This window comes from Schistocerca nitens, chromosome 7 (assembly GCF_023898315.1).
Source record: "Schistocerca nitens isolate TAMUIC-IGC-003100 chromosome 7, iqSchNite1.1, whole genome shotgun sequence".
Classification (NCBI taxonomy): domain Eukaryota; kingdom Metazoa; phylum Arthropoda; class Insecta; order Orthoptera; family Acrididae; genus Schistocerca; species Schistocerca nitens.
Window position 1 is genome coordinate 80,927,883 of NC_064620.1, and position 72,089 is coordinate 80,999,971.

A 72,089-nucleotide genomic window follows, 5' to 3' on the forward strand; every position below is an offset into this window, starting at 1 on the left:
GCTTGAATTAGCATTTCATTGTCGGAACTTGTTTGCTGACCTACATGTAGCACGTGTCTTCTATTTTCTGCTTTGCTATAACACTCCTGTAAACCGTTTCGAGCAAGGAGTAAATTTGTGACACTTGTGTTGTCGGATCCGAGCGGTCTACGGCGCTGCCGTCATGGACTGTGCGGCTGGTTCCGGCGGAGGTTCGAGTCCTCCCTCGGGCAGGGGTGTGCGTGGTGTCCTTAGGATAATTTAGGTTAAGTAGTGTGTAAGCTTCTGGACTGCTGACCTTAGAAGTTAAGTCCCATAAGTTTTCACACACATCTTTTGTTGTCGGATGTCACAGACTCAGAACAAGAGCATCGTTCAGCCATGTGGTGTATTAATGAGAGCGGTCTCAAATCTGCGATGAGTATACAGATTCAGTGTTCATTGAATAATGTCATAACAAATAACAGCAATAAATAAAAAACAAAACGCACCTTACAATTGAGAGATACAAAATTAATGTCACAGGTGACATACGAAACGAAAATCAGGGGTGCAAAGTAAATTCAGAAATTCTCAACTCAGTATTCAAAATGTAACGTTACAAAGCAAGGTACAGTCTGATTCTCGCACCATCCAAGGATAACTGATACAGGTGTTAATGTCAGTGACGTTGAGAAATAGCTGAGATCACTAAAGTTAATCGAGGCTCCTGGGCTTCATAGACTACCTGTTAGTCTCTCTACAGAATGTTCAGTTGAGCTACCATCCATATATCCATAACATAGACAACGGAAGAAACATCTGTCCCCTTTCGCTGGAAGAGAGTGCATGTCGCACGCGTCAGCAAGAACCGTATACCCGTAGTAGAAGTGATCCAAACACCTATCGTCTGTTGCAAAATCCTAGAACATAATCTGAGCTCCATTAGAAAGAAGTATATCGAACACAATGGCCTCCTTCATACTGCCAGTACGGACTCTGAAGAAAAATCTCTCATGAGAAAATCAACACGCGCTTTTCTCACACGACACTGCGAAAACTCTGGCTTAAGGTAGTCCTGACCTCCGCAAATTATTTGTTTCGGTACCAAACTAACGCTTACTAATAAGAGTTCGATCATATGGAGTATCGTATAGAAATATGTGACCGGGTTGATGAGTATCTTATAGGGTGGATAGGCGAGACGGGCGGGGGGGGGGGGGGGGGCGGGGGGATTGGGGAGGGGTGCACCATGAGAATTTGGATGAAAAGTCGTAGACAGAAGATGGAGTAGAAGGAAGATGTCCCATAAGGAAGTCTTGGGAACTCTTGCTTACCCTGTTGTATATTATCGACTTGGCATACATTACTAACAGTAGCTTCAGGTTTTTGTTTTTCTGTTTTTAACACGTAAGGTACTATGTGAGAAAAGGTGAAAATAACTAGATGTTGTTAAGATTTCAAAGTTGTGCAACTAGTGGTAACTTGCTATAAATGTCCAGAAATGTGACACTACGCTTCAGGGAACGTAGAAAAAAATATCCTATAAATATCAGTGATTAACAATTGGAAACAGTCAACTAATGAGAATACTTCGGTGCAACAACACCTAGGAGCATACCTTTTGTTCTTTGTGACCCGCAGTGCAAAATACGTCTTCTAATTACATGATTATTACATATTTTAGCCCGCATCTCGTGGTCGTGCGGTAGCGTTCTCGCTTCCCACGCCCGGGTTCCCGGGTTCGATTCCCGGCGGGGTCAGGAGTTTTCTCTGCCTCGTGATGGCTGGGTGTTGTGTGCTGTCCTTAGGTTAGTTAGGTTTAAGTAGTTCTAAGTTCTAGGGGACTGATGACCATAGATGTTAAGTCCCATTGTGCTCAGAGCCATTTGAACCATTTGAACATATTTTAGGCAGCCACACTGCTCTTTAAATAGTTTTTATTTTATAAATTATTCACAATGAGCCCACTTCGTCATATTGCCATCATGAGGTGCTCTTACATGTAATATCGTTGCTGCCATGTCCTGTCTATTCTAGATACTCATCTCCAGTGGAAATTTAAAGGGAAACTAATAAAACTAAAAAAGACAGGACATGGCAGCGACGATATTACTTGTAAGAGCACCTCAAGATGGCAACATGACCAAATGGGCTCATTCTGAATAGTTTATAAAATAAGAACCATTTAAGGAGCAGTTTAGCTGCCTGAAATTCGTAATAAACTACGAGGGGTGTTCCATATTGGTGGTGCACCGTTTGACTCATCGTTACAGTTGTATGTGTGTAGTACGTTGCTTTAAGCGTAGATGGCAGGACGATTACTAAAAGTGCAATTCCTCCACAGTCGAGCGATTTTTCCCAACTACTGTCATTACGCGAACTGATATCATGGAGAGTGGTTGTAAAAGACAGTACCGGACGAAGTGGTTTATGTGGGCGGAAGGTGTAAACACTGCGGATATCCACAGGCGATTAGTGGCAGTGTGTAGACAGTACGCGCCGTCGCGATGGTGCTCTGGCAATACGACAAATCTCAAATCTCGTCCCGACACGATTCGGAAAAGTAATGTAGCCATCTCTGAAATGGGTTCTCCGTACTACAACACCCTTAGTTGGCCCCATTAACTTCTGTAGCCCCATCTCGAACCACATTCCTGGAGTCCGTCGCACCCATCCTAGGACAGGTTCTCGCAGTTCCTGGGAGTCTGCGAAATAATATCCGTGCAGAGGACCCTGCGCACTTCACCCGGATATGTGGTAATCAGAGAGGGGCAAGCTGAGAAAAATACTGTGGGTATAAAAGTACCTAGACCCTCATTTTAGCGATGGCAGCCGTCGTTTTCTGAATCGTATGTGGAAGAACGTTATCGTGTTGGAAGAGCACTTTTCGTGACCGTGAGCATTGTGGACATACTGCCACCAACAGCCTGCGAACGTCTGCAGCGTTTATACACACCTTTCACAGAAGTCAAGTCGTTGAGCGGTATCCTTGGTGATCACAATCCATGTTGTGCGCTCACATAATGACAGCAACTGGGAAAATGGGCTGTACTGTGCAGGGATTACACTTCTCGTTATGGTACTGCCACCCATGGTTAGACCAACTGTAATGATGACTCATATGGTGTACAACGAATTATGGAAAAAGAAAATAAAGTTAAATCTTCGTCGTGTGGATATGAAATGGAATGGTCACACTGGCTCAGTTGTAGCAGGGTGGCAGAATGCAGTTCATTGGCAGTATACTGGGAAAATGCAATAATTCAACAAAGGAAACTGCCAACAAAAATATTGTGCCTCCTGTCTGAGAATATTGCTCAAGGCCATAGGCTAATACCAAATAGGATTAACATTAGATACTGTAGGCATACAAAGAAGGGTATCATGCATGGGCACGCTTTATTTTTTTTCCATTCGAGTCTTCATTCCAGTTGCAAGACTGTTGTGCCTTGTCTAAGCGTAGGTGGCAGGACAATCCCTAGAAGTGTAATCTCTGGACAGTACATCCCATTTACACACAGATATTCTGCCTATAAAGTTTCTAGAACCTGTGTTAATAAGGAATCTACGAAATACTACGTGTCTTTGTCGACAGACAGAAGACCAAACAGGGCGCACAGACGAATTTGAACTTTCTTCCGGCACTGCATTTGTGATTTCAGAAATAAACCCTTGCATGTGGAACAATGATAACCATCCTCTGCCCTGCAGTTCTCAGATGTTTCCATGATATGTATATGTTGATGTAGATGGAGATAAGAGAGACTTTGCAGTGAAAGTGTCTGACGAACGTAACAAACGTCCACACAGTGATTAAAATAGTGACGTTCGAAGTTAGGTAAATTAGCAGTATTAGAATGTGACTGGACAAACAGTTTTGATGCTTTCATCGTACTCTCTGCGATGAGACGTTAAAAAAAACATACTGAGTGATACAGGAATTTTCACATCGACGTATTCACGAAGAGAATAGAGTAGAAAATTTCAGCTATTACTATGAAATACTTGCCGCCACCCACCGTAGAGATATGCATATATTGAGATGTAAAAATAGACGGCCCGTTGTCACCAGCACACACCGGGTGCCACAAACAGAAGCCGCCAATGCCACAACATGCTACTGTTTACTGGCGGTGTGGCAACATGGAGCACTGTATCAACAGAGGGGTTGGCGCGGACTGGGAAACTGGCGCGCCATTGACCTCATCGGAGCAGCGGCGTCATATTGCCTGTTACGAGAGAAATTCCCTAAACTATTTTAATCAGACAGTAGAGAAGATAATGTCCACTAAACAGTGCGGTGGTAAATCAATAAAAAAAATGATTTCGATTTATCGTTGGACCTATCGTTGAAGTAGTCCTTGGAAACTGGATGAGCTGCAGACAAGAGATCAGGGAAGCACAAGGACACCAAAACGTTGGATAGTTCCAGAAAACATTTGTAGTGTGGTTCATGGACCCACTGGCTCAAGTCCGACATGACTTTTCGAACGGAGACTCCCACGGAAAGAGAAGACAAGATTTGTCATCTTCCAACTGTGAAATTTTTCAGAGATGGAAATGATTCTGAATTTGTGCTTCTTACATTTACGTTAAAACAAAACATACGAGGGCTATTCCGAAAGTAAGGTCCGATCGGTCACGAAATGGACACGACTATGAAAATCCGATAAAGCTTTGCACAGATGTGTTGGGTAGTGTCTCTAGTATAACCCCAGTTAGCATCACGTCGCTCTTCTCATTTCTGAGCTCGCAGTGAGTGCGTAAAGATGTCTAGAAAATAGTGTCTGCCGCCAAGTACGGGGGCCTGGTGAGAAATTTCCCCTGAAGCTATGCAGCTAACATTACATAACTGTCGTGCTGTTTCGTCTTCAAGATAATTCTCAGCCGCATTCTGCAGGGGCAATGAAGATGCTCCTGCATCGTTTTCGAATGGAAATGTGAGATTACCCACAATACAGCCCGTAATTGTCTCCCTCTGAGTTTCAGCTCAGGTCACATGAACCGCTGGTTATGAAGACAACATTTCGGCACAAGACAACGAGCCGTAGGCCAGCGTAGAGAATTGGCGGAGAGCACTGGCGGCTGCCTTCTATAGCGAGGGTATGGGAAAGTTGGTACAACGCTACGATACACGTCTAAGTCGGGTCGGCGACTATGGAGATAAGTAGCTGCAAGGTGTATCTAACTGTTGCAAATAAAACATTTTTGATTTTTACCGTGGTTTCCATTTCGCGACCTATCGGACCTTACTTTCGGAATAGCCCTCGTACATTTAGGTGACAACATCCATTTAAACATTCCACGAACAATACGAGACTGGAATAGAAGGGAGAACCGATGGAGGTACTCGAGGTACCCTCCACCTCACACCGTCAGGTGGCTTGCGGAGTATGGATGCAGATGTAGAACCCTGAAGTTAAAAATGCGCACTGTCTTAATGACGCCGGCCGGTGTGGCCGTAAAGTTCTAGGCGCTTCAGTCTGGAACCGCGTGACCGCTACGGTCGCAGGTTCGAATCCTGCCTCGGGCATGGACGTGTGTGATGTCCTTAGGTTACTTAGGTTTAAGTAGTTCTAAGTTCCAGGGGACTGATTATCTCAGATATTATGTCCCATAGTGCTCAGAGCCATTTGAACCATTTGCGTACTGTCTTAATGACCTTAATGAGATTAGTGAAGGAATTATTTCCTGGTGTTAATGTTCGGTAAAATTTTATGCTGTAGAGCAGCAGTTCTTTCTGTTTGGTGAACAATTAAGCAAAAATTCCGTTAGGCAGCACCTCTAAAATCCTGGAGTATTTCTTTGCGAGGAATGCAATTGACTAGATGCCAAAATAAATATCCATTTTTCTTAGTTGGATCAAGGCTAGGTTGAATGCGATTAGTAGCCTTACAGCATACTGCACAAATTCTGTAATATTTTTTTCGAAACATAGCATGTCTTCCAAGAAGCAACACGACAAACAGTATAGTTGAAGTACTAGAAATTAAAGTTTTTTCCTATCCCTGGTACGAAGATGTACGGAAAAAATGAACCATGAAGCATCGCAAATCCAATTTCCCGTTAGGTGTGACCAAATTTGCAATCAAAAGTACTTCATTGTTCTGGGAGTTCTTGGGTATGAAACGCATCGTAGAAAAATTTCAGTTTAAAGTATCTCATCTTACTACTTTGTAGACATTATTGATATTATGCAATGTTCCTATATGTACACAAATGTACAACTACCCACTTTAGTTGACAATGTTGTTAGAGGTCCTCGTTTGGAAACTCTCTCCAGGATGAAGGCAACTGAAGGGTTGAATCAATACGAAAAGTTATCTCCATTCGGGAACAGTCGATGAAGAAACGGATTCTCTGTGTCTGACACAGACTGCCACGTAACTTCCCCTACGAATAATTACGGATTACATCAAAGGAGTAGCAGCAGATAGCGCCAGATCGTTTAGGACGCTACGCAAGCCCTGAGCTTGAGACGTGGCACCAGCTTAAGGTTTTTTACTAACTAAAGGTCCTTTAATTCATAACTTAGTTACCAGTATAGCTGCATTACTTTCTGAAACTACATGTACAAAAAGCGCATACATTTTTGTTCTTTTTTGTTAAAGTACCTAATACACTAGTTAATGGTTAGGTTAGGGTAGGTTACTGTTGTTTAACGTCCCGTCGACAACGAGGTTATTAGAGACGGAGCGCAAGCTCGGGTTAGGGAAGAAGGGGAAGGAAATCGGCCGTGCCCTTTCAAAGGAACCATCCCGGCATTCGCCTGAAACGATTTAGGGAAATCACGGAAAACCTAAATCAGGATGGCTGGAGACGGGATTGAACCGTCGTCCTCCCGAATGCGAGTCCAGTGTGCTAACCACTGCGCCACCTCGCTCGGTCACTAGTTAATCATAAACCTCGGAGCCACTTATAAAAATAATGGATGCATTCCTAAAATTCATCGTTGTAATTCAGTTCTATGAAAACTTGGACCTTTTTTTCTTCATAATAATCTATAAGGATGCACACGATATAAAAACGTGTGGCTATTGCAAGAGTGCGGCTGTGTCATTTTCCTTGCGCAGAGATGCAACAGAAGTTGTCTCAAATTTCAAAAGCCAGTACCAATAAGAGCAGACATTCTGTTACTTGTCAGTAAGTTCCAAAGAACTGGAAACGTTGCTCGTGATCCACGAGCGAGTGAGTCAGAGAAGCAATCGAAAGAAGTCTAACTGCATCAACTGGTTTTTAAAACAAACGAATATGAATGTTTTTACACTTAGCACTAAAGAAAAATGTGTGTCACCATCAGGCGCTCTGTTAGACCACAAAGACCACACATCTCAGTAAATTGCATGTTACGATTTGATAGAAACTGTATGCAACGAACTCTTTATCCATCACATTTTGTTTGCTGATGAATCCACATTCGACATCTGCACAAAAGATAAGGAACATAACTGCATATGGGATAACGAGCCATCTCACGCTATCACTGAATGTCAAAGAGCAGTTTCTGGAACCTCAGTCTCAGTAAGAAGGCATTTCTGACACTATTGAAGTCTATAGGGATAGACGACCAACTCATTTCTTAATATATAGAATAATATCGCTGGAAGTACGATTAAACGTTGTGAGCTTTATAAAGTTACATTATTCTTTGATTATAAATGCGCTGAGGGCCCGAATTCCTTGCTGTTTAATGCTCTTTTCAAAACAAATGGTGACAAGGGATTCTGCGTGAGCTGAAAGCTCTTAATGCAGTTAAAAATTGATTACGAATGTACTAGTTATCCGGCGTTGTGCTGAAGACACAATGTGCACTGTGATGGCTGCAGGTTGTCTGGTTAGTAAACAGCATTTAGCTTACTTGTACGACCAGTTTTCACTGCCGCAGTTACGACCACTATATACTCTGTTTTACTCTTGAAATAAACTGCGAAGCCACTGTGCCAATTCTAAATAGTGTAACTTGTGGCACAATACCTATAGTCTTCAATTTGTTGCATTAACCTCCGCTCAATGACAATATCGAGGGCAAAGCTAAAAACGAAACTCATAATTCCTGTACATGTCTTCCTCGACGTATGTTGCTACTTGCTACAGCATCCAGTGACGTAGGAGCCACTGAAAACTGGGTGTGGTTTTGCACGTCACAAGACATGGACACTGTATTGATTTACTTCATCTAAATGAAAACACACGGTGTTAGTTCACACGTTAGAACTAAATTGTTATTCAGTAATACATACAACACGCAAACTGAAGAGAACTTAGAGCAAAATTTTTAGAAATATTACCACAAATAATACTGCACGCAATGGTGACCTATTAGCATCCGTTACTGGCACAATCACACATGAAAAGAATACTTTAATCTGTTGTAGTTATACCGAGCTTTGCTGTGCACCTTGCTGCCGATTGCTACACTCTTCCCAAGCTGTGGTATTGTTTGGGTATGCGTACATTACTCGCTGTAATAGCAAGCAGTCGATCCTCCTCCAGCAGCAAAGCTTACAAAGAAGCCATGCGTCGTCCAACTTGTACAATAGCGTGGAAATCGCACCATTGGTTGAATATGATACAATAACAGTTGTCATCGAGACACAGCTTTCCTGGGTTGTATTCCATTATCAGTAGCAATGATAAACACGTTGCCAGAGGCACAGAAGTTTTAGGTCACAGAAGTTTACTTGTTAACAACACGGACTCGTAGCACCTTGTTCGTACTGCTTTTCTGATAAAGTCGCATTACCGTCTCATACTTCCAGCCAGAATACTGCGCGCCAACGCCTAAAGCTCTGTCACTGACGGAGGTACCCGCATAACACACAACTATGACAAGGAATTTCAAATTGAGTCCGTATTTCTAAATTTCTGGAAGGCTTTTGACACTGTGCTACACAAGCGGCTTGTAGTGAAATCGCTTGCTTATGGAATATCCTCTCAGTTGTATGACTGAATTCGTGATTTCCTGTCAGTGAGGTCACAGTTCGTGGTAACTGACGAAAAAGTCATCGAGTAAAAGAGAAGTGATTTCTGATGTTTCCCAAGATAGCGTTATAGGGCCTCCGCTCTTCCTTATACATGTAAACGATTTAGAAGACATTGTGAGCAGCCGTCCTACGTTGTTTGCAGATGATGCTGTCGTTTATCGTCTAGTAAAGTCATCAGAAGATGAAAAAGAATTCCAAAGGATTTAAAAAAGATACCTGTATGGTCGAAAATTGGCAGTTGACCCTAAATAATGAAAAGTGTGTGATCACTCACATCAATTCGAAAACGAATCCTTTAAACTTCGTTTACAAAATGACTCAGTCAAGTGAATTCAACTAAATACCTGTTAATTACAAGAAAAAAAACTTAGATTGGAAAACCCCCTTAGAAAGTTTTAATCCGGAAGGCAAACCAAAGTCTACATTTTACTGGCAGAACACTCAGAAAATGTAACAGTTCTAGTAAAGAGACTGCCTACACTGCGCTTGTCCGTCCTCTTTTGGAGTATCGCTGCGCGGTCTAGGATTCTTGCCGGATAGGATTAGTGGAGTGCATCGAGAAAGTTCAAAGAAGAGCAGCACGTTTGGTACTATCATGAAGTAGGGTCGAGAGTATCACAGACATGACGCAGGACATCATGACTGTGGACATCATTAAAACAAAGGCTATAGTCGTTGCGGCGGAAACTTCTCACTTAGTTTCAGTCAGCATGTTTCTACTACGAATGCAAAAATATCTCGTTAACCCCGATCAATATAGGGATAAACGATCATCATAATAAAGTAAATCAAATCAATGCTCGCACAGTTCGAGAGTGAGGTAATAGAGAATTATAGTGAAGGTGTTTCGATGAACCCTCTTCCAGGCACTTAAGTGTTATTTGCGGAGTATCCATATAGATGTAGATATACACTATGTGATCAAAAGTATCTGGAGACCCCCCAAAACATACGTTTTTCATAGCAGGTGCATTGTGCTGCCACCTACTGCGAGGCACTCTATATTAGCGACCTCAGTAGTCATTAGACATCGTGAGAGAGCAGAAAGGGGCGCTCCGCGGAACTCACGGAGATGATTGGGTGTCAGTTGCGTCATACGTCTGTACGCAAGATTTCCACACTCCTAAACATCCCTAGGTGCATTGTTTCCAATGTGATAGTGAAGTGGAAACGTGAAGGGACACGTACAGCACAAAAGCGTACAAATCGACCTCGTCTGTAGACTGACAGAGATCGCCGCCAGTTGAAGGGAGTCGCAATGCGTAATAGACAGATATTTTTCCAGACCATCACAGAGGAATTCCATACTGTATCAGGATCCACTGCAATTACCATAACAGTTAGGCGGGAGGTGAGAAAACTTGCATTTCATGATCTAGTGGCTGCTCGTAAGCCACATATCACGCCGGTAAATGCCAATCGATACCTCGCTTGATGTAAGGAGCGTAAACATTGGAGGATTGAACAGGGGAAAAACGTTGTGTGGAGTGACGAATCACGGCACACAATGTGGCGATCCGATGGCAGGATGTGGTTATGGGGCATGCCCGGTGAACGTCATCTGCGGTGTGTAGTGCCAACAGTAAAATTCGGAGGCGGTGGTGTTATGGTGTAGTCGAGTTTTTCATAGAGCGATCTTGCACCCCCTGTTGTTTTGTGCGGCACTATCACAGCACAGTGCTGCATTGATGTTTTAAGCACCTTCTTGCTTCCCACTGATGAAGAGCAATTCGTAGTTGGCGTTTGCGTCTTTCAATACGATCGGGCACCTGTTCATAATGTACCGCCTGTGAAGAAGTGGTTACATGACATTAACATCCCTGTAATGGACTGGCCTGCACAGAGTCCTCACCTTAATTCTATAGAATACCTTTGGGATGTTTTAGAACGCCGACTTCATTCCAGCCTCACCGACCGACATCGATACCTATCCTCTGTGCAGCACTCCGTGAAGAATACCCTGCCATTCCCCAAGAAACCTTCCAGCACCTGATTGAACGTATGCCTGATGCCTGTGAGAGTGGAAGCTGTAATCAAGGCTAAGGGTGGGCCAACACCTTATTGAATTCCAGAATTACCGATGAAGGGTGCCACGAATTTGTAAGTCATTTTCACCCAGGTGTTCGGATACTTTTTATCACTTACTGTAGATCATTGCTTTAAGCCAAGTTCTCCGAATGTATTTAATGATACAGTTAATTAATGATATTGTTTCCACATTTTCCAATATTATTACAAGTATCTGTTCGTACACAACCTACGAATAAAACTATTAGTTCCAGTATTTAGCCACTAGTTGACATTAATCAGTAGGCGCTTTGCTGACCTACGTTTTCGTACGCCCAGCTGCCGGAAGACGGCGATAGCTTACTCTAGTGCGATTCATTTTTCACACAGGTAGATGTCAGGAGCATACACGTCACTCCTCTTTGCGTCCGCAGTTCGGAAGAGTTGCCACTACTCAAAGTTTTACTTCCCCCTTCTTGTCACATTTACTATAATAGGATATTGTCGTATTACAAAACAACTCAGCAACGAAATGCAATTACATCATTAGAAAAACTATAATATTTAGTATACCCACCATATCCACAACGTAATATATGAACCTGATAGAGACACATGTAAGGAGATATTCAGAGACAAGAGCCAAAAGTAGCTCCGCAGCGGTTGTCTGTGTGATATTTGAATTATGAACACTTCAATTGCAAATTTACCAAGCACTACAAGCACTGTATGTCCAGCTCTAAATTCTCTACCAGTCTGTCTGAAATTTTCCCAGTAGGATTCGTTGCACTACCAGTACCACTAGTAAAGGACGAAAATAAGTCCGCCGAGCACGGAGAGAAACATTTCCTTTACTACGGAATTCATATTCCCATGGTTAACGACCATCTGTGTCTTGCCGAAATGTAGTAATTTTTACTCTGAAACGGTATTACGAGACTTTGGGCTGCATAGGTACAGTTGCGCAAGACATGGCGTCAACGATGCCTATATATATATATATATATATATATATATATATATATATATATATATATATATATATATATATACTCCGCAAGCCACCCAACGGTGTGTGGCGGAGGGCACTTTACGTGCCACTGTCATTACCTCCCTTTCCTATTCCAGTCGCGTATGGTTCGCGGGAAGAACGACTGTCTGAAAGCCTCCGTGCGCGCTCTAATCTCTCTGATTTTACATTCGTGATCTCCTCGGGAGGTATAAGTAGGGGGAAGCAATATATTCGATACCTCATCCAGAAACGCACCCTCTCGAAACCTGAACAGCAAGCTACACCGCGATGCAGAGCGCCTCTCTTGCAGTGTCTGCCACTTGAGTTTATTAAACATCTCCGTAACGCTATCACGGTTACCAAATAACCCTTTGACGAAACGCGCCGCTCTTCTTTGGATCTTCTCTATCTCCTCCCTCAACCCTATCTGGTACGGATCCCACACTGATGAGCAATACTCAAGTATAGGTCGAACGAGTGTTTTGTAAGCCACCTCCTTCGTTGATGGACTACATTTTCTAAGCACTCTCCCAATGAATCTCAACCTGGTACCCGCCTTACCAACAATTAATTTTATATGATCATTCCACTTCAAATCGTTCCGCACGCATACTCCCAGATATTTTACAGAAGTAACTGCTACCAGTGTTTGTTCCGCTATCATATAATCATACAATAAAGGACCCTTCTTTCTATGTATTCGCAATACATTACATTTGTCTATGTTGAGCGACAGTTGCCACTCCCTACACCAAGTGCCTATCCGCTGCAGATCTTCCTGCATTTCGCTACAATTTTCTAATGCTGCAACTTCTCTGTATACTACAGCATCATCCGCGAAAAGCCGCATGGAACTTCCGACACTATCTACTACGTCATTTATATATATTGTGAAAAGCAATGGTCCCACAACACTCCCCTGTGGCACGCCAGAGGTTACTTTAACGTCTGTAGACGTCTCTCCATTGATAACAACATGCCGTGTTCTGTTTGCTAAAATCTCTTCAATCCAGCCACACAGCTGGTCTGATATTCCGTAGGCTCTTACTTTCTTTATCAGGCGACAGTGCGGAACTGTATCTAACGCCTTCCGGAAGTCAAGAAAAATAGCATCTACCTGGGAGCCTGTATCTAATATTTTCTGGGTCTCATGAACAAATAAAGCGAGTTGGGTCTCACACGATCGCTGTTTCCGTTATCCATGTTGATCTCAACTCGCACTTTGCGCGAAGTTTGCCTTGCCGCGTGTAAATTTGTACAGTCGGCGTTGCGCCTGGGGAGCCGGCTACCCGGCAAACGAGGGCGTGCATCAAGGTAACGGGTCGCCAGGCCGAACACCTGTTGGAACAGCGCAGGCGTAGCCCGTAATTGGGCGCCGTGATAAGTAATATTTATTTCCGCTTAGTACGCGCTCGCGCTCTGCCAGAAGCGCAAGAAAATTAAGCCGGCCCCGTATTTCGCTGCTAACGAGATGCTTCGGCCCCAGTTTATGCGTGGGCCCGCCGCCCTATTTCTGGCCTGAGGGGGGACTTCGAGGGCCACAGCGCTGCACAAATATTGCTCAGTTGGTATCGCCAGTAGTTTATGGCATCCAGACGAAGGAGTCCGCTAGTAATACGAAAACATCATCAAGAACCGTTCGTCTGCATCTACATCTACATGTAAGGTGTTACTCCTAAGAGTCATCGAGTGCCTTTTTGTGCATTCCGACAGAGATTTTTAATTACCTTTTTTGTTATGTATAGCTGGAGCGATCCCAAATAGATAGGACTCGTCACGTCTCCCATGCGACTCCCAGTGTGGACGGAAATAGTCGGTTTGTTTTCCCATTAAGACAAAAAGATTTTTGAAGCAGAACGTCGTTATTTCGTTTACTATCCTGTAAGATTTGTGGTCTTTCCCGTCGATACCAGGGAATTTGAAATTAAGTTCCAAATTTTCAGTTTCTTCAATTGAAGAACTTATTACGCTGAAACTGCATTTGTTGTCGGTTATGCCTCGAAGAATGCTAGCGGGCCGGACTGACAGACAAAGAAATAGAGACACATTTTCTGCGTAGACGAAGTAACAGGGATAATGAGGACACTGATAATTATAATGTTATTGTTGTTTTGAAATATACATTAAAATGTGCACCGGACGTGACACCAAATAGTTTTGAGAGCTATAACTGAGATTAGATGAATTTACAATGAAGATTTTTTAATGAATAACATTTCGTACCAGAGATTGCTTTACATGATATGACGGCATTCACGTTGTGTTGTCAAAAGGGAAAATTTAATTTGCTGTCATTAAAATAAAAAATTTCTTTTTCAACACACTGCATCAAGGACCCACTCCAACTGATCGAACAGTTAACGACAAATCGTATAATTACTTCAATAAATACGTATGGTCGAATTTCGACCACAGGTGATAGTAGTCGTAATTAATAGCGAAAATAGTTACGGCTGAAGTGTACGATAACAGAATCTAAGACGTTTTAACAAATATGGGTCTGAAAAAGAGCCATTTGAGTGATGTAAGGGGCAGTAAAATCTAAACGAGGCAGATGGAAAAAGGTAAGTAAATTGCTTATTGATTCAAACACAATCGCCGTAATTGTTCTCAGGACATTTATCGCACTGTGTGCCTTCATGGGAAAATATTTGTGGCGGCCATCCTCACACGAAACAAATCGACGTCCATGACTCTTTCTTCAGGGTTAATAACATATGAAAATGGCATGGGGAGAGATTGGTATTATACGGTGTATGAGTAAGAGCTTCGCAGCGAAACTACTGCACCATAGTCGAAACGACACACACGCTAGATCCGGAAAAGTTATGATGAACTCTTTCCTTGGCTGTAACGGCCAGCGGTCCATTGACTCTCCGGAACACGGCACCGCAATTAGTGAACAGCACTCTACAGCGTGTGGTGCTTGAATCCGGACAAATTTCAATTTGAATTCCCCGTCATATGGTAGTTCCGCCTGAGGTCGCGATTGACGTTATTGGAAGCTATAAGCGTCTAGTAAACAGTCACAACCTCGTAATGGCGAAGATGTTCCGGACAAGTGCCGAGTACAACCGAAGAGCCGCGATTATCGGAAGTCTTCGTGCTGGGTATTCACCCATCGAAATAATTAGATTCTTCTGGTACCCGAGATCAACTGTTTACGATATTGTGGCTATGTATAATGCTTCATAGAAGTCTGGGGTTCACGTCCTAGGTATTGTGTCCAGTGCGGGTGACATCATGCAGCCACATTTCTTTGAAGTGGACGAACTGTCACAAAAGAAGTTCATTTGCAAGTTTTGACGAATGTTGTGAAGTCATGGATGGTAACTGCGTCCAAGGGGAGACAATACGTCTCTAACAGGACGGTGAACCGTCTCGTACGAGCCATTTAGTCCAAAACTGGCTCTAGGAGGACGTTGAAATGTTCTGGTCAGTGGAGTTCTGGCACTAGAATACACCGGATTTGAACCGCCTCGACTACCATGTTTAGAGTGTAGTCGAGAGAGTTATCAATAAGACGGGGCACCCTAATGTCGCATTTCTTTCCACTGCCATCGGAGCAGCATTCGCGAATATGGACAGCGCTGTTTTAAAGAGTGCGTGCCATCGCTTGAGGACGAGATTAGAGGCGATCATTGAGGCCGAAGGGGGCTACATCGAGTAATATTGCTCTTGAAAGATACCACCACTTATATGTAAAAGGATTTTCGTTTGTATTTTGTTTCAATAAATTCGCTTTTAAGCACCTTTTATAGAGAATTCGCAAAAATCGAAGCGCAGTATCAAGTGAAAACGCTCAGCAATGGAGAGGGACGGCATCACTCTATTGCAAAATAAATGGCCGACACTTGTTACCAAAGTCGTTTTTACTACATTGCAGATGTCTCGCTGGGAAGTCTTTACCAATACTCCATACAATTCAGATCTCTCCCCGTGCGATTTCCATATTTCTGGAGCCCTGAAAAAAAGACATTTGTGGTCGCCGATTTGCTTCCGACGAAGAGGTGCACGTCTGAGTAAAATCGTGATTTGTAGGCAATCGCAAACTTTTTCCTCGAAGGCACTGACCGTCTTGTCTCACAGTAGGATAAATATATCAACCTTTGTTTCCATCTCTCTTATTTTCATCTATATTTGGGAATACACTAATGGTCATTAAAATTGCTACACCACGAAGATGACGTGCTACAGACGCGAAATTTAACCGACAGGAGTAAGATGCTGTGACATGCAAATGATTAGCTTTTCAGAGCATTCACACAAGGTTGGCGCCGGTATCGACATCTACAACATGCTGACATGAGGAAAGATTCCAGGGGAACTTCATACAGAAACAGCAGTTGACCGGCGTTGCCTGGTGAAATGTTGTTGTCATGCCTCGTGAAAAGAGGAGAAATGCGTATCATCACGTATCCGAGTTTGATAAAGGTCGGATTGTAGCCCATCGCGATCGCTGTTTATCGTATCGTGACATTGCTGTTCGCGTTGGTCGATATCCAATGACTGTTAGCAGAATATGGAATCAGTGTGTTCAGGAGGGTAATACGGAACGCCGTGCTGGATCCCAACGGCCTCGTATCACTAGCAGTCGAGATGAGAGGCATCTTATCCGCAAGGCTGTAACGGATCGTGCAGCCACGTCTCGATCCCTGAGCCAACAGATAGGGACGTTTGCAAGACAACAACCATCTGCACGAACAGTTCGATGACGTTTGCAGTAACAGGGACTATTAGCTCGGAGACCGTGGCTGCGGTTACCCTTGACGCTGCATCACAGACAGGAGCGCCTTCGGTGGTGTACTCAACGACGAACCTGGGTGCACGAATGGCAAAACGTCATTTTTTCGGATGGATCCAGGTTCTGTTTACAACATCATTATGGTCGCATCCGTGTTTGGCGACATCCCGGTGAACGCGCATTGGAAGCGTGTAGTCGTCATCGCCATACTGGCGTATCACCCGGCGTGATGGTATGGTGTTCCATTGGTTACACGTCTCGATCACCTCTTGTTCGCATTGACGGCAATTTGAACAGTGGACGTTACATTTCAGATGTGTTTCGACCCATGGCTCTACCTTTCATTCGATCGCTGCGAAACTCTTCATTTCAGCAGGATAATGCACGACCGCATGTTGCAGGTCCTGTACGGGCCTTTCTGGATACAGAAAATATTAGAGTGCTGCCCTGGCCAGCACATTCTCCAGATCACTCACCAATTGAAAACGTCTGGTCAATGGTGGCCGCGCAATTGGCTCGTCACAATACGCCAGTCACTACACTTGATGAACTGTGGTATCGTGTTGAAGCTGCATGGGCTGTTGTACCTGTACACGCCATCCAAGTTGTTTGACTCAATGCCCAGGCGTATAAACGCCGTTATTACGGCCAGAAGTGGTTGTTCTGGGTACTGATTTCTCAGGATCTATGCACCCAAATTGCGTGAAAATGTAATGACATGTCAGTTCTAGTACAATATATTTGTCCAATGAATACCCGTTTATCATCTGCATTTCTTCTTGGTGTAGCAATTTTAATGTCCAGTCGTGTCTGTGGCCGCCAGTGAACATGTAATCTGGTTTTGTCGGATGCGGATTTGAACAGAATTGGAGAGGGCTAGTACGTAAGTTCCCTTTGTAAGAACTATTGTCTTCCGTGAAACGAGCAGAATCAATGTGGCGCTCTCGATGCGTGCCTTCCCCTCTTTAAGTCGTGCGGTTGGGAGGCCGGCACACAGGGCCTCCGCCTGGCGGTCATTTGCTGCCGCCGGGACACGGCCTCGCCGCACATCATCGTAAACGCCACAGCAGGCCGGATCCGGGAATGAATGCCTCAGCGCCAGGCCAGGCGCCACCAGATGCGCCATGAATAAACCCACCAGCAGCGCCGCGCGCGCCCGCTTGCCGACGCCAGACACGTCCCGCGGCTAGCGGCTGGCGATGGCTGCCCGGTTTTACGACGCCATGCAGATCCAATTACATTCCCATCCCACAGAGACGGCTGACAATGTCGAAAGCGAGGAAGCCGTCGTAAACTCCGACAAGCTCAGTCAATCTATACGTGGTACAGGGGCCGCGCTTGTTCGTACAGCAGAGTGTGAAGAAAACTAGATTTGTTGCATCATAATGCACCTCAAGTGACATCAGTGCACTGTAAACGGAGGAGCCTGTTTCACACTGCGAACCTCGCGCAGAATGAAAGAGTAAGGGAGAGTATTGCACGAGGACTGTTTTTTAAGTAGTTACCGTTTTGAAATTAAAAAAAGACGTGCTAAGATATCGCAATAATTTTATATTTACATGAAAGCCTGTACCTTAATCTACTTTCCTACATAATTTCCCTCAATATTGAAGCACTTGTCATAACGTTGTACCAGTTTTTGAATTCCCTCCTCATAGAAGTCTCGCACCTGACTTGTTAACCACTGCATCACCACTGTTTTGACTTCGTCATCGTCTTGAAGACGCTGACCGCCCAGGTGTTTCTTCAAGTGCAGGAACAGATGGAAGTCACTGGGCGCAAGATCTGGTCTGTGCAGAGGATGATCTACAGTTTCACATCGAAAAGATGTGATGAGATCTTTGGTCTGATTCGCCACCTTCGGAAGGACATTGTCTTGCAGCAAAACGATGCCCTTGCTCAACTTTCCACGTCTTTTGTTCTGAATTGAACTGCGCAGATTGTGCAGTGTCTTACAGTAAGCTGCTGCATTGATTGTCTCATTATGAGGCAGAAATTCCACAAGCAATACTCCTTTTCTGTCCCAAAAAATTGTGCACATAATTTTTCGGGCAGAAATTCTTTGCTTAAACTTCACTTTTCTGGGTGAATCTGAATTCCGCCATTCCATGGACTGTTGTTTTGATTCTGGTGTGACGTAGGCCACCCATGTTTCATCGCCCTTAACAATTTGGCTTAAGAAATCATCACTGTCGTTGTGGTACCGCTCAAGGAACGTGAATGCACTGACTAAACGTTTGGTTTTGTGCACATCCGTCAACATTTTCGGTACCCAACGTGCGCACAATTTTCGGTAATTCAAGTGCTCAGTCGCAGTGCCATACAAAACACTACGAGAAACTAGGAAAGTCATCCCGCAAGGAGGAAATCGTAAAGTGTCTGTTTTCTCTCGCCTTATTGTCCACGTCCTGAACCAAACTTTCATTAACGACCGAAGGACGCCCACTCTGTTGTTCATCATGCAAATTTGTGCGGCTATCTTTAAATGCTCTCACCAACTTTCTCGCCATTCCATCACTCATAATGTTTTCTCCGTAAACTGAACAGGTCTCACGATGATTATCGATCGCTTTTAGGCCTTAAGCACTAAGAAATCTTATAACAGCCCGTACTTCACAGTCGGCGGGACTCACAATTATCGGAGGCATCTTGAACACTCAGGACACGACGTAAACAAAGAGGAATCAGCCTGTAATGGCGTCAGTGCGTAGACAACAGAAGTAGGTACTCAGTGCGCATACGCAGAACGCCGACCGCAGCGCTGCGGCGGCGGTGTGGCAAAACGGTACTTACTTAAAAAAACACGCCCCGCATCTTGGTACACTTTTTAAGACTTCCACCTTTTGCCAGCCCTGTAATAGACATTTAATACAGTCCCATGTTGTTGTTGTGTTCTTAAGTCCGAAGACTGGTTTGATGCAGCTCTTCACGCTGCCCAGTACTGTGCAAGTATCTTCATCTCCGAATAACTACTGCAACTCGCATCCTTCTGAATGTGCTTATTGATTCATCTCTTGTTCTCCCTCTACAATTTTGACCCCCAACACTTCCCTCCACAACTAAATGGCCGATCCCTTGATGTTTCAGAACGTCTCCTATCAACCGATCCCTTCTTCTAGTCAGGTTACACTGCAAATATTTTGTCCCCTCAGTTCTGTTCATTACCTCCTCGTTAGTTATGTGATCTACTAAACAAATCTCCAGAACTATTCTGTAACACAGGTTTCAAGATCTTCTATTCTTTCCTTTTCTGCATTGTAAATCGCCTATTTTTCACTTCCATACATAGCTATACTCCATATAACTACTTTCAGAGAAGACTTCCTGACGCTTAAATCAATATTCGCTGAAAACAAATTTCTGTTCTTCTGAAACACTTATCTTACCGTTGGGAGTCTATAAATAAATCCACTCTGCTTCGGCCGTCATCAGTTATTTTGCTGTCCTAATAATAAAACTCATATCCTACCTCAAATGTCTCGTTTCCTTCTGTAATTCCTTCAGAAGCACTAGATTTTATTCAACAACATTCCGTTTTCTTTGTTTTTCCTTTGTTCATGTTCACTTTATGTCCTTCTTTCAAGATAATTTTCACTCCATTCCGCAGCACCCCCAAGTCTTTTGTTGCCTGTGATTCAATTACAAAGTCATGGGCAAACCTTAGAAGTTATATATATATATATATATATATATATATATATATATATATATATATATATATATATATATATATATTATCGTGGAAATTATTCCCTGATGTCTTAACAGATGTCCTATCATCCTGTCACTTCTTCTTGGTAGTGCTTTCCATATGTACCTTTCTGAGTAGAGACTCCTCATTTCTTCCCTTAGGTGATTTTCAAAGTTCTTCTGTAGCACAACAATTCAAGAGATTCGATTCTCTTCTGTTTCGTTTGTACCACAGTCCATGTGTCACTGCCATACAATATTGTTCTCCATAAAGGTACATTCTCAGAATTTCTCCCCTAAATTATCTTTGATAGTAGCAGACTTCTCTTGACCAGAAATTGCCTTTCTACCAATTCTAGCCTGCGTCTTATATCCCCCTTGCTCCGTCCGCTGTGGTTATTTTGCTGCCGAGATAGAAGAATACCTTAACTTCGTATGCCTTGAGATCCTTAAGGTTCTCGCTGTTATCATTTTTGCTACTTCTCATTACATTCGTCTTTCTTCTATTTACTCTCAATCCACACTCTGTACTCATTACACTGTTCCCTTTTATTTCCGTCGTTGGGTCTTCGATATACAGACAGAACAGCAGTTGTGAAAGGCCTCGTCAGTGTCTTACATCCTTTAAATCTGAGCACTTCGTTCTTGGTCTGCAATAGAGTTTTCATATATTTTCTCCTTCAGTTTTTAAATGATATCATTCACTTTTTAAGTGCTGCAGTCTTTTTCTACAATTACAAAAATTATTCCGGAAAATTCAGGCCTTTCCTAACCGGTCGCAGGTTCGAATCCTGCCTCGGGCATGGATGTGTGTAATATCCTTAGGTTAGTTAGGCCTACGTAGTTCTAATTCTAGGGGACTGATGACCTCAGATGCTAATTCCCTTAGTGCTTAGAGCCTTTCCTAATGTGTAAACGTATTGCCAGGTCCATCTTGGTCATATACGTGCGAACAAATATTCTACTGAAATTAAAATGTTTTGTAGTCAAGAATATCCTGCAAATATTTTATGTTATCATCTACCTGTTACATTGTTACTCTACGCTACGGCAAAAACCAATGAGCTAAATCAAATTAAGTAGCTGTAGTATCAAAAAGCAGTTACAAGTTAAATGCATTCTGCAATAGGAGCTACTGGAAATGAAAGCAAATTTCCGTTTTCGATACGGGAAAAGTGATGAATACATTAAAGGAACTCATGTCATTTGCAAGTATTATATGTTGCAGAGTATATGAACTTCCGTTTCAAGGTACAAGAAGGTGCACGACTGACGATATATATCTTAAATGTCCACATATTTTATAAATAGCTCTAAAAATATATAACATTTTACCTGCTCAAATATCTTTTGAATAGTTCTGGGGTACTCAGCCGTATGCCGTCGTCTAAAAGGCGTCATGTTTCGGCATGCTGATTTCTAGCTATCTTCAGGCGTTCCTAATGACTGGGTGATATCTAGTGGGCGGGTCCAATTCCAAATAAGGAGCTGCACTTCTATCGATTTATTATTACGATGGTTGTATTGTGAGACACTGTAAAACATTGGTTATTACTTTGCTTAATGCATATTCATTATTTAGTGAACAGATACAACAAACGAAAGTTTGCAGCTAGGATTGTACTAAGATATCCACATATGTGCATTCTACTCCTCTAACTGCGCCACTGCACCAAGCAGATGTCTCCCACTCGAGAGGACCACCTGAATATGGAAGGAAGTCTGTTTGCCGAAATAGCACTCCTTTTAGACGACGCCACATTGCTGAATACCCGAGAACTATTCAAGATTTTCCTACACCAAGGAGAAACCTAAAATCACACATCAAATACTTTTTATATATCATATTACACTTACAATGAGGGGGAGGTGAAATATTTACAAATGCTGTTCAAAATACAATCTGATAATTAAAAACAACAAAAACTGTTCATTATTGCGGAAACTGCTAATGGCGGTCTCTCTAGCACATTCCTTCATGTGGTTCTAAAATTGGTCACTAGATTCAGCTACCGATCAAAAATCACCATGTGCTCTAGTTGCACTACCCTCTGGGTACAGTGCTCTTCCTTACTCACGTGTCTACATCCCAAATGGAATCTATTTACGTAAAGTTTACATATTTACAGATGTAAATCAAACTCTATTTTCCTAGGTAGTTGTAACATTGTCGATGCTCATTTTCTTCCCTCGCACACCGCCCCACAACTTGCTGGCGTAGTAACGAATTATGGCCCTGTTAACAAGGCAACTGTTGATGCTGGAGTATAACATAAACCAATTAACTCTTGAATAAAAGGATGGCCAGTACACATTGTAGCTAGGAAAGAATTAATGAAAATTTGGTTGCATTTTGGGTCCAAGACGGAACAGTAAAGATAAAGTTCTACCAATTTGTTATTATAATGATTGTATCGTGAGTCACTGTAAGATATCGCTTATTACTTTAAGAAACGCGTATTCAGTACTCTGGGAGAAGATACTACCAACGAAAGCTCCTAGATGCGATTGTCCTAAGATACTCCCATTTGTGGACGCTATTAATGTAACTACGTATATTTGCCAAGACTTGTAAATGATTTATATGCTAAGACATATACACACATATAGCTAAACGTCGTTAAAAAATGGTTCAAATGGCTCTGAGCACTATGGGACTCAACTGCTGTGGTCATAAGTCCCCTAGAACTTAGAACTACTTAAACCTAACTAACATAAGAACATCACACACATCCATGCCCGAGGCAGGATTCGAACCTGCGACCGTAGCGGTCGTGCGGTTCCAGACTGTAGCGCCTTTAACCGCTCGGCCACTCTGGCCGGCTAAGCGTCGTTAATTCATCCACTGAATGCCGTCGCCCTTCCATAGAACCTAATATTCAGTCTGACTGGGGACTCTCTTGGAACACGTCCGTTACCTCTCAAGATGCAGTTAACGGTCAGTTCCTGTCGAACGGTTTGTGTAGCAGCCACGTTGCCTCCAAATGTTCGATTTCGGACTGGGCCAACGGGCGTTCGCCAAATTGCCCACCACAAGCGACGTCTCTTTCAAGACGTACATATCCTTTAACCCTTTGAGCCCTAGTGGTTTCCACTCAAACCTCAATTTCATTCATTTTGCTCTGCAGCACCCCCGCCTTCTCCATGAACCACTGATGTTACAAAAGCACTTCAAAACAAAATGAGTGAAATTGTTGTTTGAGGAGGAAAGCACCGGTGCTCAATACCTGAATGCTTTTTATCTTTCTTCTTTTTTTCTTGTGTTGCTCCAGATCGCTCACTGTGCTCTTGTGCTAACTGCTTCTAATTTATGAACTCGCGATGTAGTGCAATGGTCTGGTCCTACGATTGCGCTGTCTGTTTGAAAAATTTCGTTTCTGCCGAGGGACTGGGAGAAGGGGAAAACTGCCGAGCGATCCAGCAACGCCTGTCGCTGTTTCTAGAAACACAGCTCTGGAATGGGACATACTGGCGCCTGCTGGGAACTGTTCGCGCCAGACCGGTGCCACCACTGGTTGCCCTGTACTCCCAAAGCACACACAATGATCTCGTTATCTCTCAGTCGTACTCATTATCCGTACACTTTGTGAGCCGTGAGACGAACTTTCTCATAGGTCCGTCACAGGGCTTCCTGCCGCCTCTTTGCCCCTGTGTTTGACGGCATTCTGGACTTCATTCGCAGTATAAAATATGTTTACAGCTATAAATCAGAAGGTGACATATCAAGTCTGTTATCAGAGTGTTTGGTGATGTCCCAGTTGTATGAATCCAAGTGTAGCTTTGTAGTGTTGGCCATGTGGGGACGTGCATTGTCAACCAACAAGCAGACTCCCTTGGTTAACGTTCCCCTTCGTATGTTCTGTATAGGCCACCATAGTTTCACAGTACCGCGCAATATTAATTGCTTCCCCCAAGAGCAGAAATGGAACTAGGAGAGGGAGACCACGATTTTTCCGATCGAAACAACGGTTTTGAAATTTTTCACTGATTCCGAGGAGGTGTGTTGCCAGTCCATCGACTGTCCGTTAGTCTCAGAGATATAGTAGGCAACCACCGTTTCATAGTAGCAATAGAGTCAAGGAATCGTTTAACTTGCTGCTCGAAGCGCTCAATGAATTCCAATAGAGATGCGACTCTGTTGATTTTGTGAACTATTTGGGTATCTTCTCGCACACAAGTTACGAAAACAAAGTGTTTCGCTAACGATTTCGTGCAGAGGTAGCCTGCAGACTATTGAAAACATTCCATTATTCCACTCACACTTAATTGGCGGCGCCACGAATCATCGCTTGGATCTTGTTGACCAACTCATAAGTCACGAATGAGCAACGCTCACTGCTATCTTCATCATGAGCGTTCGTTCTACCCCCTTTAAACTCAAGACACCACCTGTACATATTAGTATGATTCATAACATCATTCCCATAAACAGCTTCGATTTCATTAAAACTCTGGAACGGCATGTTTCCGTTGGCAAGGAAAAACAATATTACGCTCCTTACCCAAAAGCTGGAGGGAATGCGAGAAGAGACATTCATTTCAACACGGTACCACAGTAACAATTTCCAGCCCACTGAGGAGAAACAGGCATGATTTCTATCGTCTGCATCTTGTCGTTAAGCGCAGTGCTGACGACGTTGTCTAAAAACATCCCTTTCAGCGTCAGAGGCTCATTATTCCTATTTTCTGGACGTGCTTCGTAGTAATGACACCGCCCCACTCTGTCGCATTAATGGTTCCCACATTAAAAGCACATATTATACCGACAACCTCACATGTACTGTTTCTTAATGAAGCCAGGCACTCAAGAACTATTAATTTTTCTGCAATTCCACGCGTCTGTTGCGGCTTTGACATCATATCCATTTAGTAAAACTATGATGTTAGCCAACTTGTAATTTTAATCCACTTACTTCGAACCAGATTAAAGTTATACAATACAAAGTGGTATACTGACAATAGTGAAGTATATTAATTAAAAGATCTTGCCCTAAGCCTCGCTTTCAAACATCCCTTTGCAAGCAAATAAACCAATTCCAACGGCACTGTCACTTCTGAAACGCATTCTGAAAGTCATTGTTGTCATCTTTAAACCTCTGCTATTCCATTTGAACCTCCGTTATCCAACTTTCACAGTTTCAAGTTGATTTTCATCATGATGAAGAAGAAGACGATTGCCGAGTAACTGTCATCTGGCTCTTAGTTAAAAATTCCTGGGTAACGTAAACCATATGGGATCGTGTACCACCATGGAGTGTCCAGGTCCTTCGCACATCATTCCGTGGATAGCCCCTCCCCATATCCTAAGTCAAACGTCTTACAACATAGTGATAAACCACTTTACTGAGCGTCTATCAAGGAGAGACAGACTAGTTATGAACAGTCTCATCAGCATAAGTAAAAGGTCAACAAGGACTTGCCAAAGTCTTTTTGGCCTAGGTGTAGAGCATTCTTCCATTTCAAAGACTGCTGATTAGTCTCAGAGTAGCAGTGATGAAATCAAATTGGTCGTCACAAACTACAATCTTCGGAATAAAATTTCCAACCTCTTGAATCAGTCCTTTAAGTTTCCTGCGGACTTTCACTCGATGTTGCTTCTGATATGTGGAAATAGTCCTGACAAAATCTCCACCACAATTCTTTGTTTCATGTTCAACTCAGAATACTTTCAAATGTACCATAACCTATTTTTAAGGTGTTTAAGGTCTCATTGACGTACTGTACACGATGTTGCAGAATGGGATTGAGTATGTTACAAACATTTTATGATGTGATGTTAGTTAACGGCCAATCGGATAGGTTGTATCAGCAATCGATATTCGACCTTATTTGAACACCTTAAAGCAGTCGTAGGTCTACGTCTGACCTGAAGCGATGTCTCCATTAGCTTGCTTCAATATTGGTGGTTTTTCTAAGGTGATTTTCCCAAGTTTAAAACAAAACTTTTTTACAGGCATGCCACGTTTTCAGATCCGCTGTCGCAAAACCGCAAACTCATGGAAAAATGACAGAGGTAAAATGCTCACAAAATACTAGTCACGGAAAATATATTAGTTGTCAGCTTGAGTATCAGGTCTGCCTAACGCCAGATCAGTGACCATAATGCATTTCTTTACTTTGCACATTTATTTAAAAGAAACAAGCCGAAGATTATGGGAGATGAGTGTTGAATGTTAATTAGCAGCACTGCGTAATTAAGGAAGAGCTGTTGTATTACAGTGACAGGAAAACAGTCAAAAATCATGCAGAAGCTGATTCATGAATGAGAACATGGAGTACAAGACAGCACACTGGATGAGAAACAAACAGAGCAGGGATTGTTCATGGATGTTTCTTACTACACATTGCTATTGCTAAAATTCACAGTATAGATTTTCTCAGATGTAGATATTGTCTTGTAGGTTAAGAGAAGACGATGCTCCTTTACACGTTACTTGAGTTACTTTTACTTTGTACAATATATTAACAGCACACCGCATCAAAACTTAGTTACCCCCGGTACTATTGCGGTACTATCGTGTAACTCCATCCTACATAATGGTCTCAATTCGTTCAAATGGCTCTGAGCACTATGGGACTTAACTTCTGAGGTCATCAGTCCCCTAGAACTTAGAACTACTTAAACCTAACTAACCTAAGGACATGGCACACGTCCATGCCCGAGGCAGGATTCGAACCTGCGACCGTAGCGGTCGCGCGGTTCCAGACTGTAGCGCCTAGAACCGCTCGGTCACTACGACCGGCTCTCAATTCGTTGAGTCCACTAGCTTCTATAGTTAAGTCACGTACAACCGAAACCAGTAAGTGAGAATTTTATGCTGTAGAGCAATAAGTCTGCTTTCATCTTGAATCCCAGACATTTTCTGTGGTATTTAGATGAAGTGAATTAGCGAACCGCAAGACCGCTACGGTCGCAGGTTCGAATCCTGTCTCGGGCATGGATGTTTGTGATGTCCTTAGGTTAGTTAGGTTTAACTAGTTCTAAGTTCTAGGGGACTAATGACCTCAGCAGTTGAGTCCCATAATTCTCAGAGCCATTTGAACCATTTTCAATTAGCGGACCAGTCGAGATGTGATAGGGTACATGTGTGTTCATCAAACCTGACTGTATGCAAGCAGATGAATGAAATCCTGGCCAGGGTCGAGCTACAAATGGCTTCTGTGAATTCTGGATTTGCTATTTGATAAAATGGAGAACTCGGAGGTCTGCTCAGACGTTCCACATTTCATTACTTATTCAGGCTCGCCACCCAAATCTGTTGGGAAAATTTAGTTATAACAGAGGAATTTAATTCATTCACATCAATTGCAAAGATTCCATTGTTTTCATCAAATTATGAGCTGAAATCAAATTAAACATGTAACAATAGGTAAGGCCTTGACATAAAATCCGACTGAAAGACATGAAAATATGAGGCCTGCAAGACGTTCTGTGCTTCCGAAACGCCACCACGATTATTCTGAAGAGGGGAGGGGGGCGACTCCGTTGGGAAAGAGTTGTTACACTCTATGTGACACTATTTTCATAAAAAATAATTTAAACACGGCATAAGAAATACAACAAAAGTGTGCCGTTGCCAGTATTTAATCAGTGACATCGTTTCAACAAACGACATGCTAGATACTACGGGATATCGACAGGAGAAATCATATAAAATTAAAGGAACGACAACATAAATGGAGACACGGACACCAGGTAACACTAAAAGAACACAGATCAAATGAAGTTAGTCGTTCAACGCGTAGGCCCTAACTAATGACAAAGAGACACGTGTCTCCCAATGTAGTAATCTTCCCGTAAGTAAAATAGCTCAGAGTGTCCTCACACAAAGGAAATCTGTGCGAAAAGGAACGAAGTGCATTAAATACGCAATAAAGTGGGACACTCGTAAAACTATCCAAATATTTACGAACCAATTAATTAAGTAGGTGTTCGTCACGATTAGTAAATAAAATGAACAGCAGTGGAAACGAGCAATCGATGAATACGAAGAGCTGAGGGCCGAACTGATTCATCTGAGCACGTAGTCCACATGAACAAAGCAAGCATTCGAAGTCAGAATTTATCACCATGAAAACAAACGAAAACACGCACAATCATGCTGAATATTTAATAACACGCGGCATCACTACAGGAATCAAGGCCAGGTAGCTCTGAAGTTATTTACTATCACGTGGTGCGAGACAGGAGGCAAAGTCACGAAATTGCCAAGAAAATTGAAACAAAAATTCAATTAGAGCAAGAGAAAAAATTCATTAACACAGGACTACAATCACATGAGCATTCACACTTGGGGGAAACGATTCTATTGAAACCTCGCCATTTCGTGGTGTAATGCCTTTCCATACCACAGTTCCAAGCAGAACAAAAAACTTAATAAAATCTCTAAACAACACTATTGCCTATTCTGCATATATCATGAAACATAATTCTGAACCTTATGCTGTGAAAGCAAATCAGTTAAAATACTTCAGACAGCCTGACAACTTACATAACATTATTGTAAGCTGAAGTCCCAAATGCCAGGCTACAGTCAACACTCACCAATCGCCTAGCGCCTAGTGCTCAAGGCCGTCCTCAGAACGACGAAAGCCGCGCGGGGTAGCCACGCGGTCTTGGGCGTCTTGTCACTGTCCGCGCGGCTCCGTCGGAGGTTCGAGTCCTTCCTCGGGCATGGGTGTGTGGGTTGTCCATAGCGTAAGTGAGTTGAAGTTAGATTCATTAGTGTGTAAGCTTAGGGACCGATGACCTAAGCAGTTTGGTCCCATAAGATATGACCACAAATTTGCATATTTATTTAGAACGACCAAACTCTCGAGGTAGCAGGAATTGACCAGAGGTTCCCTTACGCCACCTACCTAATTGTGGTCGGATTACTACTTAGAAGGCACAAAATTCTTTGCCTTGCCTGATCACACTAAGCTGGCCACACTGTGACTATAGCAGTGAGCGTGGTGCTGCCCTACTACCAACGAAATAAAAAAGTAAACAAAAATTCACTCACTCTTTCACATGGAGGATAATGGAATAAAGGAAATGTACAAGCACAAAAGATATCAAATTTGACTTGAATTGTGGGGGAACATAAATATGCATATGTAAATCCTTTTAGAGAGTTGCATCGTTCAGTTAATTTAGCATGAAATAAACTTGTCCCATTGCTCACTTTTATCGCCGATTGCGCCAAAAAACGCACCGAGAATTCGAGGTGCGAAACTTAATGGAAATATTATCTAACAGAACAGGGGCTACGTGAAACACTTCTGAGACAAACGCTTCATGACGTGAGAACAATGCGTTTAGGGTAACCTGGAAGTATGGGATTAAGTCACGGCTTATAAACATGACAGAATCAGGTAACAGTTATACACCCAATACAGAGACCAGAAGCGACGAATCTGCTCTTAAGAGCGCGACAGATACTCTGTCAGGTGAGATTATGACTTGTTGGGAACAGGGATAACGAAAAGTGAGCAGTGGAAAAAAAGTCACTGTTAGCGTACTCATGTATCACAGGATAAGTCCCGTAACTGGCACAAGAATTAAGGGCGGGTCATTGTTTTTACCACTGCTCACTGTGCTACTGACAAATAAAATCGGTGACGACAGCGGAGAAATACTACTAAGCGACCCCTTTTTTTTTTTTTTTTTTGCGACGCTTCGTCGTTGTCGAACCGGTACAGGCGTTGGCTCCACTGGAGGAGCGCGTCCACGGGAAAGACGAATGCTGCGAGTGGACAGACGCGCCCCGCTGACAAATGAAGGGATTACGCGAGTCGGGCGGGCGATTACCGGCGACATATTGGTGCGCGCCTCTGGCAGTTGGCAGACCTGCGACGGGGGGGATTAGGCTCTTTGTGTGTGGGCTGCGGAGGCGACAGCGCTGACACAGCGCGGACAATTGCCACGCGGGCGGGCAGGCGTGCCAACATCACAGGCGCCGGCCCTTCGATTGCGTCGCGCCATCGCCGGCTGGAGCCCTTTGTCCATTAGACGCAAAACGCTACAAACGGTGTTTCAGGCAGTTAATGTGTATATGAATGTAACTGACATGCACGAAAGTAATCGTGCAGTTACATCTCACTGAAGGCTTGATTGCTCATTGTGACCCATCAGACACTTCGTGTGGAAGCGTTCCAAAAGCTATATTACGGCGGTTTCCGCTTTGTACGTATCGTAAGCGGCTTATCTGGAGCTGTAAACGACTGTGGCATTAAATGCAAACATCTCTGAACAATGAACTGTATAGGAAGTAATACATGTCAGAGACAATATGACGCCAGGTCCACCTCTGACAGCCATAGTAGATTTACTGTTGAATAACCTTAGTGAAAAGCAGTATGGTATTAACTACTGTTTGGGATTTATTTTAATGAAATTTTTGCTAGCCTCGATCGTCAGCAGTTCCATTTGTTAGAGGGAAGACCCATTTTCCACTTCCTAATTGTGTTTGCCAGAGGCGGCAGACAGCACTGGTTTTCGGCATTCTTCACCTGATCGGAGATGAATACCAAAAATACCAAAGAAGAAAAAGCTAATGCATTTTGCTATCCATTCATTGCAGAGTATAACAGCTCATGAAGCTCATAGCAGAAATTCTAACCGCAGAGACGAAACAGAAGGTACACCTAAAAGTTGTTATTCGTTTTGTTCATGACATAAACCAAAATCTTAGCCTTCTACATAGATCTAGTGCTAAGGTGTAAATAGTGATTTATTTAAAATCCCTTAGATCCAATAATGGATTTCTTTAAAAAAATACACTATCATTTTCATTCCACGTAATTGTATTCTTAGAACGTTAACTCTAATAAGCTCGTCCTTAACGTGACGTTAAACACTAATTTCCAATACGTTTTGGCAAGACAGTTGGTTTCATTCGAGGACTGGTAAGTTACACGTTTTTTTATTGTTGGGTTGTACTTCTCTGCGTTTTTTAGACCTGGATTATACATGTTGTTCATTATAATTGAAGGCACCGAAATATTTCGAAAACTACACATCGGGCCAAAAAAACGTTATAATTCCTATTTATTTGTCTCGGAGGGGGACATCCAATGATACCACACTCAACCCCCCACCCCACCCCGTGCGTGGGTGGCGGGAGCAAGTTTGAAATCTTCAGCGGCAATCCCCGACTCTTATTGCGGATTGCGATTCTATGGAAGAATCTATATACGTTTTGTCTGAAGAATTTTCTTCGTTTCACCAAAGATGGCGCTCTAGTCGGAGGAATAGCATTGGATACACAATCGTAATTCACGACATGCTGCTCAAAGGCCCTTGAATATGCAATGGCACATGGGGTCCCACCTCCGTGCTACCAGGGCCATTATTTCACAACCTATGATTGGAAACCCCATTCGCTTCGCTGTATTCCTCTGACATATCGAACAGGGGACTTCTCGACGCGCAACTGTGGCGGTGGCTCGAAGCGAACGCTACTCTACTTTTCGTTAGAGTGAATGTTCAGACGTAGTACCCCCAACTTCACTACACTTAGTGATCCGCTTTTCCAATCACTGTACACAGGACAGAAGCATATCTGCGGGAATGTCAGCACAGGCGTTTCTGACGCGGTCGACCATGTCTTCACGGGCTGTTGGCACTTACTGGTACACCATATCTTTAAAATATCCCCACAGAAGGAATTCCAACAGCTTCTAATCCGGGATCTAGAGGGCCAATTAATGGGACCACCTCTGTTGATCCACCGACCAATGTAAACATAGTCTAACACGTCCCTCGCTTTAGTTGCGTAGTGCGCTGGACAACCATCATGCAGAAACCATACACGTTGTCGACCGTCCAGGTCAACATACTGCAGTAGTACCAGTAGTTTCTGTTCCAAAAAACGTTCGATAGTTGTGTCCATTCAAAGCACCGGCGAAAAATACATACCAACGAGTTTGTTCCGTAGGATGCCTCATCATACATTAACCGACCAAGAACATTGATAATCAGCTTTCCGTAACCAGTGGGGATTATCTACACTGCAGTAATCCATGTTATCCCAGCTAACGCTACTATGATTTGTGAATGTAGATTCATCGGAAAATAGTACCTCGGCAAAGAACGTTGTGTTAGTTTGCATTTGTTGACTTGCCCATTCTCAAAACACTACCCAGTTATGGAAATCGGCGTCATGACGCTCTTTATGCAGTGACACGTCGTAGGAATGATACTTATGACGATGCAGTATTGTGACAATACTACCTGTGGACATACCGGAAAACGGTGTAACTGCCGGGTGCTTATCCGCGGGTTATGGTGCACTGCCGCTAGAACAGCTATTTCATTAGCTTGTCCGCCCCTGGTAGCAGAGTGGTCAGCGCGACGGAATGTCATACCTTACAGCTCGGGCTCGATTCCCGGCTGGGTCGGACAATTTCTCCGCTCAGGGACTGGGTTTTGTGTTGTCCTTATCATCATCGTTTCATCCCCATTGACATGCAAGTCACCGAAGTGGCGTCCACTCGAAAGACTTGTACCAGGCGAACGGTCTAGCCCACGAGAGGCCCTAGCAACACGGCAATTTCATTAGTTTCCCTTGTAACACATTAGCTTCGCTTCATTTCGCCGATTCGTGCGCTGCCATAGTGCGAATGTGTTCAGATATCTGCAAGCCGTGTAACTGAGGCGGAACATGTGGACCATCCCGGTATTCACCTAGCGGGATGTGGAAAAGCGCCTAAAAACCACATCCAGGCTGGCCGGCACATCGGCCCTCGTCGTTAATTCGCCGGTCGGATTCGATCAGGGGCCGGTGCGCCACACGAGTCCAGGACGCAGCGCGTTAGCGGTCCCGGCTACCCTGGCGGGTCTAGTGGAACCTTACATTCTTGAGAATGAAATGGTGATTTTAACATCATTTATCAAACACAAATTTTTAACTTAAAAACTTTTTAATGCACAGACCGCAATTTCCATTATATAGCGATCCAGCGATCGTGTGAGACCCAACTCGCTTTATTTGTTCATGAGACCCAGAAAATATTAGATACCGGCTCCCAGGTAGATGCTATTTTTCTTGACTTCCGGAAGGCGTTCGATACAGTTCCGCACTGTCGCCTGATAAACAAAGTAAGAGCCTACGGAATATCAGACCAGCTGTGAGGCTGGATTGAAGAGTTTTTAGCAAACAGAACACAGCATGTTGTTATCAATGGAGAGACGTCTACAGACGTTAAAGTAACCTCTGGCGTGCCACAGGGGAGCGTTATGGGACCATTGCTTTTCACAATATACATAAATGACCTAGTAGATAGTGTGGGAAGTTCCATGCGGCTTTTCACGGATAATGCTGTAGTATACAGAGAAGTTGCAGCATTAGAAAATTGTAGCGAAATGCAGGAAGATGTGCAGCGGATAGGCACTTGGTGCAGGGAGTGGCAACTGTCCCTTAACATAGACAAATGTAACGTATTGCGAATACATAGAAAGAGGGATCATTTATTGTATGATTATATGATAGCGGAACAAACACTGGTAGCAGTTACTACTGTAAAATATCTGGAAGTATGCGTGCGGAACGATTTGAAGTGGAATGATCATATAAAATTAATTGTTGGTAAGGCGGGTACCAGGTTGAGATTCATTGGGAGAGTGCTTAGAAAATGTAGTCCGCAGATCGGGTTGACGGAGGAGGTAGAGAAGATGCAAAGAAGAGCGGCGCGTTTCGTCACAGGGTTATTTGGTAACCGTGATAGCGTTACGGAGATGTTTAATAAACTCAAGTGGCAGACTCTGCAAGAGAGGCGCTCTGCATCGCGGTGTAGCTTGCTCGCCAGGTTTCGAGAGGGTGCGTTTCTGGATGAGGTATCGAATATATTGCTTCCCCCTACTTGTACCTCCCGAGGAGATCACGAATGTAAAATTAGAGAGATTAGAGCGTGCACGGAGGCTTTCAGACAGTCGTTCTTCCCGCGAACCATACGCGACTGGAACAGGAAAGGGAGGTAATGACAGTGGCACGTAAAGTGCCCTCCGCCACACACCGTTGGGTGGCTTGCGGAGTATAAATGTAGATGTAGATAACTAAAGCATGATGATTATCTTTGTTGCTTTCTGCAACCATCTACAGGTCGTGGGTTACAGAGGAGTGAGCCATCATGGCGTCTAAAATAGTCATCCTTGTAATTTGTGCACAAGCTGAAGATTGAAAGTAAACTGCCACAAGCCCAACCAGCCTGGCAAGACATGTCAAGACACAATAACAGGAAACGACAACTGGATGCCTGAATTATGTAGGCATTAAGTTTCAGCAATGTCATTACCGATAACATTGTACAACAAAATGTTCTTAGAAGCAGTCGTGAAAGGAATGCTTTAGACGAGTGCGTTACTCATCGCTATAACGCCCTATGTAATCAAAAGTATCCGGACACCCCGGGAAAAGTACGTTTTTCATATTAGGTGCATTGTGCTGCCACCTACTGCCAGGTACTCCATATCAGCGACCTCAGTAGTAATTAGACATCGTGAGAGAGCACAACGCGGCGCTCCGCGGAACTCACTGACTTCGAATGTGTTCAGGTGATGGGGTGTCACTTGTGTCATACTTCTGTACGCGAGATTTTCACACTCCTAAACAACTCTTGGTCCTTTGTTTCCGATGTCATAATGAAGTAGAAACGTGAAGGGATACGTACAGCACAAAAGCTTACAGACTGACCTCGTCTTTTGACTGACAGAAACCGCCGATAGTCGAAGAGGGCCGTAATGTGTAATAGGTAGACATTTATCCTGACCATCACAGAGGAATTCGAAACTGCATCAGAATTAACTGGAGGGACGATGACAGTTAGGCGGAAGGAGAGAAAACTTGGGTTTAATGGTCGAGCGGCTCTCATAAGCCATGAATCCTCGCTTGGTTTAAGAAGAGTAAACATTGAACGACTGAACAGTGGAGAAAGTTGTGTGGAGTGACGAATCACGTACACATTGTGGCGATCCAAGGGCAGGGTGTGGGTATGGAGAATGCCCGGTGAACGTCATCTTCCAGCGTGTGTAGTGCCAACAGTAAAATTCGGAGGCGGTGGTGTTATGGTGTGGTTGTGTTTTTCATGGACAGGGCTTACACCCCTGTTGTTTTGCGTGGCACTATCACAGCACAAGCCTACATTGATGTTTGCAGCACCTTCTTGCTTCCCACTGTTGAAGAGCCATTCTGGGATGGCGATTACATCTTTCAACACGATGGAGCACCTTTTCATAGCGTACGGCCTGTTGCGAAATGGTTACAGGACAATAACATCCCTGTAATAGACTGGCCTTCACAGAGTCCTGACATGAATCCTATAGAATACCTTTGGGATATTTTGGAAAGCCGACTTCGTGCCTGACCTCGCCGACCGACATCGATACCTCTCCCCAGTGCAGCACTCCGTGAAGAATGGGCTGCCATTCCCCAAGAAAACTTTCAGTACCTGATTGAACGTATGCCTGTGAGAGAGGAAGCTCTCATCAAGGCGAAGGGTGGGCCTACACCATATTGAATTCCAGCATTACCGATAGAGGGCGCTTCAACCTGTAAGTCATTTTCAGCCAGGTGTCCGGATACCTTAGATCATATAGTCTACATGCTTGTCATAGAAATTCGGCCCTTTGGTTCCTGTGTTAATGGAACAAATTGAAGCAGCATAATGGAGACATAGAGAGGAAATCATGCCTATGTATGACGGCAGAGACCTAGTACGAGAAAGAAGACGAAAATTTAACTGCTGACGCCTACGGAACAGTATGTATGTATCCCAGTTCCTACATCCCATTTGCTGTATCCCAGTTCGTCTAGCGCATCTTCTTATACTAATTACAACTCAGAGGCAAGTTGTGCTGTTTTCAGCTAATATTCCTCTACACAAGGTATTGTCAGTAAACATCTACAGCTCTCTCTCTCTCTCACTCTCTCTCTCTCTCTCTCTCTCTCTCTCTCTCTCTCTCTCAATGATCCTTGTTGTCATATTGCCGCCTGACGTAGCTTCTACAGTAGCTTTTAAGGCCTTACACGTCGCAGTTCGGGTGGAGGATTCACTCCAACACTACGGGGCCGTTAAACACTAGTGACCCTTTAAAGGTAATGCTATGTGTTGCATTCCTGCGACAACTTACTGCTGCGTCGTCGATGTTGCCATACACTCTCTACTAGCAACGTAATATCTGTTACGATTATTACTTGTTTTGCTACGTACTCCTGCATCGTTTGCTTGTAAACAAGTCCTCAGATGAATAAAATCTTAGAATACTCTTAGAATTATATTGCAGTTACAATGATCTTAATAAAATACGTGAAGTTATTATAGACATTCACATTAGATAACAACTTTTATTTCATTTTTATGTACTCTGAACAGTGCATCAGTAGCGCCATTTCTTCATCCAGTATTTTCTTCCGTGATTCACAAACGTACGCCTGCTGCTGCCATGTAAAGGAAATGAGTCTGCTATCATCAGTAGGGTACTTTCAAAAGAAACCGGTGTGCAACTGTCATCACAGTGTGAACTGTGACGAGAATCATCAAACATTGATAAGCTCTGTAGAAGTAGAGCAAATGTGTGTTCTAGTAGATCGCTGAAAATGTCATGTACGAGGTATAATAGAAGACAGACGAGAAAGTTCCTACAGTTTGGTGTATTTGCCAAATTGTTTCTCTTTCTGGTAGTCATCACGAAAGAAGATCCAAGCCTAGTCCATACACGTTTTATCAGTTTATTCCATCACACAAAAGTTTTCTGCGAGTCATTATCCGCGAGGATACGCCGAAGCACCTCTATCTTTTCCTCTTTTTGGAGTGCAAGACACTTATCGTAATTTATTCATGAACTTCCGCCTGAGCTAACAGATGTTAATGGAACATGTCACTGCTGAGGATACAGCTGAAGTTCGAAAAACAGTCATGGATTAATATGCGATGGAAACAGTTCCATAGAAATGCAACGACTAACATTAATGTGACTGCTTCCTGTGACCGACGTCAGTGTGCAATAACCACTCATAGACGACAGGTGGCAGCATCTATAAAGCATGTCAGGAGCACGCGGAGAACTATGCAATCGTCGTAGAGCGGAAACGGAACGATATATGTGGCGTCCAAAGTGGCATGGTCATTGGCTTTCGGGCCAAGGGTGGGAGCATTCTCGAAACGACTGAGTTTGTAAACTCTTCGGGTGCCGTAGTGGTTAAAGCATATCGTGTACTGCAAAATGGCACTGTCCTAACCCAGCGCCGAGGCAACTGTGACGCATCACGGGCCATACATAGGTGGTAGGGGTGAATGATGGCAGCGCAGATGTGTACGGGCGATTATACGTGCAAGTGTTAAGCAGCTGACCGGTCAGATGAACTAAGGGAATTACCAACAGCGACTCTTTAACGACCGTTCAGCGAAGATTGTTGCGTATTGGCCTTAGCAGCAACCACCTTATGCACACGCTGACAGCTATTCATTGGCGACGAAGACTCGGATTGTTACGCCGGTACCGCAACTAGGTGTCCACAGGGTGGCGACAGGCGACCTTTTCGGGTGACAGGTGGCCGCTGACCTGTACGTGGTGAAGCGTCTGAGAGGAAACGCCCTGCAACAACTTTCTGAAGCGTTAAGGCTGCGGGATCGAGCGTTATGGTGTTGGGAATTTTTTGTGTCATTTTTTGGGTTATCTTGTCGCTCTAGAGGGCACAATGGATCAACACAAGTATGCTTCTATCCTTGAGGACCAAGACCACCTCTACACTTATGCTCATAAATTAAGGATAATGCTGATACATAGTGAAACAAAGCTCCGGTGGGCGGTTTGCGGGTTTAAATCACCTCGGGGTATGACCATGCGGTGCATTTGTACTGCGGTCGTCGCACGGTGGCGCAGGCAGCAGTCCACATACGCAAAGGTATGTTGGTTCATGTGAGAGTACGGTGCAGCGAGTAAGTGTGCAGACGTTTTAAGACTTGCTAATGGTGACTGTGTGTTGAAAATGTCTCAAAGAATACATATTGTTGACGTTATGAGGGCTATAATACTGGGGTGAATGGAGGCTGGTCAAACGCAGCAGGTCGTAGCAAGGGTCCTCTATGTGCCACAATGTGTGACCTCAGGATTATGGCAACGATTCCAGCAGACAGGAAACGTGTCCAGGCGCTACAGTACGGGATGTCCACACTCTACAACACCACAAGAAGACCCATATCACCATCAGGGCCCGCAGACGGCTACGGAGTACTGCAGGTAGCCTTGCTCGGGACCTTACCGCAGCCACTGGAACAGTTGTCTCCAGACACACAGTGTACAGATGACTGAACAGGCATGGTTTATTCGCCCGGAGATCTGCAGGGCGAATTCCACTGACCCTTGGTCACAGGAGAGCTCGTAAAGCCTGGTGTCAAGAACACAGTACATGGTCATTGGAACTGTGGTCCCAGGTTATGTTCACGGACGAGTCCAGGTATACTCTGAACAGTGATTCTCGCCGGGTTTTCATCCGGCGTGAACCAGGAACCAGATACCAACCCCTTAATGTCCTTGAAAGGGACCTGTATGGAGGTCATGGTTTCATGATGTGGGGTGGGATCGTGATTGGCGCACGTACACCCCTGTATGTCTTTGACAGAGGAACTGTAACAGGTCAAATGTATCGGGACGTCATTTTGTACCAGTATGTCCGCCTGTTCAAAGGTTAAGTGGGTCCCACCTTCCTCCTGATGGATGATAACGCACGGCGCCACCAAGGTGCCGTCGTGGAGGAGAACCTTGAAACAGAAGATATCAGACGAATGGAGTGGCCTGCCTGTTCTCGAGACCTAAACCCCATCAAGCACGTATGGTGCATGGGGGCTTAATTGAATGCAATGAAAATAATTTTAATTTCTGCTTTAGTATTAGTCTGTCCGATTACGAAGTCTCGTAACGGTTGGCCCTGACTGTTATTATTACGCAATCTGACTGCTTAGAACAATAACAAAGAATGAAATGGAAATTTTCATTAACACAGTTAATTAATTAAGTCCCCAGCAACTATAAAACCAACGCAACAACAAGCACAAGAGTAACTGTTCTGTGTGTGGGAGTGTGACTCAACGTACGCATCTGGCACGGTTCTTCTTCAACAACACAAGAATTTTTAAATAACATTTATACTGAATTAATTAAAGAAAATACAAATACCATAATTACTCAAGAGATCCACAATTACACTCTAATCCAAGAACACAAGCCAGATGCTTTGTTGACTGAACCTGTAATGACACATTATTTAAAACATGGAAATAATGAAAAATAAATCAAGTTTCGTTACCTTCAAATATTGACCAAAATCACTCTCATAATTACAATATAGCTCCACACCGCCTCGCTATTACCACATCTCAACAAGAACTTTTCAGTATCACATCTCAGCAAGCACTCCCTACTAGCACATCTGAACACGAACTGACTACTACCAGTCATGGACAAGCACTGACTTCTAGCACATCTCAATAATGACTGCCCGTGGAGGCGGCGGAACAATGCTCTCTAGCGATCTCTGGCGCTGTGGCTCAGTGTAGCCACCTTTCATATGCCCTTCCTCCACGGCTAGAATTTGATGGTATTTTTGCCAGCATTGGTGGTGAAAATACCACCAAATTCGTCAAAAAAATACAGACAAAAATAAAAAATAATATTAATACGTAAACATCATATAACTAAATAAAATTTTGGCTTTGCACTGACCTTTCAATAACCTATTATATAGAATACAGTGAGCAATACAAATTCTGTCATACATGTGACTTTACACAACAGTTTACACAAGTATTATGTGGTTAAACAGTTCAATCAATAGCGTCAGCAATGACGAATATGTGCAGGTAAGAGTCTCTTAACTTTTCACAAACAGTAATACACAAAAATCAGTTTATACAAATATTCACATAAACGCTTTCCATAGCCCAAGAATAAGAAGTTGACAGTTCCAGCAGTAGCACCCAGCAATGGTCAACAGGTGCAAATACCAATAAGTAACATTTTTTTCAATAGAAGCAGTCCATCAGTGGCACCCAGTAATGTTGATCAGGTGCACACAGCAACAGGTGACTCCATTTCAGTAGAAGCAATCCATCAGTGGCACCCAGCAATGTTGAGCAGGTGCAGACATCAACAGGCGACATCTTTTCAGTAGAAGCAGTCCATCAGTGGCACCCAGCAATATTGATCAGGTGCACACAGCAACAGGTGACTTCATTTCAGTAGAAGCAATCCATCAGTGGCACCCAGCAATGTTGAGCAGGTGCAGACATCAACAGGTGACATCTTTTCAGTAGAAGCAGTCCATCAGTGGCACCCAGCAATGTTGAGCAGGTGCAGACACCAACAAGTAACACCATTTCAGCAGAAGCAGTCCATTAGTGGCACCAGCAATGTTGATCAGGTGCACACAGCAACAGGTGACTCCATTTCAGTAGAAGCAATCCATCAGTGGCACCCAGCAATATTGAGCAGGTGCAGACATCAACAGGTGACATCTTTTCAGTAGAAGCAGTCCATCAGTGGCACCCAGCAATGTTGAGCAGGTGCACACAGCAACAGGTGACTTCATTTCAGTAGAAGCAGTCCATCAGTGGCACCCAGCAATGTTGAGCAGGTGCACACAGCAACAATTGACATCATTTCGGTAGAAGCAGTCCATCAGTGGTACCCAGCAATGTTGAGCAGGTACACACAGCAACAAGTCACATTTCTCAGCAGAAGCAGTTCCATAAAATACACTGTCACTGATCACACTGTTCATCAGAGTTTATAAGCAGAAATTAAACATGTCCTAGTGGCACCAATATTGTAGAAAAGGTACAAGTAACAGTCCATAATTTTTTTACAATCACTGATCACACAGTTCATCAGCAGAAATTAAACATATCCTTGTAGCACCAATCATGTAGAAAAGGTGCAAGTAACAGTCCATACTATTCACCATAACTACTGAGACAGTTCAGTCATGAACAATAGTTTGAATGCACATACAATTTCTTTAACAAAATATAATCAATGGTCTTACACTAAACATACAAATCATAATAAACACACAAATGATATCAGTTAATTGTCACATTAACTATTACAGTACACAATAACAGTTAACCTATAATATTTATGGGTGTCAGTGCAAGCCACAACAAACAAGTGAAATAATATTTAGGAGATAGGTTGGGATCACTTCTCTGGGATTATAAAAGGAAAACACACAAAACACACTCACTCATCTTTCAGCCACATTAGTGCTACTGTGTAATTGAATAGTGTTAACTGTGTAAATGCAATTCTGTCAAAATTTTATGTTCATCATGTGTATCAAGTAGTAGTGGCAGCAATGTATAACAGTCAATAATAGTTAAGTCAACGTCATAGTCATCATGTCAAGACCAATGTTTGCCAAGCCAGATCAAAATGTACGGTTGCTGAACAACTGTCAGTGAGCCAAGATATGCACATGCTTCCTCTCTCAAAAAAAAGTATATACTGCTTAGTGATTTAACAAGTGTGTGTATAGACAATCTTCCTTCCACTTTAGTGTTCTAGTCTGCCATCTTCATCCTCCTTGTTCCATATAAACCAACAAAAACAATATGCTCCTCATTTACTTTACCTCTTATCCACCAAAACTCCAATAATCATCAACTTCACCTAAACTCAATACCTCAATAATACGTCGATACATATAAACCTCAGCACCAATATCATTTCACTTCCAACTCTTTCCTCTAGTCAGTCTCCTCGAACAAGTACAGACAAAATCCTAGAGCAACTTCAATTCATCATCCCATACAATCCGAAGACACAGTGTCCACACACAACCTCTGTGTAATCCAACCTGACCCAAATTTTCTACTCATTATAAATTATAAGATACATTTTGGTTCCTTGTCCATCATTAAATAAAAGAAATGCATACATGACCTCTAACAGACTTCAGTTCGATTAACTCTCAGTAATTAAGTACGATTACGGAGTGTGAATGATCATCATATTTCACAGTGTGTACACCACTTCAAGAATCATAGCAGAAGCAAACATGTGGAGTATTTTTGTGTCAAGTGTCACTTCCTATTTCAATTGCTCACGAAAAATGCAGTGTAATGACTGTCAATAGTCTATACCTAGTTTCGGTATGTCATGTCGTTAGCTTCCTTCCTAGTAACATAAATTTATACAGCTTCCCTAAAACCTCAGCTCATGTGACTTCTATGAAGTTTCTTGTACTAATGTCGTTCGTCGAATTATAGCAGTTCATTTTCCTATCTTAAAAATATAAGGCACTGAGCGTAAGCAAAACAAGCAATAGCGAGTAAATATACCAGTAGAGAACAGAATGTCAACAAGTGGATGCAGCACAATCCCTACAACGAGGCTCTGCCAAGCGAACAATCTATAATTAATACCACAGTGTAACCTAAACTCTATATTTGTACACAGTATATCAGCATTTCTATATACTAGATTGAAGAGTAGTTATGACAACAAAACAGAAATGTGTAAATATGCAATCCATACGCACAGCAGCAAACATGCCTTACACAATAAACAGGTCATTAGCATCACACCGACATAAGCAAATAAATGTTCATATGTAATCTTAATAAGTACACATGAAGGCGCAAGCAGATAAATCACAAAGTATAACTTACATATCTAACCACATCAGCACAATTAATCAGGTGACAATTATAATTTAAATAAATAAGCACAGCAGGCACATAATAGAAAAATATGACATCAGTGAAAAAGCATAGCAGCCAAGCGATGCATAATATACACAAGTAATAACACTGTTCAATAATCAATAATTGTCAAAATCAGCAAATGTACACAAGCACGTCGCTTCACAAGTAAATTCATAGAACATGAAATTTAGCACAAAGTATGAATCACGTAATCGCAAGCAGCAAATTACGTCTAAAGTACGTACCTAAGTGGAATTATGTTACCTGAAAAATAAACTCAATCAATAGTTACCCTTTTTAGTTTATTACCTTTTTTTTTTTTCGAAATTACATTCTTCCTGAAATTTTCTCCATAGTAAGTCGTCTTAACGTCGGACCTGCACAGAATTTACCTGAAGGTCTTAAATATTTTACACAACCGTATCCTGAAAAATACTGAACGTTAATAACATAATTTATAAACTCACCATAGCTTTATACAGAATTTAGTCGGAGAAATTAGACTGTGTATTTGTTTACGTCTGTCAGTGCATTCGCACTGAGCGCTCGATCAGCTGTAGGCGCGTGACGTAGAAAGTGATTGTTTGCGGTTAACGACTGCCTTGTGCGGCGCGCCGACTTGACTGTTGCTTTGAGTATGTGCCGCCGCCAAAACACAGCGCGGTATCCTTGTACTCTCTTCGTGTTTACATGTAGCTGTTGGTTTCTCAAAAGTATGTCATTCCACAAAAATTTTTACGTTGGATATATGATGTATTCCCTTAGAGCGCCGAGATTTAAGAGTTTCTACTTCAACAGTGTTATCATGAATAATTTTGCGAACTCTATACGGACCGTTATAAAGCAGAAAAAATTTGCGACATAAGCCTTTTCCTTTATGAGATAAACGGTGGGACTTAATTAACACCTTCTGGCCAACTGACAAGATTTTTAAACGACCAGGACGCTTAGCTGATTTCTCTCTTCTAGCAGCCGCCGATGCAATATTTTGTAGAGCCAGGTTGACAACTTCTGAATGCCGCAGTTTCCGTGAAGGCGGAAAAGGAACGATTTCAGAAATGCGATTTGTTGGTACTTTATTTTTTAATATCAGTATAGGCGGTAAAGAAGTTGAATCATTAGGAAGTTCATTCAGAATGTTTTGAAAAATATGAAGATACTGATCCCAAGTTCTGTGATTCTGATGACAATAAAGACGGCACAATTTATTGATTTCCTTCATCCATCTCTCTGAAGCATTAGATTGAGGGTGAAAAAGTGAAATGAAAATTGGTTTAATCTTCCGACGCCGTAGAGTACGAAGCCAAATTTTAGAGCGAAACTGTGATCCATTATCTGATATAACCTTATCAACATGACCAACTTCTTTAAGAAAATGTTTGATGAAAGCGTTAGATACTGAACGAGCTGTTGCTTTGCGTAAAGGTGTAAAACACACATATTTTGATGTCAACTCCACTGCTACGAAAATGTACGCAAAACCATTAGTAGAACGAACCACTGGACCGAACAAATCGACTGCAGCCATGTCCTTTAATTTCGCTGGAATGATAGGAAACAACGGTGCTCTGTGAGAAATCGTTGGAGGCTTAGCCATTTGACATAATTTGCATTTGGCAAGAACAGATCGAATACGTTTTTCCATATTACTGAAGTAACAATTTTCTCGTAATTTATGAAAGCATTTTCTGGGACCAAAGTGCGCATAACTGAAATGTGTGTACCAAATCAATTTATTGACCCACTCATCAGGAATACAAACTAACCAAACAGAGTTGTCGACCGATTTTCGTTTGAAAAGAATGTCATTGCGAACTAAATAATGCTGTCTAATCGCTACGCTTTCCTTTCTCCTCCACTTCTCCTTAATGTCCTTCCAGATTGGATCCTTATTTTGCTCCTTAGCGATGTCCTGGAGCGAAGACGAAATAAAGTTCTCAAACGCAACACCTTGAATGTACATCAAACAATAATGGTTTTCTTTGCAGTCCTCTTCAGCACATTGTTTCAAACCCATAGGTGCACGTGATAAAGCATCAGCAACAATATTTGAAGATCCCTGTATGTAAACAATACGAAAATCAAATTCCTGTAGGTACAACGCCCATCGTGACAATCTGCCATGAGTTAATTTTGTCGACATAAGAAATTCCAGAGCTCGATGATCGGTGTAAACCTTAGTATGTCTGCCAAACAAAAATGTGCGAAATTTTGTGAAAGCCCAAACAACAGCCAAAGCTTCAAGTTCCGTAATCGAATAATTCTTTTCGGATTTAGAGAGAACACGACTTCCAAATGCAATAGTCTTCTGTACTACAACGCCGTTTTCTTCTATCTCTTGAAATAAATGTGCACCTAGGCCTTTGTATGATGAGTCCGTCGCCAAACAAAAATCTTTAGATAAATCCGGATGTGAAAGAAGTGGGGCTGCAACTAAAGCATCACGAAGTTGTTCAAATTCTGACTGAGCTTCCTCATCCCAACACCAATTAGAATTTTTTCCAGATAATTCACATAAACGAGGTGTGGCCAAATTGTCCAATCTAACAAAGCGTCTAAGAAAATTACAGACACCAAGGAAACTACGTACATCACGTTTTGTGGTAGGAACAGCATAATTACGAATAGCGTCTAATTTTTCTGGATCAGGAAGAATACCTTCTGTAGAAATAATGTGACCGAGAAATTTCACCTGAGATCGACCAAATTCAGATTTTTCCAAGTTCACTGTCATGCCAACTCGTGCAAAAATACGTAATAATGAATCCAAAATTTTGTTGTGCTCACTCCAAGAACGTTTAGCAATAAGAATATCGTCAATATATAAAGTAATATTGTCACGAAGATAAACAGGTAAAATTTCATTTAAACTACGAATGAATGCTGCAGAAGATACAGTAAGTCCAAACGGTAATTTCCGAAACTGGTAACAGTTACCAAAGGCTAAAAAGGCAGTATATTTTCTACAATCAGGGTGGAGTTCTATTTGCCAAAAACTTGCGCGCATATCAATCGTGGATAAAACTTTAATTCCATGGAAATGTTGAAGAAGTTCATCTAAATTTTGTGGACGGTCAGTTTCAGGAATAATAATATTATTTATCTGTCTGGAATCCAGAACCAAACGAATTGACCCATCCTTTTTAAGAACAACGTGTAATGGGCTGGTATAAGGGCTGACTGCTGGCTCAATAATGCCCTGATCTAACATGTATTGAAGTTCATTCTTAACCTTGTCTCTGTAAGCCAAAGGAATAGCGTACGTTTTCCCGCGAAATGGTGTGTGTTCTTTTACTTTAAATAAATATTGTAAGCCTTGTATAGTTCCTGTGTGATGACTAAACACTGTAGCACGTGAAGTCAAAATATGGTGCAGCTCTTCTCTTGCAACGTCATCTGGCACTTCAGCTTTTTTAACCTTTTCATTAATTAATTCTTCGCTACTAATTATATCCTCCATCGCGTCTCTGTATCTATTGTCATTGTCATGAATAAACACACTGTCGTCATAATGCTCAACGAAAGCATCAGAAGTAAGAAACCTTAAACATTTTGTATCTGATTCAGATCTTGCTAAACACTCGAAAAATTTCAAACATTTCGGCATTCCGGCAACAGTCAAATTCACACTTCCTTCTTTAAAGTTCAAAATTGCCTTATGTGTGTTAAGAAACTCCATACCTAATATAATCTGTGTACTGAGTAATGGAACAATAATAAAATTAGCCGAAAATTCGTATCCTTGACAAATGAAATTTAGGTTGGTCTGTTGTTTAACTTCCACACCTTTTCCAGAAATCGCTCCTCGAATTGTAGTTTTAGAAATAGGTAACACAGGACAGGCAATAGTTCTTTCACATATACGAAAAACTGATTCACTAATGACGTTCAATGGGCTCCCAGAATCTAAAACTGCAGTGAACTTATTCTTACCCACACATACTTCAATAACAGGATGTAAAAATGCGTCTACATTATTTTCCTTTTCATCTAGCAAAATGTCTCTCATGTCTTCCAGGCGTACGTAGTGTAAAGTCGTAGTGTCATTACTTTCTGAACCGTCTATATTGCTGCCAGAAGCCGAAGCTGCTAGTCATTGTCGATTGTTTGCGTCACGTCTTTGATTATTCCCGACATTTCGCGGATCAATTTCTACTATTTCCACTTGTCTCTCTGAATTTCTGTCACGCGGAGGATGCCAATTAGGTCCTTCCTGTCTGTTAGATGCAAATTCTTGGTTGTGTCTGTTATTAAAATTTCTGTTTTCCTGTCTGTCTGCATAACTACTTCTTGTATAATTTCGACTGTCACTTCTGAAATTATTGTTACACCTACTACCCTGGTTATTTCTGTAGTAAGAGTTTCTATTATTGTATGAATAATTTCTGTCTTGATGATACCGATTACTGTTTCCGTATGATTGATCATTCCGATAAGAATTACCGCTATTATAATTGTCTGTGTAATCTCTGTTAGAACGTCTGTTATTGTCATAAGGCTGGTATCTATTGTCCTGTCTGTTACGTCTGTCATTCTCAAAGTTACCCAAATAACGTCCGTTCCGATCACTATCCCTTTTCTCTGAAAATGTATTGTAATTACTGCTACTGAAAAAATTACAAGAAGTCCCGTCGTCGTTGTCATACTCAAGTTCTTGTAGCAAAGTCTTAAAAGTCTCAATGTCGTCTTTACATCTTCCGGCTAAAGCAATTTGTCTTATGGATTGTGGCATCTTAGTTAAACAAATGCGAATTAATTCAGTCGGGCTATAAGGGTTGGACAAGAACTGATTCTTTCGAATCATGTCTTCAAAGTATTCTGCCGGCGTGCGGAACTCAGACTGTTTAAAATTACGCTGCATAATCAGACTATGTTTGACTCTGTCTTGTGTGTTTTCGGACCAATATGCCGATAGAAATGCATGATAAAAATCATTCAGATTATTACAATCTCTAATGAGTGCGCGCATCCGCATCGCCGGTTCGTTTTCTAAATATCCACACATAAATTCCAGTTTGTGACTTAGTGGCCAATTTGGTGGGAGTGCATACATAAATTGATCTAACCATGCACATGGATGTATGTCATTCTTAGAATTGCGGAAGATCTTAAATTTCCGAACAGTCAAAAAGTGTTTATAGTCAAAGTTTTCGCCTCGTGGCGACAAAGACCTACCGCGTCTGTCCCAGTTTGAATGTCGATTATTGTCAAGTTCGCGCGCCTGGCGCTCTCTTGTTGCGTCCCGTAAATGAAACAAATTATCTTCTTCAAAGCCCTCTGCTATCTGTGATTCTAAATTTCTTCTGCTGTCTTTTCCTACGATTTCGCCTTCAATTTGTTTGACTTGCTTTCGTAATGCCTCAACTTCCCTTTTAACGCGTTCATTAAATTTTCCCTGATTTTCAACATGCTTATTTATGTTCTGGTACTCTTCGGTTTCTGCAAATGGTAATGGAGCTGTATCCTCTGAATCTCTGTCCCCATGTAAACTAAGATTTGTCAATTTATCTGAAATCTCCTCAACTCTTTCCGATAAGTCACCTATTTTTTCTTTCTGTTTACCTACGTCTTCCGTAAGTGTCGCGACTCGGGTTTCAGTGTTGACACATTTGGTAGTTAACTGTTCATATTGTTGTGTTAGGTTATTTAATCTGTCATTTGGTACGGATTCCTCGATTCTCTCAAATATCTCTTCCTTATCGTGTGCACATTGTAAATTTAGCTCTGAAAATTTTTGTACTATCACGCGATCTCTTTCTTCCTGTTCTCTATCCTGTTCCCTTTGTCTAATCTCTACTGCAATTAATCTATTATTGTGAGAATTCAAAATCGGTTGTACTTCCTCTCTAATTTCTTTCTTTAATTCATCTTTCATGTTTTTGAAACATGTCCCTATTCGTGAATCTAACCGTGTTTCCATTGTTTCTATCTCTGTTTCTAGCCGTGTTGCCACTGTTTTCAGTTCAGATCCTAACTGTGATCCCAGTGAGTCTAACCGTGTTTCCATTGTTCCCATATCAGTTTTTAATTCAGATCCCAAAGTTCCCATCTCTGTTTTAATTGTTCCTATCTCTGTTTTAAATTCAGATCGAAACTGCTCCATTGTTCCCATTTGTGTTTTAAATTCAGATCGAAACTGCTCCATTGTTCCCATTTGTGTTTTAAATTCAGATCGAAAATTTAATATTGCACTCATCAACTGCTCCGTATTAAATGGTTCAAAATTCTTTTCGCCCCTAACATTTCCCGCAAAACTAACTTCCTTCTGCATAGCCATAAAGCTATCTGTGTTCGATACAATTCCAGAATCTTCTGCCGTTAATCTCGGATTCTGTGAATTTTCTGATTGAGAAAAATTTTGAAGTGGTTCCGGACTATTTTCCCGACTTATTACATTGTTTTCAACTCCATTATTCATGATACTGTTTTCCTCTGTTGGCGAGTTCCCCATGTTAACAATTTCGTCATTCTCACTATCCATCATTTTTGCCTTTATCATCGATCGCGTAATCATTTACAAAACATACAAAACTCGTCACTATATGAAAATTACACACAATGACACTTTATCTCCAACAATACCATTCACACGAAATGTTTCCCTCAAACACGATTAATCGAACAATTGAAATAATTGCACTAAATTGTCAAACGCGTATACAAGACAACAAAATTAAATTCTGAAAAAAAAAATACCATTATATGAATGACAATTACCAAATCTACACATGCAAAACAGACTATAATTACTAAACTACAAATTGCTACAACAATCCTACTGTCTACTATTTCTACAATCAGAAGATTCCAAGGGACGATCCGAAGCAGCGGTCGCCACGTGCATGGGGGCTTAATTGAATGCAATGAAAATAATTTTAATTTCTGCTTTAGTATTAGTCTGTCCGATTACGAAGTCTCGTAACGGTGGGCCCTGACTGTTATTATTACGCAATCTGACTGCTTAGAACAATAACAAAGAATGAAATGGAAATTTTCATTAACACAGTTAATTAATTAAGTCCCCAGCAACTATAAAACCAACGCAACAACAAGCACAAGAGTAACTGTTCTGTGTGTGGGAGTGTGACTCAACGTACGCATCTGGCACGGTTCTTCTTCAACAACACAAGAATTTTTAAATAACATTTATACTGAATTAATTAAAGAAAATACAAATACCATAATTACTCAAGAGATCCACAATTACACTCTAATCCAAGAACACAAGCCAGATGCTTTGTTGACTGAACCTGTAATGACACATTATTTAAAACATGGAAATAATGAAAAATAAATCAAGTTTCGTTACCTTCAAATATTGACCAAAATCACTCTCATAATTACAATATAGCTCCACACCGCCTCGCTATTACCACATCTCAACAAGAACTTTTCAGTATCACATCTCAGCAAGCACTCCCTACTAGCACATCTGAACACGAACTGACTACTACCAGTCCTGGACAAGCACTGACTTCTAGCACATCTCAATAATGACTGCCCGTGGAGGCGGCGGAACAATGCTCTCTAGCGATCTCTGGCGCTGTGGCTCAGTGTAGCCACCTTTCAATGGGATGCTCTCGGTCGACGTATCGCTGTACGTCTTCAAACCCCAACGACACTTCAGGAGCTCCGACAGGCACTGCTGCAAGAATGGGAGGCTATATCCAGCAGCTACTCAACCACCTGATCCAGACTATGGCAACTCGTTGTGCAGCCTGTGTACGTGTGCGTGGTGATCATATCCCATATTGATGTCTGGGTACATGCGCAGTAAACAGTGGCGTTTTGCAGCACATGTATTTCGGGACGGTTTTCTCAACTTATCACCAATACCGTGGACTTACAGATCTGTCTGTACGTTTTTTCTTCGTTTAGTGCAATAATTATCACCCTGTACATACTCAATGTGAGCAATGTATATATTCAGAATTGCTATAGAAACTTAGATATTAGTATCTTCCTCAGCTCCTCCTTAAACACGCTTTACGCTTTCATTTTCTTTACGCTGGCAGACAATGTACTGAAAATAATCTCGGATTTATATAACATACATTTTCTGATACAGAGCCTTACTATATACCGCTCTATAAGGATCACTCCTTCTCTTATTTCTAGCTCATAATTGATCTTTGTTCTACGTTTTTGAATGCTGGAAATTTCATAACTGATACGAGATCACGAACACGCACAGGCACACACACACACTCACATACGCACACGCACGCACACACAAACACACACACACACACATTTCTGGCATGATTTCCTATTGTTTGAGGCCACTTTTCACTATATAATTTGCTCATTTATGAAATTTTACCTACTGTTGTGCATAAATTGCATTCCTCCAGAGCATTACACCATACCGTAACAGGCTATGCATGTCTGTATCGCAAGCTCATAGTACTCTTCCATTGTTACAGTAGTTTATAAGCATTATTGAGACATAACTACACGAAAAGTAATTTTTCAGCTTTTAAGTTCTCTCTCTCTCTCTCTTTCTCTCTCTCTCTCTCTCTCTCTCTCTCTCTCTCTCTCTCTCTCTCTCTCTCTCTCCCTCTCCTTCTCTCGGGATCTCTCTCTTTACTCCCTCTCAATATCAGATATGGTATTATAAATCGTTGAAACAAAGCTGCAACTTCCTACGAAATCTTAGAGTGCCATCCGACTGTTTCCCACCCAGACGTGTACATCACTCAGTGGCAGCACCTCAGTGATTTGTTGGGCCACACAAATTCCAGGTGCATAATACATCGTTTTTTAGGTGGTCTGACTAGGTATGCTATTAAGGATCGAACTTAAATCTACTTAGCAGTGTGACACGTTCAATACCTGTTTAAATGAGTGTAGAAGCACTTATTACGAAAGTCCTACGGAGAATATATAGGATAAATGGCTTTACGCTGCACTGGAAGTGAAGCCAAGTCTCAGAAGCAGCATTTTCCCTCCATGTTTTACATGACTTTGTGTGCTGCCTTACGGCAGATATTGTCATGGGGGAAGCCTCTTCAGGAAGGTCCACCGCATGAGCAGTCATCAAATTAAAACAAAATTCAGCAAAAACTCTCTCGGATGTTTTATAATCCACGAGCTTGCCGAGTGGGCATCGGTCATGGTAAAGTTATGACTGTTGCTCGCTCCAGTAGCATACACCATGTGATTTAAAATATACGGACACCTAGCTGAAAATGACACAAGTTCGTCGCACCCTCCACTGATAATGAAGGAATTCAGTATGGTGTTATCCCACCCTTAGCCTTGATAACAGCTTCCACTCTCGCAGGGATACGTTCAGTCGGTGCTGGAAAATCTTTTGAGGAATGGCAGCCCATTCTTCACGGAGAGCTGCACTGCGGAGAGGTATCGAAGTCGGTCGGTGAGGCCTGGCACGACGTCGGCGTTCCAAAACCTCCCAAAGGTGTTCTATAGCATTCATGTCAGGACTCTGTGCAGGCCAGTCCATTACAGGGATGTTACTGTCGTGAAACCACTCCGCCACAGGCGGTGCGCTATGAACAGGTGCTCGATCGTACTGAAAAACGCAGTCGCCATTCCCGAATTGCTCTTCAACGGTGGGAAGCAAGAAGGTGCTTCAAACATCAATGTAGGCCTGTGCTGTGATAGCACCACGCAAAAAAATAGGGGATGCAAGCTCCCTCCGTGAAAAACACGACCACACCATAACACCACCACCTCCGAATCTTACTGTTGCCACTGCAAACGCTGACAGATGACGTTCACCGGGCATTCGCCATACCCACAACGTGCTGTACGACTCCCTTTACGTTTCCATTTCACTATCACATCGGAAACAGTGGACCTAGGGATATTTAGGAGTGTGAAAATCTCGCGTAGAGACGTATGACACAAATCACACCCAATGACCTCACCACGTTCGAAGTCCGTGAGTTCCACAGAGCGCCCCATTGTGCTCTCTCACGATATCTAATGACTACTCAGGTCACTGAAATGGAGTACCTGGCAGTAGGTGGCAGCAAAAGCTACCTAATATGAAAAACGTATGTTTTTCGGGGTGTCCGGATACTTTTGATCACTTTGTGTACATGGTATTACTTTCGTTGCGGGCTTGCCGCACCCGCTTCAACCTTAAGATGGCCGGATTGCAAGCTGTGCCTAGCTGCAGGCCGCCGACTTTACTGAGGATGTTGCCCATTACCTCCAGTTATAGCCAAACTGTTCAAGAAATACTCTGAGACGTCGTTCTGGACAAAGCTTCTGTAAAGCCTAGTTGGTTTTATCGCTACGTCGACGACATTCTCTTTGTCAGGTCTCATGGACGTGAGAAGCTGGGAGAAAACTTGAACCACATCAACAATATCCGTGACAACAACAAGTTCAAAAAAAATGTTCAAATGTGTGTGAAATCTTATGGGACCTAACTGCTAAGGTTATCAGTCCCTAGGATTACACACTACTTAATCTAAATTATCGTAAGGAGGTAGAGGTGGATGGTGCTTTGCCGTTTCATGACGTCTTCGTAAGTCGTAGATTGTCTCAGCCCACTGTGTTTACCGGAAACCCACCCACACGAACGAATATCTGCGTGCTACCAGCTACTACCGCCCTTCGCAGAAACGCTCTGTTCTGAGGACGTTGGTACACCTAGCGGACGCCGTTTCAGAGGAGGAGATTAGTGTTTAACGTCCCGTCGACAACGAGGTCATTAGAGACGAAGCGCATGCTCGGGTGAGGGAAGGATGGGGAAGGAAATCGGCCGTGCCCTTTCAAAGGAACCATCCCGGCATTTGCCTGAAGCGATTTAGGGAAATCACGGAAAACCTAAATCAGGATGGCCGGAGACGGGATTGAACCGTCGTCCTCCTGAATGCGCCGTTTCAGACGCTGAGCCTCTTACCATATGTATTCAATGAAAACGGCTACAATAACCGCCAGTTTTCGCAAGAAAAGTTGCCGCAGAAGCGTAAGCAGGAGGCCTCCGAGGAATACACGAAGAAGCTTGCGTCTTTGCCGTTCCGTATCCCGATAACAGGAAAGATTAGTCGGCTCCTATAGAGGCATGAAATAGTTACAGTCTTCACGGCTCCAGCAAAAATTCTATATCTCAGAAAGGCGATGCAAACCCCAGAACGCCAGGAGTATATAAAATACCGTGTGAGTGTAGATAGTTTTAGATTGGTCAGAGTGGGCGCACTGCAGAAAAGCGCCGAGTAGAACACGAGAGGTTGCAGTTGTTTCAAAGAAAATGCCTTTTTTGCATGCTGCACATCGAAATTATTATTTTTTTATGCACCCAGACGCGTTTCGCCTTTTTTACAAGGCATCTTCAGTGGGTGTTCTGAAACATTAGATGATTTGTCCATTTTTACACATAGGTTATGGTTTCATATCTATGTTATAGATTTAAAAACAGCTCCTTAACGTTTCTTTATGAAATGGAAGGGGCTTACAGGTAACTTCTAATTCATCGCATCCAAGCAAATTGCTTTTTCTCATCTAGCAACCAGGTGGACATCTTACAGTTCACTTTCAGGTCACTGTAACTGCCATCTTTTTAACACAGAGTTTCATTTGTTTTTCTAAGTGTTACAAACAATCTCAGTTTTCTGCATTCAACTCTTATACATATATATACTCCTGGAAATGGAAAATAGAACACATTGACACCGGTGTGTCAGACCCACCATACTTGCTCCGGACACTGCGAGAGGGCTGTACAAGCAATGATCACACGCACGGCACAGCGGACACACCAGGAACCGCGGTGTTGGACGTCGAATGGCGCTAGCTGCGCAGCATTTGTGCACCGCCGCCGTCAGTGTCAGCCAGTTTGCCGTGGCATACGGAGCTCCATCGCAGTCTTTAACACTGGTAGCATGCCGCGACAGCGTGGACGTGAACCGTATGTGCAGTTGACGGACTTTGAGCGAGGGCGTATAGTGGGCATGCGGGAGGCCGGGTGGACGTACCGCCGAATTGCTCAATACATGGGGCGTGAGGTCTCCACAGTACATCGATGTTGTCGCCAGTGGTCGGTGGAAGGTGCACGTGCCCGTCGACCTGGGACCGGACCGCAGCGACGCACGGATGCACGCCAAGACCGTAGGATCCTACGCAGTGCCGTAGGGGACCGCACCACCACTTCCCAGCAAATTAGGGACACTGTTGCTCCTGGGGTATCGGCGAGGACCATTCGCAACCGTCTCCTTGAAGCTGGGCTACGGTCCCGCACACCGTTAGGCCGTCTTCCGCTCACGCCCCAACATCGTGCAGCCCGTCTCCAGTGGTGTCGCGACAGGCGTGAATGGAGGGACGAATGGAGACGTGTCGTCTTCAGCGATGAGAGTCGCTTCTGCCTTGGTGCCAATGATGGTCGTATGCGTGTTTGGCGCCATGCAGGTGAGCGCCACAATCAGGACTGCATACGACCGAGGCACACAGGGCCAACACCCGGCATCATGGTGTGGGGAGCGATCTCCTACACTGGCCGTACACCACTGGTGATCGTCGAGGGGACACTGAATAGTGCACGGTACATCCAAACCGTCATCGCACCCATCGTTCTACCATTCCTAGACCGGCAAGGGAACTTGCTGTTCCAACAGGACAATGCACGTCCGCATGTATCCCGTGCCACCCAACGCGCTCTAGAAGGTGTAAGTCAACTACCCTGGCAAGCAAGATCTCCGGATCTGTCCCCCATTGAGCATGTTTGGGACTGGATGAAGCGTCGCCTCACGCGGTCTGCACGTCCAGCACGAACGCTGGTCCAACTGAGGCGCCAGGTGGAAATGGCATGGCAAGCCGTTCCACAGGACTACATCCAGCATCTCTACGATCGTCTCCATGGGAGAATAGCAGCCTGCATTGCTGCGAAAGGTGGATACACACTGTACTAGTGCCGACATTGTGCATGCTCTGTTGCCTGTGTCTATGTGCCAGTGGTTCTGTCAGTGTGATCATGTGATGTATCTGACCCCAGGAATGTGTCAATAAAGTTTCCCCTTCCTGGGACAATGAATTCACGGTGTTCTTATTTCAATTTCCAGGAGTGTAGATACTACCCATTGTATGTCTTATTGTCCGTTGTGTGTGTGTGTGTGTGTGTGTGTGTGTGTGTGTGTTAGAGTGGGAGAGAGATTCCCTTTTTTATAATAATAATTATTACTATTATATTTCCTGTATATACTTATGAGAGGAATCAGATATGTAAACATCTGTTGGGATTTATGTCTGTTATATGATCAAACAGTGTTAACAGTGAGTTGTTAGACATATTTACATTAAAAAAAAGAAAAAAAGATAACTCTCTCCCTCTCTAATACAGACACACACGCACACGCACACACACACAAACACACACACACACACACACACACACACACACACACATATATATATATATATATTCACAAAACAGTTGAATGCAGAAAACTGAGAATGTTAAAACAGTTAGAAAAACAAATGAAACTCTGCATCAAAAAGATGGCAGTTACAGTGATGTGTAACGTAAACAGTGAACTGTAAGATGTTCACCTGATTGACCGATGAGAAAAAGCAGTTTGCTTGGATGCGATGAATTAGAAGTTACCTGTAAGTACCTTTCCATTTCATAAACAAACGTTAAGGAACTGATTTTAAATCTATAACCTAGATATGAAAACATAACCTATGTGTAGAAATAGACAAATCATCTAATATTTCAGAACACCCACTGAAGATGCCTTTTAAAAAAGGCGAAACGCGTCTGGATGCATAAATAAAAATAAAAATTTCGATGTGGAGCAAGCAAAAAAGGCATTTTCTTTGAAACAACTGCAATTTATGTACAGCTGCTGCGAAAATGGCCACTATAAGAAACGTGTTAACACGAGAGATGTTTTCGCCTACGGTTTCGCGAGAAATCAACTCTAGCAGAATATGCTCTACAAAACAGACTCTGTATTTCATTCGTCGAGACATCCATTATTACACAGCCTAATCATTTCTGGAATAGCGTCATAAAAGAAACGATCGACATAAACATTTCTGACAATATCCTCAATTGACGGTAGCCTGCAACCAAACGTGGTTTGGTACACGGCCATCGGAAGGTTGAAGCAGGCACGGCATGCCTGCAACGAAAATATTACATTATACGGCGCTGGGGCGAACAACAGTGACGTCACTGGAGGCAGTGCAGCTGTATAAGGTAGGCAGCAGGAATCATTCGACAATCACCACTAGACAATGGACAAGGAGCTCTCACACGAAAGATCGTGGGTTTCAAACCCCATGATGCGGCTGGAATCCCGAGAGAATTTTCTCAATAAATATGGCCGCCAAACTACTCATTCGTATATAAATGTGAAGCTATTTACAAGTATCCGTAACTGTGAAGATAAATGAGTTACGTACTATCCATACAACGTCGTCTTCCCAAAGGAATTAGTCAGCCGATGTCTTCTTCCTTTCCCGGCTGGACGTCGATCGCCTCCGCTGCTCGGCACCCCGACAGGATAAACGCAAGGCACGCCCTCCAGCCATTACTCCGGGCGACGGCTCCAATTTCCAGCATAACGCCCTCTGTTACGACTGTCGCCTAAGCGGACTGTAAAACGGTTAATAGCGCCCCTGCCTGCACCCACTCATCAGGATTCCGCTCGGAGCGGTCGCCGTAAGGAGGCCGCCGATGGTGCTATCTAGTTGCGACTTGTGGAAGCACGGACAGGGGTTCACCGGAGACTTTTCATTCCTTCGGCAGGATAGACTGTTTGAGGTTACTTTGTTGCTCACATTTAGACCTTTCTAGTGTACTATACCTCATTTTAATATTCGGTAGTAGAACTGCTTTTTATACTGATTTACAGCTACACACAAGGAACTGGCACTGCAGCAATAAAATAATTAAGTATATCATCCACATTATCCACCCAAGATATCAAACGCAGATAAATGTCAGTACTATCGTACAATACACTCAGCACACCCGGGGAAAGGTGTATATGGTTCAAATGGCTCTGAGCACTATGGGACTTCACTTCTGAGGTCATCAGTCCCCTTGAACTTACAACTACTTAAATCCAACTAACCTAAGGACATCACACACATCCATGCCCGACGCAGGATTCGAACCTGCGACCGTAGCGGTCACGCGGTTCCAGACTGAAGCGCCTAGAAACGCTCGGCCACAGCGGCCGGCTGTGGTGTACATGTTCTGCACAAATACTCCCTAAGTACAGGAACGAGAACTCGATATTTAGCGACAGCGTGCATAAAACACACGTACCCGATTTTCCTGCGGTTGTTGCTCTTCTCTCCTTGCGCTACCTGCTTCGAAGTGTCCTGTAACAATCATTATCTAACAGGGTGCGGGGACACTTGACAAACAGTGCCAGCATAGTCTGGAGGATATCAACATATTCTGCGGCTGGTCCCGACGGAGGTTTGAGTCCTCACTCGGGAATGGGTGTGTCTGTTTGTCCTTAGGGTAATTTAGGTTAACTAGTGTGTAAGCTTAGGGACTGATGACCTTAGCAGTTAAGTCCCATAAGATTTAACACACATTTGAACATTTTTTCAACATATTAATTCAAATGGCTCTGAGCACTATTGGACTCAACTGCTGTGGTCATTAGTCACCTCGAACGTAGAACTACTTAAACCTAACTAACCTAAGAACATCACACACATCCATCCCCGAGGCAGGATTCGAACCTGCGACCGTAGCGGTTACGCGGTTCCAGACTGAAGCGCCTAGAACCGCTCGGCCACACCGGCCGGCTTTCAACATATTATGTTAAACACAGACACATAGGGTTGGGCTGCACTTTTCACAATTAACATTATTCCACAATCGACGTGGTCGGTATTTGCATAACAACCTTGTAATCCGCTGTGACATACTAAATTTATTGTTGAAGCAATATTATTCAAGTGCTTGCAACACAAAACAACATACGAACATCAGCGTACAAAAGATGCATTATAAGTAGGCGAAAACTTCAGTTCCAGTTGGTTCAAAATGGTTCAAATGGCTCTGAGCACTATGGGACTCAACTCCTGTGGTCATAAGTCCCCTAGAACTTAGAACTACTTAAACCTAACTAACCTAAGGACAGCACACAACACCCAGCCATCACGAGGCAGAGAAAATCCCTGACCCCGCCGGGAATCGAACCCGGGAACCCGGGCGTGGGATGCGAGAACGCTACCGCACGACCACGAGATGCGGGCTGTTCCAGTTGGTACTGAACAGTTTCTTCGTTCATCTCACGAGCGAACGCGTAACCGAATCGTTACACGGATGTTTCAAAGGTCGTGTGCGATATCCGAAAGGAGAAAGTACCTCCGCTCATGATATCCTAACAATTCATACGTGTTTCTTTCACTTAGAACTTGTAATTAGAGACAATCCAGTCCAGTTTATCTTCCCGTAACCGTTCCCTCACGGCTCATTATTTACCTCCCTACACGACACACGAAAGCGAAAATCGTCACCTTTCAGATAAACAACCATACCGAGCTGTGAACACTAACATGACATGTACAACTTGAGTGATAGACATTTTTAATTACATCATAATAACTTAAGACGTGTGTTGCACGGCACCAACATTGCACGACGCCCCACATCCCACGGGCTGAGATATGTGGCGTAGTGGTTAGCACTCTGAACTCGTATTCGATAGGACGACGGTTCAAACCCATGTACGACCATCCTGATTTAGGTATTCCGTGATTTTCCTAAACCATTTCCGTCAAATGCTGGGATGGTTCCTTTGAAAGTGCACGGCCGACTTCCTTCCCCGCTCTTCCGTAATCCAATGGGACCGACGACCTCGCTGTTTGGTCCGCTCCCACGAATCAACCAATCAACAACCAACATCCCACGGTAACGAAGCAACAATTACTCATGCGCTCTGTACTCCTCAGGGAGGTGACTATCGATAGCGATACAAAAGTAGGCCTACCAGTTCATCGATCATTGGAGGAGGAAAAGTAATACGCAAAGGAATCGAAAACAAAACTGAAGATCTGTTAGATCACTTTGGCCTTAGAAATGGTAAAGGTACCAGACATACATCTTTGATGTTAATCTTACAGGTAAGTCTTAAAAATAATCAAGAAACTTTCATAGCACTTTGTCTGCTTCTGCAGCGTAAAATGGTGCTAAATTTGTAAAATCCATATGAAAAGACTGGTAATATACAGGGTGATTCAAAAAGAATACCACAACTTTAGGAATTTAAAACACTGCAACGACAAAAGGCAGAGCTAAGCACTATCTGTCGGCGAATTAAGGGAGCTATAAAGTTTCATTTAGTTGTACATTTGTTCGCTTGAGGCGCTGTTGACTAGGCGTCAGCGTCAGTTGATGCTAAGATGGCGACCGCTCAACAGAAAGCTTTTTGTGTTATTGAGTACGGCAGAAGTGAATCGACGACAGTTGTTCAGCGTGCATTTCGAACGAAGTATGGTGTTAAACCTCCTGATAGGTGGTGTATTAAACGTTGGTATAAACAGTTTACAGAGAATGGGTGTTTGTGCAAAGGGAAAAGTTCTGGACGGCCGAGAACGAGTGATGAAAATGTAGCACGTTAGAGAATTGGCTGTTCCCTCAGCTCGAACAAGAAGCACAACAATTCCTATTTCAGCAGGATGGAGCGCCACCACATTGGCACTTATCTGTCCGTAACTACCTGAACGTCAACTACCCGAGGCGATGGATCGGCCGCCAGGCAGCCCGTGACAGAGTACTTCATCACTGGCCTCCAAGAAGCCCTGATCTTACCCCCTGCGATTTTTTCTTATGGGGGTATGTTAAGGATATGGTGTTTCGGCCACCTCTCCCAGCCACCATTGATGATTTGAAACGAGAAATAACAGCAGCTATCCAAACTGTTACGCCTGATATGCTACAGAGAGTGTGGAACGAGTTGGAGTATCGGGTTGATATTGCTCGTGTGTCTGGAGGGGGCCATATTGAACATCTCTGAACTTGTTTTTGAGTGAAAAAAAACCTTTTTAAATACTCTTTGTAATGATGTATAACAGAAGGTTATATTATGTTTCTTTCATTAAATATACATTTTTAAAGTTGTGGTATTCTTTTTGAATCACCCTGTACAATATACAAAAGAAGCAGGAGGAAACAATAAGAGTGTAAGTTTGTGAGAAGGACCCGGACTAAGACAATGACGCGCATGCGACCTACTGTTCAACATGCAGATCAAAGAGACAGTAAGGAAATGACAGAAAGGAATGAGATTACAACGAAACGGTATGATAACAAGACATACTGGTGACACGGATATTCACAGTGAAAGTGGGGATGGATTACGGCACCTGTTGTTGGTTGAGAGTATACTAAAGAGAGGATAATGATGAGGAAATAAGGAGTACCACCAGTTAAATAAGCAATAAATCGCCTGTTGACTTCTGTCGCGGGTCCTTCGGTCAACGTTTGTTTCATAATTTTTCTGACGTTTCGCCGGCACGAGCGGCTGGCAGTGTCAAAGGTTCACCCTCTATTCAGAATGAGATTTCCACTATGCAACGGAGTGCGCGCTGATATGAGACTTCCTGACACATTAAAATTGTGTGCCGGAACAAGACAGGAGAGCTTCTGCGAAATTTGGAAGGTAAGAGACGACGTACTGGCAGAAGTAAAGCTGTGAGGACGGGTCGTGAGTCGTCCTTGGGTATCTCAGATGGTAGAGCACTTGCCCGCGAAAGGCAAGGGTCAGGAGTTCGAGTCTCGGTGTGGCACACATTTTAAATCTGCCAGCGAGCTTCAGCCTCTATTGCTTGTGGTGGACTGGAGTAGAGCTCACGGCCGCAGATTATACGTACCTTGCGCACCAGCATCTAAGGGCTTTTCCGTGGTCATTACCACTACGGTTCTCCACTTGCTACCTGCAACAATCGTTCGCTGCAACACGGGAATACAGGATCTGCTTACTTTGAGGTTTTCCTTTTCCTTGTTGAAATTATTGTCATGTTCGTATATTTTTATAATGTCTGTGGACAAATGGCTATGATAGCTCTTCTCTACAGCAAGAGCTTCCGTGTCGGCATATTTTAGTCTACTATGTGGTCGGTCTCACACAACGCGTGCTCCGTCACAGCCGATTTTTCCACCTACAGCTACCTGCAGTTTCGCTTATGTTCGGTAATTCTGGTGTTGACTGATCATCCAGTCACTCCCGCAGACTTTTGTACGTCTACATGGTATGCAGTACATTCCCGACACTGCAAGGAAAACTGAGTTTCACGACCCGTCGACATCGAGGTCATTAGACTCTCTCCTTTCGCTATCTGAGACACCCTTTGATCGTCGTTGTTGGTTTAAAAATAGCATCCGCGCTTTGTTTGCACAGCATACGGCCAAATCTGTTGGTCACTCTGGGAATGTGTGGCAGAATCGCTGCGCCGAGTGTTTTATTCTGCGACACTTCTAATGTAACTGGTGGAGTACCCATTGCTTCTCAGAACGCTTTCCAGGTGTTACATCTCGTGTCTGAGATGCTGCTACTCACATATTCGTCTTGCTCGCCAGTGGGCGGTTTGTCAACAAGGGGCCACTGGAGCCTTAACAATTTTGCACTTAAGCATTAAACTTAACATGAAAACTGGGGCCATGTTGTAGACGAAGTGAAGGATTTATGTTAACTTGGACGCAAAATAACGCGTGACTAATGAAGAAAGTAGGATGTAAGAAGCAGATGAGCACAGGAAAACAAGATGTTCCTCACAAAAACCGTCGTCAAGTATTTAAAGTAGTTCTTGACTGAAGTAAGAAATTTCTTTGCCATGAGACACCCCCTGAGAACAATTGGTAACATAACGATAAAGAGATAAATCGAATCAAAGTAGACAGAAAAAAATCGCAAACGCAGGCCTGTGCTGTAATCTAAGCCGGTACGCAGCCTGGTAATGGATAAAGAATTTTCACTCTCAGTATTTGGACGGAAATAGGGAGAGGAGAGGTGGTGGCGTGAAGTTTGTGATGTCCACTGTTTGCGCCAATGTCCTGGATTAAGTTGCAAACCCGTCCCCAATGTCTTATGAAGTAAGGGCATACGACACTTGACAGTGATTCGTACGTCGCACAGGTACGTTAATTTCCGCTGCCCCTCTGGTGCTACTCGAGAGTGGCAAGCTATGAATGTGGGCAAGTTCTTAAGGGACCAAACTGCAGAGGTCATCGGCCTCTAGAGTTACACACTACGTAAACTAACTTAAACTAACCTATGCTAGAAACAACACACACACCCATGTCCGAGGGAGGACTCGAGTCTCCGGAGGGAGGGGGCAAGCTATGAGCCGGCACCGGACATCTTCTTGTCCCTTCTCTCATCATCATCATCATCATCGAACGGTATGGGTATAACAGTATACCACAATAATACGTATACGACCCAACTTTCACATATCCGATGGGGAACGGTCGAATGAACGCGGAGGAAGAACGTCCTTTCCGCTAGGAGGATGAACTCACATCCTGCTAAAAATATCGTATAATGTATACACTTTGTAAGGACCTATTATGCTACAGAGAGTTTATATCACTCTAAACATATAGCTCTTCGTGGTTTTTACGATTCCGTACTGAATAGGTAAAAACCTAACGTTTATACACTGATGAGCCAAAGAAATTGATACACCTGCCTAATATCGTTTAGGGCCCCCGTAAGCACGTGGAAGTGTCGCAACATGACGTGGCTTCGACTCTACTAATGTCTGAAGTAGCGCTGGAGGGAATTGACACCATGTACTGTGCACGGCTATCCATAAATCCGTTAGAGTACGAGGGAGTGGACGTCTCTTCTGAGGAGCACGTTGCAAGGCATGTCAGATATGCGCAATAATGTTCATATCTGGGAAATTTGGCGACCAGTGGAAGTCTTTAAACACAGAAGAGTGTTTCTGGAGCCACTCTCTGGACGTGTGGGATGTCGCATGGTCCTGCTGGAATTGATCAAGTCCGTCGGAGTGCACAACGGACGTGATCAGACATGTTGTTTAAGTACGTGTCACATGTCACCTTTCAGAGTCCTATCTAGACTTATCATAAGTCCCATATCACTCCAACTACACACGCCCCACACCATTAGAGAGCCTCCACCAGCTTTATCAGTCCCCTGCTGACATGCAGGGTCCGTGGATTCATGGAGTTGTCTCCATAACCGCACACGTCCATCCGCCAATACAATTTGAAACGAGACTCGTCCGACCAGGCAATATGTTTCCGTCATTAACAGTTCAATGTCGGTGATGACGGGCCCAGGAGAGACATAAAGCATTGTGTCGTTCAGTCACCAAGGGTACACGAGTGGGCCTTCGGCTCTGAAATCCCATCTCGATGGTGTTTCGTTGAATGGTTTGCACGCTGACACTTGTTGACGGCCCAGCATAAAAATCTGCAGCAGTTTGCGGAAGGGGTGCACTTCTGTCACACTGAACGATTCTCTTCAGTCCTCATTCGTCCCGTTCTTGCAGGATCTCTTTCCGGCCGCAGCGATGTCGGAGATTTGATGTTTTACCCGATTCCTGACATTCACGATACACTCGTGGAAGGGTCGAACAGGAAAATTCGCACTTCATCGCTACCTCCGAGAAGCTGTGTCCCAACGCTCCTGCACCGACTATAACAACACGTTCAAACTCACTTAAATCTTGATATCCTGCCACTGTAGCAGCAGTAACCAACCCAACAACAGCGTGAAACACTTGTTGTCTTATATAGGCGTTCCCGACCGCAGTGCCTGAGTCTGCCTGCTTACATATCTGCCGGCCGTGGTGGTCTCGCGGTTCTAGGCGCTCAGTCCGGAACCGCGTGACTGCTACGGTCGCAGGTTCGAATCCTGCCTCGGGCATGGATGTGTGTGATGTCCTTAGGTTAGTTAGGTTTAAGTAGTTCTAATTTCAAGGGGACTGATGACCACAGATGTTAAGTCCCATAGTGCTCAGAGCCATTTTTGAGCTTACATATCTCTATATTTTGAAGACGCATGCCTATGTCAGTTTCTTTGGCGCTTCATTGTAGAATCACTTCGTTATCCTCCTCTCAGTCCGACTGTTAAAAACACCTTTCCTCAGGAATGGATAGACATATCAAGCTGGAATATATGTCACATATAAATGACTACGTTCCCTTGACGGCGCAAAAAATTAAAGCTTTTAAGTCAATGGGATCAAAAGATACGGTCATTTACAGACGTACCGGTATGAAATGAGTGTTAAGATACAAATGTGTCGATAGGGAACATTTTTTGTGAACGAGCCTTAATTTTATTTGTTTGGTCGGTATGACATCTGTCAAAGATATTTAGTATACATCAAGTCATGGAACAAACAACATTATATGTTTTCATCGTGTTAACAATGTCGAATTTTGTACCAGAAAGTGATGATTTGGGGAAAGCATAATTTTTTTTATTTTCATTTGAAAAAAAGTCTTGCAGAGTCGCATTGAATGCTTGTCGAGGCATATGATGATCATACTGTATCAGAGGCAACATGCAAAAGATGGTTTCAACGGTTCAGAAATAATTATTTTGATGTAAGAAATGAAGAACGTGGAAGAACACCAAAATGTTCGAAGACGCCGAATTGCAAACAATATCGGATGAAGATGATACTTTGAGTCAGAAGCAAATGGCAGCAATGCTGAATGTTGCACAACAAACAATTTCTGACCGTTTGAAAGCTATGGGAAAGATCCTAGAGTGTGGAAAATGGGTGCCACATGAATTGAATGAAGAAAGATGGAAAACCGAAAATCCGTCTGTCAAATATTGCTTCAAAGACATGAAAGAAATTCAATTTTGCATCGAATTGTGACTAACGATGAAAAATGCATTTATTTTAAGAATCCTAAACGGGAAGAATCATGGGTTAATCCGGGACAACGATCAACATCTACTGCAAAACCAGATCGACTCGGAAAGAAGCCAATGTTCTGTGTTTGGTGGGATCAGAAAGGTGTGGTGTATCATGAGCTTCTAAAACCCGGTGAAACTGTGAATACTAATCGCAACAGACAACAAATGATAATTTTGAACTATGCATTGATGGAAGAAACACCAGAATTGGCCAGAAGACATGGCAAAGTAATTTTTTTACACGACAATGCACCTGCACACAAAGCAAAACTGGTTCAGGATACAATCAAAACACTTGGCTGGGAGCTGCTACCCCACCCGCCGTATTTACCAGACTTGGCTCCTTCCGTCCAACATTTGTTTTCATCAATGGGACATGCATTGGCTAAGGAACACTTCGATTCCTACAAAGAAGTCGAAAATTGGGTGTCTGATTGGTTTGCTTCAAAAGACGAACATTTCTATTAGCGTGGTGTCCACAAATTTCCAGAAAGGTGGTCAAAATATGTGGAAAGCAATGGTCAGTGCTTTAAATACAATGTTTTTACTTTTCAATTCAAAATTAGAGTTTCATTTTCACAAAAAAAAGAAAAAAAACGCTCATTTCATACCGGTACACCTGGTATGTCACGCACTTTGATACTCGCAAACTCACTTATCAAAATCTAAAAGGTACGTCCTGTCGACCAAGGATCGTGAAATATGGCAATAGCAAGGTTTCACACTACAACTAAAGGAAAAAATCCAAAAATAGTTACTTTGTAACTACAACAGACAAAATTTCTTTTTTGTTCATTTGTTATCTTTGTGTTAGTCCGTCCGTCTGTTAAGATCAGTTCCTTTCAGGAATAGGTAAACGTATGAAATTGAAATTTACGTCGTTGGTGGTGTAATAAATGTAAGCATCTAAGTCAATGCAATCAAACGATACGGCCATATACGTCACAAATTTTGATACATGAAAATTGACTCATGGAGACCTATGCGGTATTTCCCGTTGAATTACGAAATGTTGTCGAGTTTAGGCTTCATAGTACAGGTAAAGAAAAAAAATTCCAGAAATTGTTAATTTGTGATTATATCACACGAAAAAGATATTTTTTGTCGTTTGTTATCCCACTATCTAGCTGTTATTCTGTTAAGACCCCTTTTTCTCAGGAATGGGTAAGCGTATATCATCCCTGTATCGATATCGGTAACAGACAAAATATTCTTGATTTCTGAGATGGATTAACTGTCTGTATATGTAGTTACGTTTGTACGGAACCCTCGGTTACTAGTTGTACTCACATTTATCCAGATTTTTCAGTTATGTGTTCTAACATTTTAATCTGAATATTTTGCTGCGGTTAACTCGAATCCACGCAAGTAAGGTCTTTAAATTAAACGTGAATGTTATTTTTTGTGAACGTGGCTGTTGACGATAGATGTTCATCGTCAGTAACGTAATTTAGATATTGATGGTATCAAATAATATTAATGTAAGTTACACAAGTTAGTACTGTAAAAGTTATTCATTTTTTCAGCGATTTACTCCACAATCTCCATTGCTATTACAAAATTGTACATTATTTTTACACCTAATTATGAGTTCGTTCACTTACGATCATTGTGTTGTGTCTTGCAGTTCAACTTCGTGGGGAAGCTACTGGGTCCTAAGGGCAACTCGCTGAAAAGGCTGCAGGAGGATACGATGACGAAAATGGCCATCCTAGGACGCGGCTCAATGCGGGACAAACATAAGGTAAGGCATACTATGACCAACATATTCTTGCGGTTTTGTTCTGCAGCTCAGTGAACTACGGCTGTCTAAATGTGGAGATTATTTCAGACTAACTTTGGGAAGTGTCATTTTCTATATATGTGTTTTTGAGTTATATCCCTTGAGTAGCACTAAAGTGCTTGTTCCATACGTACATTGTTAGCTATTGTGAATTATCCTACCACCTACCGACATTACAAAAGTGTGTTGGAATATTATGAAAATCCTTCAGCGTAACATTTAAAATAATAAGCTATTTCGTAATTACTGGATAGTATACCACACATATTATGACTTCAGATCTCGATTTCTTACAGTGACATCGCTGTGTAGGAAGAATTTAAATGCTATAAGTTACTTCGTTTTATAATTCGTCTATCCTAACTAAATGGATTATGTACTCACCACAGTAAGCAATTGAAAGATACGTAAATGATTCATTGCAAAACTGATATTAGTCTTGACCACTGTATCTGTAATTGTATACTCCAAATCTTATGCCAGTCTTGCCCACTGTAATTGTAGGACGTAGGGTCCGCCAGTTATGCAAAACACGGTTTTTCCAAGTTCCCAAACATGTTTCAGCACCACTCTGCCATCATCAGTGGATTTACGTTTTTATTTTATCTATAATGTGAACATTTTTACTAAATGATTAAAAAGTTACGTGGATATTTAGTTCAAATAATAATTAGTTTCTTTTTATTAAGGGAACACGGATACCTAAAAATGATGAAATTTTTGGTTTTCAGTTTATTGTGAAATAAAATACTACAGATCTTCCTCTTTAAAATGACATATTAATCTTACCTGTAGCTCAACTCCAAGTATTGAAAATATTATTCCCAATAATGTGCTGTAGAGGACATGTCACGACATTAAATTTCCATACATACATGTTCATTGGAAACATCGTTTTTCAAAACTTCCGGTCTTTCCAAGGACTTTATATTATGTTGGCAACACGATTTGATAGGCAATTGTTTTGTCTGCGTATTGTAGTCTTTGGATTCTGTTCTTTACATTGAGCATTTGGTGGTTATTGCATGATTTGTGTTGTATTTCTATATCAAATATGCCTAGATTTAGTAACAGAGTTTACAAGAGGAAGAAGCCTCCTCTGGGGTACACTAGTGGAACTGTGACAATTTCTCCGACCTTGGGAAATGATTCTGAAAATAGGGAGGTTATTCATGAAGTGAAATCTACTCCTCTCTCTAGCACAAGCAAGAAGCAGCATGGATCAACTGAAAAATACTGCAGTTTATTGGAGAAGTGTAGCGAGGATAACGTGAACGAAATAATTAACATTTCATTGGTCTCAAAGGTGATTGAGAGTTCAGTACTGTGTAAGGAATGTTGCAAACTGAGTATGTCAGTAAATGTCAAGCGACACATAGGACTTGCAGCAGAAATCTGTCTCCATTGTACTAGTTGTCATTACAGTGTTTCATTTTGGAACTCAGAATATGTCGAAATAGGGCAAGGTGAAACTGATAGTGAGAAAAGCAAGTACTATGGTGTAAATATTAGATGTGTTTATGCTCTAAGGTCAATCGGTAAGGGATACTCTGCTGGTCAAATGTTTTGTGGTGTAATGAATCTACCACCACCACCAACGAAATTCTCAAAATGTAACTCGGTTGCTGGATCTTGTGTTGAAGATATTGCCCAAGAATCCATGAAAGAAGCAGTGGAGGAGGCTGTGGCGGTGAATGAAGAAATTCCAGATGTTCAGAATCCTCGGGACCTGACTGTCGCACTAGATGGTACGTGGCAGAAGCGCGGATACACTTCACATAATGGGGTAATAACGGCAACAAGTGCAGATACTACAAAAGTTACAGATGTTGTAATTAAATCCAAGCACTGTAGGTGTCCTAAAAGAGTGAAGGATGAGCATGCAGAAAACTGTCGAAGGAATTACAGTGGGTCTAGTGGGGCCATGAAAGTTTCCGGTTTGAAAGACTGACGAGGAACCACTACATGGACTATGGCCACAAGGACCCAATTCCTGGTGCAAGTACAACAAATATCAGAGATCTGAACGTGTATAGAAGCATCATCACAGTCTACCAGAAACTGTCATGAAGGCTATTAAACCAATTTTCAGAGATCTTTCTGCAACGGAACTTTTGAAGAAATGTTTCCATGGACGTACACAAAATCAAAATGACAGTGTGAATAATGTAATTTGGACCAGAATCCCAAAAAATGTGTTTGTGGAAATTCATACTCTTCCGTTTGGAGTATATGATGTCACTGCTACGTACAAGAAAGGTAACATTATAATGTACAATGTACTGCAGAAGTTGGATGTGATGACCAGAAAGTACGTGGTGAGTGCAATGATGTCGACAGACAATGAGAGGAAACGGGATGCTGAAAGGAAAGAAAAGGATTGTGAGAGGCAAGCCAGACAAAGAATGAAAGGTGTGAAAAGAAGGCTAGATTGGGAGATGTCTAGTGACAGTGAAAACCCCTCTTATGGTGCTGGACTCCACTAAAATGTTAGTGAAACTTTCAAACTCGTTTTCCACAAGTTCACTTTTTTGCCATATAAGGAACATTTTCTGCTAAACTATTGTTTTCACAAATAAGGTCGTAAAAGCACTTTACACTTCGACAAAACACAATGTAACTGTGGTTGTTGTGCGTTCCAGTGCAGTCAGTGTTCATTTGTTCACCAGTGAGTTCGGCGCCAAATTTGAATTTTGTTTACATTTTGTCTTTGTGTGTGTGTGTGTGTGTGTGTGTGTGTGTGTGTATGTGTGTTTTCTGTACGTTTCTTAGCTGTTTTTGTTATCACAGTAAACACAAGGACCTGCAAATCCAAATGATGTATGTCTTTACCACTGTATTTATTAATTGTATACTGCCTTATGCGTTTCGGCCTTTTGCCATTATGAGAGGCTAAAAACAGTTATAACGTATTCCTAGGTAAAACTAAAATGAATTTGTCAAACATGAACGCATATTATCTGATCTACAGTACTTGACGATACTTGAGTGCCATCCCAACAGTCTGTGATATCTGGGAATCATGGAGGCCATTCAATAATACCTTGTCCGCCAATCTATTCATCGAAGATTTCGTTTAGAAAGTCTCTGACAATACTTCCACAGTGCAGGTGTGCTTCATCCTGTTACCATATCGACTTTTCCTCAACGGACTGCAGATGTTCAAAGAGTGGACTATTTTCACTTCTAACCGCACTTCCTGGAGCAAATTTGAGTTTCGAAGCAATTCCTTGAGACTTAGACGGTGACAGCACAAAACATTCTCTCCTTTAGTAACAGACTTGGGTCTACCTGAACGCCGGAGCTCCACTATCTACCTAGTCTCTGTCACTATCAGATTTAAAATGTGAATGCGTTGTAGAGATATAGGTTCGACGTTTGCAAAACGTTCTACAGAGAACTCATAAACTCACTATAATTATATTCTCATGCTCCCACAATGCTTACAAAACAAATACACGCTGTTTTGTGGTTGTTTCTTATTCCTTCTTTCAGAAGGTTCAAATGGCTCTGAGCACTATTGGACTTAAGTTTTGAGGTCATCAGTCCCCTAGCACTTACGACTATTTCAACCTAACTAATCTAAGGGCAAGGCACACATCCATGCTCGAGGCAGGATTCGAACCTGCGACCGTAGCGGTCGCGCGGTTCCAGAATGCAGCGCCTAGAACAGCTCGGCCAGTCCGGTCGGCATTCCTTGTTTCTCAAATAACAACAAACAACATAACTGACCTATGGTTACTGGAACTAGACAGGTTCAAGTTAAATATCGCTAAACAAGGCAAAAAATATAAGGGTTGCTAGTGACAACTGATTTATGGCACACCTTGTACTTCCTCCGCAAAAAAAAATGGTTCAAATGGCTCTGAGCACTATGGGACTCAACTGCTGAGGTCATTAGTCCCCTAGAACTTAGAACTAGTTAAACCTAACTAACCTAAGGACATCACAAACATCCATGCCCGAGGCAGGATTCGAACCTGCGACCGTAGCGGTCTTGCGGTTCCAGACTGCAGCGCCTTTAACCGCACGGCCACTTCGGCCGACACTTCCTCCGCATACATGCCGCGAAAAGACCATGAGGGTAAAATTAGAAAAAGTATAGCTCAAACGAAATCTTGTCAAAAATCATTCTTCCTGCGAACTGTTCACGATTGGGACACGGAAGGGGGTATATGACAATAGTCCACAAAGTTTTCCCCCGCCACTCACCTTAGCGTGGCTTGCGGAGCGTGAATTTAGATGCAGATCTTAATATGAAATTTAATAAAGCTGCACTCGTACACTCGTCATGCACCTTGTTTTTGTTTCGACAAACGGATCTTATACCCCTCTCTAGCTTTTTTGTGAGCCCAGCAGCCTATGCATCCAA